General features: G+C 37.8%; 2 protein-coding genes and 2 long non-coding RNA genes across 4 annotated transcripts; 2 read left to right on the top strand and 2 right to left on the bottom strand.

Annotated features, from left to right (window-relative positions):
- Window positions 1-4692: 4692 nt before the first annotated feature.
- arhgef40 (Rho guanine nucleotide exchange factor (GEF) 40) lies at window positions 4693-41015 on the top strand. The gene is given in 28 exon segments (XM_046843041.1): window positions 4693-4941; window positions 16811-16900; window positions 17176-17283; window positions 19445-19730; window positions 20980-22225; window positions 22876-23114; window positions 23194-23391; window positions 23480-23594; window positions 24638-24731; window positions 24814-24871; window positions 24874-24899; window positions 25026-25142; window positions 26215-26313; window positions 26934-27085; window positions 27267-27405; window positions 27505-27624; window positions 27723-27914; window positions 28000-28515; window positions 29632-30023; window positions 31110-31359; window positions 31958-32047; window positions 32436-32642; window positions 32981-33160; window positions 33399-33579; window positions 36235-36345; window positions 37093-37202; window positions 38345-38391; window positions 38491-41015. Coding segments are annotated over 27 exon segments (5346 nt in total). The 5' UTR covers window positions 4693-4938; the 3' UTR covers window positions 38372-38391; window positions 38491-41015.
- LOC124381429 lies at window positions 17299-18338 on the bottom strand. The gene is made up of 3 exons (XR_006924850.1): window positions 17918-18338; window positions 17697-17757; window positions 17299-17415 (listed from the first exon to the last, which is right to left on the bottom strand). It is a non-coding gene; the product is annotated as an uncharacterized LOC124381429 (long non-coding RNA).
- Window positions 41016-42872: 1857 nt separating the features above from the next.
- Window positions 42873-59105, bottom strand: LOC124381566. Its single transcript, XR_006924869.1, has 2 exons — window positions 57978-59105; window positions 42873-42903 (listed from the first exon to the last, which is right to left on the bottom strand). It is a non-coding gene; the product is annotated as an uncharacterized LOC124381566 (long non-coding RNA).
- znf219 (zinc finger protein 219) lies at window positions 44522-58789 on the top strand. Its single transcript, XM_046843317.1, has 5 exons — window positions 44522-44674; window positions 51831-51905; window positions 52023-54054; window positions 54312-54449; window positions 54669-58789. Exons 1-5 carry the CDS (start codon window positions 44636-44638, stop codon window positions 55751-55753), a joined length of 3369 nt encoding a protein of 1122 aa, XP_046699273.1. The 5' UTR covers window positions 44522-44635; the 3' UTR covers window positions 55754-58789.
- Window positions 59106-60948: the final 1843 nt, after the last annotated feature.

The following is a 60948-nucleotide window of genomic DNA, read 5'->3' on the forward strand; positions in this document are numbered from 1 at the left end:
TATTAATTAAAAATGCAGAATACAACACAGAATATGTGAAACACACTGCCAGTGTTACACCAGATTCTGTGACCATAGAGGGCGCTGTTGCTAAAATACAGCTTAAAATAGATCGTCTAGACAAGTTTGCTACGCAAACAGCGTAAATGCAAACGTCGACATTCTCTGTTCATTAAATGTCGTTTAATGTCGTGCTGCAAAGAAGCAGTTCCATGCGCCATGAACTGTTGATAAAAGACTCATTTACAGTACTTAAAAAAAAATGCTTTTGCCTTCTCTATTTTCATGACTGCTGACATAAAGGGTGAATGGACGGTTCCTAAATGATAAGTTCCTACTCAGGAGGTGGTGTTATGGTGTGTGGGTGCTTTGCTGTTGACTCTGTTGGTTATTTATTCAAAATTATTTTATCAGAATAGCTACCACAGCTAATTTGTTTTTTTAAAAGAACAATGACCACAAGCACACCTCTGTTATGTAAGGGCCATTTGTTCAAGAAGGAAAGAGATGGAGTGGCGTATTGAATGACCTGGCCTCCACAATTACCCAATCTTAATCCAATTGAGTTGGTTTGGGATGAGTTGAACCAGAGATAGGAGAAAAAGCAGCTAACAAGCATTTAAAACCTCTGGAAAAACCTCAAGATTAATGGAAAGTCTATTCAGGTGAGGTACCTATTCAGGTTAGGCTGAGTGAGAGAATACCAAGAGTGTGCAAAGCTCTCATTAAAGCAAATAATGAAGAACTGAATTGAAGAACTAAAAATATTAAACTTTTCCTGGGTAAATTAACATGCTTTGTTAACTACATAATTGCATACATGATCGTTATTCATTTACAATATATAAAAAGAAATCTCTAAACGAGGTGTATACAAACTCATATAAACAAATATATATATATATATATATATATATATATATATATATATATATATATATATATATATATATACACATAAATCTTTCATATTCTTTTTCTGTCTTCTGCAGATGTGGTGTTATCTCTAACATTACTTCTAGTACTCCTGTAAGTTACACCTGCAATATGTTGGGTCGTTATGTAAACGTCATCATTCCAAATCTTTACCGCCATCTTGTGCTCTGCGAAGTGGAAGTCTTTGGGGTTCTAGGTTACACTTTATAATCAATTCACAAACTCAGTAATTTTTGGTCAAAATAAGTTTCACAACAGCTGTTTACAAACATAACTTTCACAAACATTGTTTACTTTTTTAGTGGCGCCTGTTACTAGGAGGGCATTTCTGAAATTAAGGTTTAAAAGCAGTGAAGCTCTCCAGAACCCAACCATGAGGGATGAAGTTCTTCAACAGGTGTGTGATTAAGAGATTTTTTATGTCTTATACCACCGTGTCATAATTTAATTTTACAAAAATCAAGCCAAAATGGAAACCATGTAATAAACATGAAGTAACATGCAAAACCATTTTCAGCAGCAATACCTTAAAGTCATTTTGTTCTGTATTCTGTAGGCAACAATTGCTTCTCTGAGATCTTTATTGAGGTCTTTTCTCCCTGCATTTTTGTTAATATACACTTAAATGCTCCAGAACAGCAGAACTGCTAAATATAAATATAATTCAAAAAGATTATTTATTTTTCACATGACTGTATATGATAATTTTCCTTATGACTTCTTCTCTGTGTGCACAAACCCACCAAAAAAAAAAAAAAAGCTCTACTTTGCTAACCACTGAACCTGATCCCTTTTGAAGCTCCAGTAATGTCTGAGAAATTAGAGATACTACAATCATTCAAATTATTATTTTTTTTATTAATCTACACACAGAACCCCATAATGACAAGTGTAAACAGAATTCTAGAAATGCTTGCAAAAGTATGAAAAAGGAAAAAATGAAGTATGGTCACTGTGAAATATAAAATACACTATAAATAACAACTAACTGTAATTTTTCTCTATAGATGAAGTCCACCTATGTCCATTTGCCAATATTTCAGCTCCGTTGGACAAAGGAAACAAAACTGGAAACTAGAAATTAAAAATAATCAAGAAATATTAAAAGAATGCTTCTGGCAGTTCTAATAGATACTGCTGATATTCCTAATTCTCTTCATCGATCTTATATGATTACATTACAGCACATAAACATGACAAGAACATCAGAAACTTAACGAAGAGGTGTGTGACATGATGTGCGTCAGTCTTGGCATAAGAGTGACATATTGTAAAGCATATTTGCCATACAATGTCCTGTAAATGGCTTAATATTATTGAAAGGATCATTTATTTGAATAAGTAAATAAATCTAAGTTGAAGCCTTGCATCAGATAAGAAAACATGCAACAACACTGTGCAATAGTTTGTATTAAATGCACAAATGCTTTTTGATAGCTCTTTGGAATTTGCCATTTACCAATTATTAATGTGCCTTATTAATATATATATATATATATATATATATATATATATATATATATATATATATATATATATATATATATATATATATATATGTGTGTGTGTGTGTGTGTGTGTGTGTAGACATTCACTATGCTTTTAACCCATTGAGATCCTACTTGTTAAGAATTTCCCATAAGCATGTACAGCTATTTGTATCAGAATGTTAATTATAAGAAAAAATATTTAATAATTTTTACCGAAGACCTAATAAAGTACTTTCCTTATGCAAATTTTAAACATGTCCAGAATTTCTTTTCAAACTCCTCTGATTAGTTTCTAAACATTTCTTTTTATCACTGCATTCACCTACAACACTAAATACTGGCTTGGATAGTAAAAAGTTTTGTTCAGATCAAACCACAAATTTAACACAAATAAAATCAAACACTACCAGGATTTTCTGTACTATCCACACTTTCCACAGATTTTCTTCGTTTTTGTCATGGTTGTTCTCAATTCACATTATAATTCTCTAATGTTTTGCTTTTGATCTTTTGTCTTGTATATTTGCACCACAAATTAAGTTTTTCTATATGCATCATATTACCTTGTTACATCACAGAATGTAAGACCTTAATATAAGTGAGGCAGAAGATTTTTTTTCTGTTGGACTTTGGGAGCAATACCATTCAGCATTGATGGAGTATTTCCAAATATCCAAGCTGCCAATTCCACAGGCAATAATGCACTCCCAAACCATCAGAAATGAGCTTTTTGAACTGAATACTGATAACAAGCCAGATGATCCCACTTCTCTTTATTCCAGAGGATGTAGTGTCCATTTCCAGAAAGAAATTCCAATTCGTCTGACCACAGAACAGTTTGCTGCAGTACATTTTATTTTAGCTTTGGATCAGAGAGTATGGCAGCATTTCTAAATCATGTTCACGCATCCCGATTTAATCAACATTTGTGGATAACATGGCAAACTGTGTTCACAGTCAATGATTTCTTGAGGTGTTTCTGGAGATTCTGCATTTCTAAGATACACTGTATACCCAGTCATCTTACTGACCTGTTGGCAATTAACCTAATTAGTTACAACATGTTAAATAATCTTTTCCTTAAAATGGTAAATTTCCTAAATTTAAACATTTGATATGTTTTCTATGTTCTATTGTGAATAAAATATGGGTTTATGATTTGCAAATTATTGCATTCTTAAAATTAGGGTTGAAGCTCCTCCACTGCTTCCACCTGTCAAAATCATTCCACTGGGTGAATTGTTTTTTGATAAAGTGCTCCAGACTGAATAAAATGCCTTTTTATGTATAAGTGTGTTCCTAGTTCTCGGGGTATATTACCAGAAAAGTAAGCACGAAAACCTATTCTGCTGTTTTACTTCCAATTTGATAAAACATTTATGAACAGCAGAGGTCGCCACTACACTGTTTTTGAGAAACATGCAATGCCCTGCAAATATGTAGACATTCTTATGGAGGAAGATCATTGCAACAATGTGGGTTACATCTTAAATTTAAATACATTAATGCATTTATTGGCTTGAATAGCCAGTGTGTTTAACATGCACACTAAACCTGATCCATATTTCTTTTTGAGGTTGTACATTTTGGAGTACAGTTTGTTGATTTGGAACAAAATAAACCTTACGTTTTAAAGATAAAATTAACTTTTGGTTATAGTCACAGTAGAAACATGTGGGGGGTGGAATTCAGCTACAGCAATCAGTTTTCCCATGGTATATATACTTTTTTAAGGAAATGTGTGAGTGAGTGAGTGAGTGTGTGTGTGTGTGTGTGTGTGCAAAGGAAAATTGGTAGGTGGTTGAACAGTGTGTCGTTGTTTACAGACTCTAGAAGGGAAATGTTGAATAGTTGGACTGATCAGCAGCTGTAGTTGCGCCTCTATAGCGCTGCTGTTCTAAATACCGGGGGTTGGACCTAACTGCCGGGTTGCCAGATATGGGATTTTTGGAACTCTCACTATAAACACGTGTGTAACGTGTGTAAATCTGTTAAAGTAGTAATGAACTAGTAAAGTTGTAGTACATTGTAATGCATTCATTCGTAATATTCGAATCAAGTAAAATCACCTCCCTTACATTCATCAGAAACAACATGTAAAATTATATCAAAGTCATTATAACGTTTGGATTATATTATGATCTAATTGTAACACTATTATAAAATAGTGGGCTTATAATCATTTTGAGTTAGAGTCAAATATATAAAGAGGGAGTTTTATCCGATCTGGCAACGCAGCCCTAGTGCTGACACCGGGCACAGACTTGGGACAAGCGCTTCTCACATAGTGCTCTTAAAGTAAGGAAACGAATCATTATGCAATGATCATGTAACAGATCATGCAATGATCTCGTCCTTGGCAATTTTTTAACAAATTCTGACTGACAAGTGGTGATACGAGCAGTAAAAAAAAAAAAAAAAGAACAAATCCCAAATTTTTGGATATACTGATGTTTTGGATCACATGGAGAAGAAGGAGAATATAACTGCCATGTAGGCACAAAGATCAGACATGGTAAGTGCTTCACGGCGAATTCAGTCCTAAAAATTTCTACAAGAAAAAAACAAAAAAAAAAAAAGAAAGAAAAAGATAGAAAGACATTTTTTATTTTTTTCAGAATGTATTGCATGTGTCCTGTTTTGCATTGTTCCACTATTTTTGTTTTTGTTTGCTGCTGCTGTTTTTGCATTGAAATGCCTGTTTTGTACATTGGACAACATGAATTGAAAAACATTTGCTCGGATTCAGATTTCCTTTTCTTATCTCTATCTTAGAAAATTCGTTTGAAGAGTTGGAATGTGGTCATTGGTGAGGGAAATCCCCCATTTTTGGCCATGGGAAATTTCATGCAATTGCTTTTAGATTGCACTTTGTGATCAACTTTGCTCTCAATTAAGTAACAAATGCAGTCATGTAATTTTCACATGTTTAAGGCTGTAGTTTGTAGTGGATTCATATCACAGCTCACTGGAACTTTGAGATGAAGTATAGATGTTAAATGTAATTCAGTGCTATTGATTTCTTACTGGATATACAGTGCATCTGGAAAGTCAAATCACTTTTTTTCCCACATTTTATTATGTTACAACCTTATTCCAAAATTCATTCTTTTCCTAAAAATTCTATAAACAATACCCCATTACGGCAACGTATAAGAAGTATGTTTGACATTTTTGCAAATATATATATTAAAAAAAAATCAGAAAAAGAAAAATCACATGTACATATGTATTCACAGCCTTTGCTAAATACTTTGTTATAGCACAATTAGCACCAATTACACCCTCAAGTCTTTATGAGTATGATGCTACAAGCTTGGCACACCTATTTTTGGGCAGTATCTCCCATTCTTCTTTGCAGATGTTTAATCAAGTTCAAGTCTGGGCTCTGGCTGAGCAATTCAGGGACATTCACAGAGTCTTCCCATAGCCACTCCTTTGTTATCTTGGCTGTGTGCTTAGGGTTGTTGTCCTGTTGGAAGATGAACTGCCACCCCAGTCTGAGGTCCAGAGCGCTCTGGAGCAGGTTTTCAAGGATGTCTCTGTACATTGCTGCATTCATCGTTCCCTCGATCCTGACTAGTCTCCCAGTTTCTGCCGCTGAAAAACATCCTCACAGCATAATTCTGCCACCACCATGCTTCACTATAGTAATTGTATTGGCTAGGTGATGAGCAGTGCCTGTTTTTTTTTTCAGACATGGAGATTGGCATTCAGGATAAAGAGATCAGTCTTTGTTTCTCATGGTCTAAGAGTCCTTCAGTTGCCTTTTGGCAAACTCATGTTCTTTTTACTCAGGAGTGGACTGATTGGTGGAGTGCTGCAGAGATGGTTGTTTTTATGGAAGGTTCTGCTCTCTAAACAGAGAAATGCCGAAGCTCTTTCAGAGTGACAACCGGGTTCTTGGTCACCTCCTTAAATAAGGACCTTCTCCCCTGATCGCTTAGTTTGGCTGGGTGGCCCGCTCTAGGAAGAGTTCTGGTGGTTCAAAACTTCTTTCATTTATGGATGATGGAGGTCACTGTGCTCATTGGGACCTTCAATAGTGCAGAAAATTTTCTGTACCCTTCCCCAGATCTGTGCCTCAATGCAATCCTGTATCGGAGGTATACAGACTAATGTTTGGACTTCATGGCTTGGTTTGTGCTCTGACTTGCACTGCTAAATGTGGGATATTATATATACAGGTGCCTTTCCAAATCATGTCTCAACAACTGAATTTTCCACAGACGGACTCCAATCAAGTTGTAAAAACACCTCAGGATGATCAATGCAAACAGAATGCACCTGAGTGTCAAGGCGAAGGCTGTGAATATTTATGCTTGTGATATTATTTATTTATATTTTTATAAAAAAGATTTCAAACAAACTTTTTGTATTGTTTGTAGAATTTTAAGGAAAATAATGAATATAATCCATTTTGGAATAAGGCTGTAATGTAACAAAATGTGGAAAATGTAAAGCGCTGTGAAAGCTTTCTGGATGCATTGTACACTGTGTATGAATAAAAAGTGTAATGGAATGCACAGAAAACAATACAATGTTTTTTCAGTATAAGCAATTAGAAATTGATGTTCTCAGAAAGTCACAGTCACTCAAGACAACCAGGAAAACCATCCCAGATCCATGAGACTTCAGTAGTTCATTGGGATGCAAAATAGTACTTTCTGTAATACATTTATTTAATACAAATTATTATTTTTAAGCCTATACTTATTCGTAACTCATCAGAAGATGTAAAATTGTTTGGGCTGCTGTGTTGTGTTTCCACATTAACAGCTTTTATGCCTAATGAAAGCTTCCTGGCCTAAGTGTATCTAATACAGTAGCTACTCAGTGTAACTCTGTATACACACACACACACACACACACACACACACACATATATATGCATGCACAGTACTGTGCAAATGTTTTAGCAGTTGTGAAAACAGTATTTTTATGAGTTTTTAAGATGGAAAGTAAATGAACAGAAGATAAAATCGATATTTGGTGTGGCCATCCTTTGCCTGCAAAAAAAGCATAATTTTCTTCTAGCTACCCTTGCACACAGTTTTTAAAAGAACTCAGCAGGTAGGTCATTCCAAACATCTTTGACAGCTAACTACAGATCTTCTGTGGATGTAGACTGCCTAAAATCATTCTGCCTATTCATGTTACCCCAGACAGACACAATAACATTAAGTTCAGGACATAAATCATCACTTTCTGGACTACCAGATCTTCTCTATGCTGAACATAGTTGTAAATAATAATAAATAATAATGTAGAATACATTTATCATCCTGTATTTTTTAGCATTTAGGAAACACCATTAATGTTGACCAAATTTCCAAATATGTTTGCAGAAATGCAGCTTCAATCTTGCAAGGAACCTCCACCATGCTTTACTGTTGCCTTCATTGCTAGAGACTCAAAGCACTTTTGAACGTCGCTCTGGATAAGGGCATCTGCTAAATGCTGCATATGTAAAAAAATGTAAATGTAAATGCAGACACTCATTATTGTACCCATCTAAAGCCCTTTGGCAAACAACCCGTTTTTTACTACAGCCAAATATGTAACATTTTGCCTAATCAGTCTAGTCCTGCTGCCATTATTCTGTACTTCAGTCCCTATGATTTCATAAACAGTTGAGTTGCTTAGTTTTGTTTTCATGTCAGAGGCATGGCTTTTGGTCCACAATTTTTCCATTAAGACCACTTCTAGCCAGGCTTAGTCTACTGGTCTCCACCAGTAGATTGGTATACCTGGGTCCCACTGGTTTCCACCAGTTCTTTGCTGATGGCATTGCTGGCCATCTTTAAATGTCAAAGGAAAGTAAGCATGTACATTAAGGTACATTAAGTTTTCTAACTGTCTCTTCGATCACTGTGTCTACGGTTCTTGACATTGCTTGTTGTGTGCTTCTTCAAAATATCTTGAACAGCACATCTTGAAACCCCAGTCTTCTTTAAAACCTTTGTCTGGGAGAGACTTTGTGATGCAGTCTAGTTGCTGTGCTCAGGCAATGGTGTATGACATGTGACATAAAACTGTCTTTTACAACCTCACCTTAGTAGCAGAGTTTGCTGTTCCTCAACCAGTTTAAGACTCCTACTGTCAGGATCGTTGGGGCACACGGAGCGCACTTTCGGGTCGGTGGCCATCTTGCCGTTTTTCCCGCCCTTTCCGGTATTTAAGGACACACAAGACTTTAGCTCGAGGCCAGATAATTTTACCGGCTCCCTAGCCCCTGAAATTACTCCTGCCACCCTGCCTGCTCTGGTTCCTGATCCTGATCCTGATCCATGTTCTGCTCTTCCTCCCTAGTTACCTTTTTTGCACTCTGGACTGTTTATTGGTTTTTGTTTCTGCTCTGCCTATGTTGCTCTGTTTGCCGACTCTCTGAATTTTGGACTGTGTTTTCCATTTTTGCTTTGTCTTTGCCTGTTTTGACCCTGGACTGTTTTTGGACTGTTTTTGCCTTGCCCCATTGCTTTGCTTACTTTTATTAAAGCCTGTATTTTCCTTACTCCCTGTCGCATCCTGCATTTGGGTCCTCCCATCCACTCACCTAGTCGCCCGTGCTTCCTGACAGTATAATCTGGCCATGCACCGTGTCCTGCCGCAAGTTTTCTGACACTTACACAGCTCAGGTAATGACTGTGTTTCAACCTACATATGAAATTGATGATTATCAGCACCTGTTTGGTATAATTGGTTAATCATACACCTGACACTGATCTTACAAAATCCATGACCATGACTTTAAGTGTACAAAGTGAGCAGAAGGGTGGTCACACCAAATATTGATTTGATTTAATTTGGGTTTTTCTTATTCTTATTATTCGCTTTCCATTTTGAAAATTAATAAAAACAATTATTTACAACTGCCCAAAACCTGCACAGTCTGTCTATGTGCGATTTTTTTCGGGTCAATCAAAAAAGTCATTAGATTAATTGAGTGAGTAATAGGCTGAGAAAAGAAATGATGGATAAAAAGTTTGGCACATGTTGTTAAAAGAAAATTGACAGCATTTTGCCTAATCAAGGGCGAGTTACACTTATCTCATTTATACAACAAAGAGTTGAGGGTTAAGGGCCTTTCTTAAGGTCCCAGCAGTGGCAACTTAGTGGTGTTGAGATTTAAACTCACAACCTTCTGATTAGAAGTCCAATATCTTAATTAAAGAACTATCCCTTTCCTGGAGACTCAACAAGATAATTAACAACGATGATGCAGGCATATGTGAAGCAATACTATTGTTACCGCTTCTACATTCCCACCTATGGACAGTACCATTACTCTTGTAATCCAGTAAATAAGTAACATTATTTGTTATGAAATATCAAGATATGATCCTTATAGCTGTTTATATTTATGCATAATGGACATTTAAGCCAATGGGTCACTTATGTTATTTATTTTTTAAAGACATAAAACTATTTAAGCAAAATCAGTGCAGGATGTTAGGTAATGCATTTGATCTGTTTTGATCGTTGGATGCTGGAGGAAGGCAAAGTAACATTTATGGACAAGATTGGTTAAAGATCACAATCAAACACGCTACTGTTAAATTTTTCACACAAACACCCTGCACATTTTAATGGTTACAAAAGCTAAGGAAGAGAAACCGAGAAAGCTGAAATTGTAAGGAAAAGGTGGCACAGGGTTTGAGGTAATTCTGTCAAAATAAGCGTTATAATTGTGAAGCCAGCATTTGGTGTGTGGGACTGGGTGGAGTAGTTTGGCAAAGAAAGGGGCAGGGAGGGAGAGAGGCCCACTTTATTTTGGGAGACGCAAAGAGCCATGGTGATGGTAGGGGTGATGCTGCATTTTCCACATTTGAAATGCAGAAGGGAGGATGTGAAATTGAGAGAAAGAACGAGAAGGGAAGAAAGGCAGAGTTTTTTTTTTGGAAGAGGTGTGAAATGGAAAACCCCTGCACAGAGAGGATATGTGAATGTGCTTTATTTTGGGCTTGAATATGGTAAATCAGCATGCTGTTTAATAGCAAAACTTTTCGTTAGCAACCTAAAGTTAAAACTCGTGTTTAACATTACTCAAGATGGTGTACCAGAGGAAAGCACAAATAACGTAAAAAATAAGCAGAGCATCTTGTTGATCCTTCAGTTTTCCCATGCCGTTTCTTAATTCAGTTTTTCCTTCTTTTGGATCTGCATTCTATCAAACTGTTCCTTGCTATTTTCCCTCTCATTTTCCTCCACTGCTGGCTCAGCGTGCCTCTCTGCCTTACTCTCTCTTTTCTGTACTTTGTCTGTTTGGAGGTCTCCAGACTTTTCCGGTAGAAGCTGCACTCTTGCAGGCTAGAGAGAAAGAGAGGAAGTTGAGAGGAAAGAGAGGAAGAGCAGAAAGCCCTTATACATACACACCCTACTGGAATGCTAGATCACATACACATACTGACCACCCTGCATTTTATATTTCTTTGCTAGCAATGCATTCAGACATGAGAACACCTGAGAACAGCTCAGTTTCCAAGAAATTAGAAGATACATTATGATGAAAAATAATCTGTTCTCAAATATCAAACAAATGTAAGAAACGATGAATATGTATGATCAATGCATAAAATCCAACCGTATTCATGTCTATGTTAAATTCTTTTTGGTAACAAAAAAAGAAAAACACAACACCATTTCAAATGTTTTCCTTTATTTTACTATAACCATTATGAGCATAATCAACAGTCAGGGGTTAACAAATGAAATTCACAAGTTTAGTTAATCATCAAGAAGTGTAACTACTTTAAATCAGATGATGTTTTCGTGGATTTAGCTGTGAGTCTACATCATGGCAAGAAAAAAAAAACATTAGCCATAACCTCAGAGAAGCAATAGGTGCTGCTCGTATGGAAAGGGTTATAAGGCCATTACCAAAAAAAAAAAAATGTTATTCACATTATAAGAAGCGATTTAAATTATTTACAAATTGAGAGCCTTTAAACATTCCATTTGTATTGTATATGCACAGTGATTAAATATAACAGCGTATTCTTAAGATAAATATGAGGCCATATGTCCAGCAGCTCAAGCTGAGCTGAAATTGGGTAATTGGGTCAAGCATAATAACAACTAACGATCTGAACTTTTATCTTTAATGATTGTATAGTAACTACATGTCAAAGTAGATCTTTTAAGTCAGTAAAAATAAATTAAAGAAGACATTTGCAAATCTGAGTTTATAATATTCTTAGTTTGTCTTAACTCCTTATTTGTAGTTTGTACGTGTAGTTTCAAGTCAAGTCAAGTTTATTTCTAAAGCGCTTTCACAACGAACATTGTCTCAAAGCAGCTTTACAGAATTTAACAGTTAAGGTGAAGGATGTGTATTTATCCCTGATGAGCAGCCATGGCCAAAGAAAAACTCCCTTAGATGTTATGAGAAAGAAACCTTGAGAGGAACCAGACTCAAAAGGGGAACCCATCCTCATTTGGGTTACATCGAGAGTGCAAATATAGTCTATAAAAAACACAGAACACTGGAGAGTGAGAACTAACATGAGCACTGGAAAGTAAGATTATGAGTAATGTCGTTTCTACAGTCTTATACAGTCATTTGAGGTTATGGAACCAGGAGCTACTGAGCAACTCAAAAAATAGTTTAACATTTGCGATCATCACAAATCCAACAGCAGCTTCTCCATGCCAGAGCCTTTAAACACTCAAAGAGGTCCAGTGTCCAAACTGTACATGAAGTAGTTTGAGAATTGGCTTAATTTTTGCAATTTCACAAGTTTTTCTCTTAGTCTCAGTGTAATTACAAAATAATCAATACTAGACAAACATTTACATTAGGTTCATAACTGAATAATAAGATGAGCTTATAAGTATAGAATAAATTTTTGTGTTTTGTATGATACCCATCTGATATGGTTGTTGACGTCAGTCAGAATCTTTTCAGCATCACTTTAGAAAATAAGTTTATAGAACCATAAGCTAGAACTTACAAGTGATAGTTTGGAGAACTGGAATACAGCTTTAAATATGACAATAAAAAAGAAATTCTGGTGCAAATTAAAGAGAATTGCTTTGTTCTACAGAATCAGTTTAATATTTGTATATCTCCTAAAGGGACCAAACCTATTTGGAAAAATGTTTAATGTTGTGACCTTTTTTTATATTTCAACATAACCAGACACTGGGGTTCTTCCATTAAAACTCAGCTGGGAGTTTATTGCTGCTGTCTAAAGTTTCTGCTTAAACTTACAGCCATTTCTCTTAAACAAGCAAAAACATTCTCAGGTTATTTCAATTCAGTTTAATTTTTTTGGCTTAAAGGTTTATTTCATTTGTTCTCTTGGGTTATTGTCCATCCAGTTAAAGATAAAGTTCATTTAAGGTTCAAGTATTTGGCTGAATCTGAGCAGATAATATTGATGTATGCACCTGCTTTTGTCTGCAGTTAAATCATCAATAAATACAAGATGTAAAGCATTGGTAAGCCTGTTTTTTAGGCTTACCAATGCTTCACATCTTGTAGTAAACCCTCTGCACATTACTCTATTGAAGTATCCTCTTGACTGTTTACTACGATACATTCAACCTCTTGGATGGTGTTCTTGATGTGGCCATCTGCTGAGAATGTGTTTTTTCTTCACCAGGGAAAAACTCTTCTGTCATCCACACCAGTTGTTTTATGTGGTCTTCTAGAACATTTGGTGTTCTTGTATTAGAAGTACCCTTTAAATGAAACCTATATTTTATATAATTTTTTGAGGCAAAGAGATAATATAACAATAACCTTTCTAACTGTTCTGAGCTTTTAAAAGGCACTTCTATCAAAGGAGACACATGACAAATTACTGCCTTTGTCAATGTCATCCTGTCTACCATTCATCTTGAAAAATGCAGTGGCACTAAAACAACTCAAACAAAGGGCCCACAAAGCTCTAGAAAAATACAGTGCACATTGTGGGAAAAGGGCAACAGCTCTCTATAGGATTTCTTTCCTTTTTTTCTTTTTTTTTTTTCTTAAAATATATATAAATATATTAAAATAAAATGTGTGGTGATGACCCTTCACAGGGTCAAATTATGGCGCATTATTTTCATATCGTATATATTAAATAAATAAAAATTTAAAGGAAAAGTTCAAGCATATACATTTTAAGTTATTTAAATTAACGATGATAAATATATGACCATGAAAACTATGTCTTCACAACCCACCTTTATTCATCCTATTTATACATTTTCTTTTTAGTTTCAAAGTAATCAGTACTTACTGGATGCAGGTCTGGATCAAGTGATAATTGCAGTGAAAATTAAGTCTGATTTCCTCATAATACATATCATACTAGACTTATAATATCAAACTAAATTTTGCAACTGTGTCTCATGTCCTTGTCATCTTAAGCCTTTCCCCTTTCTCTTCCTTTTGAGTGATTCAGCAGACCATAGAGCCTGATTCCAGTAAAAACAATGTCATCCAAAGACAATCCAAGGAAACACCAGTTTTATGTTGATGTGTCTTTAAGCTGGTGAGTCCAGCACATATTTTGGTGGGCTTGTTTTGTCTGCCACAGTGCTGGTAGTTGTGTGCCTACATACAGAAGGCCTTTGTGCAGAGGCTGAATTATCAAGCACTGTGAAAAGAATTAAGCTTCAGACTGCAGATTCTTGTGTGTGCATCCCTGATAAACAAAGACAAATTTCAAGATGCATCACAGCATATTATATGACATATAATATGTGTATTGTGCCTAATATTGTGTAAGTTCCCCGTGCACTGCCAAAACACCTCTGACTATTCAAGGCATAGAGTCCGTAAGACCTCTGAATGTGTGCTGTGGTATCTGGCAACAAGACATTGGTAGCAGATTCTTTAAGTCCTGTAAGTTACAAGATGGGGCCTCCATAATCAGACTTGTTTGTCTAGCACATCACACTGATGTTCAGTTGGATTGAAATCTGGGGAGTGTGGAGGTGAAATCAACAACAAGTACACTTTGACATACTTTTTTTGCCATGTTCTTCAAACTATTTTTCAACATTTTATTCCAGGGAGAACTTTCCTGCTGGAAGAGGCCACTGCCATTAGGGCCACCTTACTTTTTCCAAGGTTTCCTAGCTGAACATTGCTTAGAACATCACACTGTATTAGCTGGCATGCTTTCTTTCTGTAGTGCACCCTAGTGTGTTCTCTTTATGATTCCTCAGACCAGGCCTCTTTCTTACAGTTCTCATGCTCACATGCTCATTGTAAGTGCTTTGTTAGTGGACAGGGGTCAACATGGGCACTTGTTTGCTGGTTTGCGGTTACACAGCCCCACACACGGGCAAACTGTGATGCACATTCGTTTCTGACACCATCATAGACACCATTATATTTTTCAGCAACTTATGTTGCTGTAGCCCTTTTATAGACTTGAGCCAAATGAGCCAGCCTTCCCTAACCATGTGCATGAGCCTAGTCGACCATGTGCATGAGCCTAGTCGTCTAGCCATCACAATTTGTCTCTTGTCATAGTTGCTCAGATCCTTATGTTTGCCCATTATTCCTGCTTGCCACACATAATCTTGTCAGTGCTTAATATGTCCCACCCCATTACAAAGTGCTATTGTATCCTGAAATAATTCATGTTAGAAACCTCACCTATAAAGCGAATTTATTGTAATGGCTGTTTGGTGTAAATTCTGCTGACATTCTGAAAATTTAGTTTAATTTCAAAAACTAATATAGCCCAACCTTTATATTCCATTCTTGCTTTTAATTTCTAGTAAAATTATTTATTGCATCCGAACTACATAGAGACTACAATGGTGGATGTGCTCCATACTTTTTTTAACAGATTAAATTGTGTATAATTCTTTGTGTAATCATATATTTATTTTAGCATTTACTGTATAAAAGGGTTCTCCAGTGCCAGTGGTTTCTAATAATGTAAAGTAAAGCTTTTCCTTCAAAGTTTGAGGTATGGTAAAGTATTTAGGACAGAGAGATTTGTGTTTCCGAGTAACATAATAATACATTTGAATAACAGAAGAGAACTGACTTGAGTTGATCAGGGATCATTTCCCTGCCAATGTTAGCATGAAGAGATGATGGGTCTTGTGTTATGATTCTTTAGAATCTATCTGGTGTGGTCATAAATGTTGAAGTAGAGTGAGTATTTTTCAGTGGAATTAAAATGAAATCCCAATTAGAATTTTTATTTTCACCTCTGGAAGTAAACGAACTTTGTTCAATACATCAGAAAAACCTTTATTGCAGATCAGTAAGACAATGGTTTTATAACTATGGGGTGGAAAATGTAAAAGGCTTCCACAATTGTATGTTCATATTCAAACATTATTAGCTATGACTATGAATACTTAATATAAAACCAGTACTCAGTAGTGGACACATGTTTGGATATGTCTTATGTTCAGTTTAAGCTAATTTTGTTGAACAAACTATGGGAAAACCAGCAGTCTCTTTACTTACTACAAAGTTCTGAGATGCGTAGCTCAGTAATCTGATAAGTTCAGACCAAAACACGAAACAAGACAAAACAAAAACTATATTATGCACTTCACTAATTAGGTCACAGTTTTGCCTCCAAGCTGTCCTCAGCTTACTCTGTCTCCCTTTTACTTTCTTTCCTACCACTTTCCCCTTAACATTTGTTTTTCTTCTCCTCTCTTCCCACTCATTCTTGGCCTTGTATAAAACACTCTTTTCCTGGCCCGTTTTCCCTGGTCATCCCTCACTTTTTTCCACCCCCCACTTTTCCCGCTGCTCTTTTTCTGACCTGCCTGACAGAACTTCACTAGAACCCCATACTTTTTTTTTTTTTTGAAAACGTCTCACTGTAATTATTGTCAGATGATTTTTTTAAGGGGGAGCAAGAGATGAATAGAGCAAAAAAGTGTGAGGAGCTGAGGGAAGTGGGCAAAAGTAAAAATAATAAAAGAGGAAGAACAGTGGAAAAAGGGAGAAAACATTGAGTTACTGTGACAACTGTGCCGTCATGAAAAAAGAGAAGTGCCACACACTGTTTGCAGGTGTTTTGTTAAGTTTGTATGTAGACAGTGTGTGTGTGAGTGAATGTTTGTGTGTGTGTTTATGTTTTGATGAGAGAGTTTAAAGGTCAGAGTAACTGTTTGGACGTTCATTACAACTATTTGGCCTCCAGGAAGTTTTTGACAGCCCATGGAAGACACAACAGGAAATTGTGTCTGTTTGTGAAATGAACAAGCTGCTCCATTTTCTCTCTTTCAGGCATTTTCTTCCTCTCTCTCTCTCTCTCTCTCACACACACACACACACACACACACACACACACACACACACTCAATGAAAATGTAATCTCTACATGTAATGTTTGACATAACGTGCCACATTTTGTTTATATGGATAATATTTTTAGCTTTTATTTTGGTTTGCTTTATCCCAGGGTTCAGAGGCGGTGGAGGACTGTGTGCAGGGGGCGCTTTCCTCCCTCTATCCCCCATTTGAGAGTACAGCACCCCCTCTTCTATCCCAGGTCAGTGGTTTTCTCAGGGATTCCATGATTCTAAATATCCAGAAAATGTCATGGTACAATTACATTTCATTTTCTCAACCTGTAAAAGTATAAAAAATAATACGTGTTGGAAAATCTTTTTTATTAGCTCCAGGTTTATATCCACACTTCAAAATACTTTCTTCTGCTATAGCATCAAGCAGACGTAGATGAGTTGTTAATGAGAACAAAGATGCAAGAAGGAGGTCTTCCTAATACTATTTAAAAAAATCAGTTTTCTGTGTGTGTGTCTTCAGGTTTTTTCTGTCTTGGAGTCCACCTATCAGCATGATAGTTTAAGGTATCTGCTGGATTTCTTCATCCCAGCCAAACATCTTCTGCACAGACTTCAGCAGCATGCATGTGTAAGTATGCATGCTTGACTAATAATAGTAAATTGTCTCATTCATTTTGAGTAGTGGTGCTCGTATTCAGTTTTGGTGCAACGAGTCTCCACATCAGCACATTGGAATAGTATATTTTTCCGGACAGTGTTTCTATATAACATACAAAAAAAAAAAAAAAAAAAGGTCTGCAAAGGGAATGTATTTAGTTTCATGATGCAAGAAATAACAGGAACTAATTTGTCTTGTGGACGACAGCAGTCTAAACAGTATAAGCCATTTTAAAATAAATAAATACCATGTAATTGTTGGTAAATTGCTGTGATATAAGAGGAGTACAATGCTTTTGGTATATGCTGTTCTATATCAATGGCTGTCCCATTATATTCTTTACACATTCTCTACATTCTGCTACTGTATGTTCACAAACTTACTTGAATTTGGATGAAGGGGTTCTTGTGAGCCACATTCTCTCTTCCCTCTGTCTGTATCTTTCTGCAAATGTTTGATACTTGACACTCTGCTATCATTCATGGTAATGTATATTTAGTGTGTCTTACTCAAGCATACTGATATACATTCTTATGGAAGACATACATGTACAGTATACATACAAGTCTATCTCATTCATTTGTACACCAAAATACTCACACACTTTTTCAGCTGGCTCTGTTTTCATTGTCGTTATGAGGAACCGACTGGGACGAGAGCTATGAGTCATGACTGTAATTCTTACCATATGTGTGTCTAGCAGAAAAGGGGGGTGAAGGAAAGGGGGCTACTTCTGTGAGAAAGAAGCTAAGAGAGGGGGGAAAAGGCAGCAAAAGAGAACAAGAGAATAAGAGAGAGAGAGTGAGAGGAGTCTGGGACTACAGAGGATTTATTGAGAAAAGGGGGAGGGAGGAAGAAACAGAATACTAAGGCACGCATTGAGAAAATGGGACTCAGGCGCTGAGGCAGATAGAGAGCATAGTAGAGGAAACTTAATAGTTGGATTCATATAAAATGACTAGGAAAGTGGAAAGTTTCCACGGAATATGTTTTTATATCTCACAAAGTGAGTAAGAAGAAAAAGAAAGTATAGCTTATGTGTTCCATAATATAATTTGTTCTAATGAGTGTGTGAAATGGCATAGAGATTTATAGAGCAGGGGAGTATGCATCTAGATAATAAAAATTAAAATAAGCAGAAATTAGGATACTTATAATAATTAAAGAGAAAGATCTTTACAAGGAAGCAAAAATAGAGAAATGGTGAATGATGCCACATTATGTTAATAGTAATGATGGGTGAATTTGGCTTGTGGGTTGCTAAACAAGAGTGAGCGTTGTCTTCTTACTTGAAAAACGTTGCTCAGATTAATATCATAAGCAGGAAGATGGAAAGATGGATCAGTTCTGCTGAGGATGCACAAAAGTGTTAAAATATTCTGTTTCTGGTTGGTTCCAAACTAAATTTCTCATAACTTGTATTCCTCAAACATGACTTATTTTTTTTATTGAAATAGTATAGTAAGTACTGTATAACTAGCAAAGTAATAGTAATTACAGTAGAGCAAAAATCCATATAGATAGTTCTTCCAGCATCTGGTCCGCTGTAATTACAAGAGCGCCCTCTAGAGGCGAATTACTGACTCCAATTTAGAGGGACGTTTTAGAGACAAAGCAAGGGAGGCGAGATTAAGATGGTTTGGAAATGTTCAGAAGAGGTATATTGGTAGGAGAATGCTGAGGATGGAGCCACCAGGTAGGAGGAAAAGAGGAAGACCAAGGAGGAGGTTTATGGATGTGGTGAGAGAAGACATGTAGGTAGTTGGTTTGAAAGAGGCAGATGTAGAGGACAGGTGGTATGGAGACGGATGATCCACTGTGGTGACCTCTAATGGGAGCAGCTGAAAGAAGAAGATTAATTAATATTAATTTATTACATTTTCATGATTCACTACTTTTTGTTATTTTTTATGTTTGTAATAAAGTTCAGTACTATTTTACACTAACTGTTATGTTTGACTGTTTATTATCCAGAATCCATTTTGAAAACTATTGGTTGATTAATCGGTTACCTTTAATAGGAATTGTGCAAAAAAAAATCAACAAAAAATAACAACAACAAGATATATCTAGAGAATGAAGAAACTGTTTGGATGTTCGGTAGCCATGTTTTACACTCTCTCTTTTTCAGTCTCAGTATTTGGGCTGTTTGTTCATGCACTCGGGTTGGCCCCTGTGTTTGGGGGAGAAGGTGGTGGTCCAGCTGTCCACTCTTGACTGGAGGCTCTTGCGAAGCAACGACTTCTACCTGCAGGTGGTGCCTTTCTCCACACGCTGTCCCCGCCTGGCTCTTAAGTGTCTAGCTCTGGGTGGCCGCAATGTCCAGGAGGTCCTGGTTCCTGAATCCCAGCACCCTCTCGTGTTTACAGCGGAGTGGCTGCACTGTGTCAACAAGGAACGCGGCTGCAAGAGAGAAGGTGAGTTTGATAACGTATTTCTATAGTTACATAAGGTTACAACAGCTACACATGCAAGGTTATTTGAGATCAAAATATTTTCTCATATGAATGAATTCTTCACTTTCATTTAAAATTAAAATGATCCCTCTTACCTTGTTTAAACTGAATAAATAGTTTCTTTATTTTTAACTGATTACTGTACGTTAAAGCTGTGAAGTACTTTTAAAGTCAATTATCATATTGGAATTAGTTTGAATATCTGCTTTCAACCACAGATTGGATGCAGGCCACAAAATTTAAAGGGTAAATATTAGGTTCGGCTGAGGGGTGGTGTAGGGAGGGTCAGGAATTGGAGTGATGGAAGCATTAAAAAACACGTAAGTTAAAAACAGCTGATTCTAAATAATGTCACTGGAACTTGGAAAATGTTTGAGGAATGCGCCACAATTAGAAAAAGGAATGCACAGTTTCTTGCTGATCCTGTTCTCTGAGTGCATCAGTGGACTTAAAGTGCACTTTTTTTTGTTTTTAGCCACCTGGAGGACAGATATTATTGACGCACTTATTTATTTTGTTCTCAAGTTAGTCATTTCCTAAAAGCATTATCACCATCTGATGTATTTGGGCAAGTGGGTATAAACTTAGTATAGTGTTTATTAATCCAAATTGTATACCGTAATTTCCGGACCCAAATTTTATTTTGAACATAAATACGCCGCACCTGTCTATAAGCCACAGGTGCCTACATTGAAACTAATGAACTTTACACAGGCTTTAATGAAAGACAGTGACTGTAACATGGCTTGTATCTAAACAGTAGCCTACCAAGAAAGTCATTGTTCACTGTCTTTAAACCCAGGAAAAATCTATAAATTAGCCTCTTCATTGTTAAAGTGTCAAAGCGTGAGAAAAAAGTAGTGGCTTATAGTCCGGAAAATACGGTATATATTTTTCTAGACTCCCATGGACACTGTGAGACTGCATGATTTTTTTTTAGCAATATACTTTGCTGGAAAGATACAAAGAGTTCGTGGTTGTCTTTCATTTGGTATGTAATGTGTAACTACATAGAATGTCATTAGTGGCATCAAAAAAAGAGACCTGAGGATATATACATCCGTGTTATATACATTGCATTTTGTTCTAGATGCCTCAGAATATTTTATATCAATTAGTCAATCAATGAGAGAAAAAAATACAAATATATTTCAAATTTCATATTTATATTGGTTTGCTAGAAAATAATCATATATGTTCTTTTTTTCAGGTGGAGGTGGTTTAGATACTTGTCTGGTTACCACTTCTGATGGAGTGGTACGTATTCCTTGGGATGAGGTTGTTTACCCAAAGTTGCTACACAACCCTACTGACCTGGACCATCCTTCCACACATGCATCTCAACTTGACTACCTTTCCTCGAACACGGGGAGTCCGGGCTGGTGCTCCACATCTGGAGATCCTGACACATGGTCCTGGGATGAAGAGGATGATCTTCCTCCAGACAGCAATGAGGCTGACATTGACTCTTCTCTTCGCCACCTCAGACAGGCCAGTGATGGATGTGGGGATTATGTGGAGCTCCTTGAACCTCGCGGAGGTCCCGATGGGGGCACTGATTCCAAGCAGCGCTACTTAGAGATGCATGGGATCTGCAAGACCAAAAGTTTGCCTCTGTGCAGGCGAAGCAAGGCAATTCGGATTCGGCGGGGTAAGGCCTGGGGGTACGCCAAGACCGAGATCAGTGGACGAACAGGGAGCTTACGTAGGAGGGACAGCAACAATAGCGGAAAAAACATTGGAGCTGCTCTCAAAGATTCGGTCAACTCTAGACCCCCACCTAAAGTCATTGATTTGGTAAGAGGGAAACAGCCATTCCCTCAGTGCATTCAGGACAGAGATGAAGGTAGTGGAGATGCAGTACTGGATGATTGTGACCTTTATTTAGATGGTACATTCAAGGAGAGAAGGCCTGGCGTGGGTGAGGAGAGGAAAGGAGCTGGAAGCACACTACCCTGGGAAGAGCGCCATAGAGGAAGAGCCAGCAGTAGTGATCTTAGCTCTAGAATTAAACATATCAATGAAATAGACCCTCATACTAAAGGAAATTTAGCGGCGGACCAGTCAGATCAGGATCAAGGATTCCACTCAGACTGTGTTTTCGATGATGATAAGTCACTGGCTGAAGGTGAAACATTGCCTCATAGAACAGCAGCTGTAAGTAGCGTGTCTGATTTAAGCAGACATTGGACTAACGGATCAAAAGCAAAGCTTAAAACCCAAACAGATTCATCTCAAAACAATGACTCTTCTCACATTGATAAAAAAAAAGCAAACAAAAACCCTGGAAACTCTAAGGGCCAGAAAGGAAAATGTAATGAACATAGAAAACCGGAAAAAAATCTTTCCCAACCAGGTACTGATAACATCGCTGGTGAAAGGCAAGTTGGAAAATTGGAGGAACGTGTGTGCCCCAAGGGAAAGGATGTCAAAGTGGGAGGATTTCGAGCACCCAGGTATAACATCGCCAGAGGTGGGTAGAGTAGGCAAATTGTACTTCAGTCAAAGGAATTTTACTTCAAAAAGTAAAATATAAGCAATTTATCCTTATTATCTATAAGCAGCCCAGGTATAAGTAAATTTGTGAAAATAAAATTGACTTTGTTAAAAAAGACTTTAGTGCCTGAGTTATACAAAAACCATTGATTCTCTTTAAATTTATATGTATTCTTTTTGAAAAACTAAATGGGCTACAAGGAGAATGGATTATGTTTAAAAAGTACTAATATAAACTAAATGGACTGCTGATATATTGTTGTTATACAATACATATAATATAAAATGTGATATAAAAAAGTTTACTACCCACCTCTGATTGTTCCATAGGCTTGAGCTCACCTACAACCTTTACATATATCATTTATTACTGTTTACTATGTGTCAATTCTGTGTCTTTTTTTTTCCACAACAGTATTACGTGGTGTAACATGTTATTCTACAGCAGACAAATACATTGTATATAATTGCATGCTTTTCATTTTTGGCAAATTTTTGGACAAGATTTTTTATATGAGGGCCATTGTCAAGTGTCCAAGTTTTGGCCATGTTGTTTACATATAACTGTATAGTATTGTGTAATTATGTGGGTTTTTTTTCACTTTGCTAGGAGAAGGAGGAAAGCTAAGGGGGGGAAAGGGAAGGGCAAATCTGGTGGTCGTAGCAACCCTAAAACCAAGGAAGACCCCAGTACTGCAAAAGGGCAGAAGAAAGCAAGCCAAGAAGTTGAACCATCTGATTCACCAGCAAAAATGCTTCCCTGCAAAGACAACCATTCAGATGAGGGTAAAAATACAGTAAAAGAATTGGCGAATGGTCATGAAGCAGACCCTGCTGAAGGAACTGGAGGTTTGTCAGAACCAATAACTCATAGGGTTTTTGTCACAGATTGTTTGCAGTATATCACATATTGTCTTTCAATTGGCAGGAAAACAACCAGAATGCCAAACAGAAATCTTAATAGATGCAAAGACTCAATCAGACACTGCTTTACTTGATCATTCATCAAAAGACACAGTGCCATTACCACCCGCTGACCAGTCAACCGCACCATCTCTGAAAGCCCCCCTTCTACTTAGAGATTTGAATGAAGATCTGCTCCAGTCCAGAAAGTTCATACTCACGGGTAAACTGGATATCATGAAAGGAATGCAATCTAGTTTCCAGTCTGTTGTTTTTGATCTTACTCTCCCTTCTTTCTTATATGTGTGAAGGTACTGTGGATAGACTGGGACGAGGGTTGGTTATTACAGAAGCACACGTACCTGAGGAGGGTCTTCATTTAATTGATGTTGTTCAGCTGTTATTCTGTTATTACACCATTACCAGGTAACTTAGTATATTAATTGCATTCACATACCTTTGAAAGAAAAGGGATCCAAAATATGAATCGTGCTGCCGATAAACAAAAGCTAGTTACTTTTTGACATTCTCACAGTTTTTTTTTGTTGTTGTTGTTTAGGTCATATTTAGTCTGCTTTTTACTGCTTTTTTAATTTTACAAAAGAGAAAAGCTCACATGCCAGCAAAAGCCATTTGGGGGAAAATCAAATCTTTGAATTTGTGATCATTTGTAAATTTTTTATTTGTATTTGATAAAAAAAAGAAAAATATGTTTGGTGACTATAGGGCATAACTAAAAAATATAATAATATAATAATAAAATAATAAAGCAGGTTATGTATATGATAACACATTCATCAGATCTGCTTGAAAGGCCGAAATTCACATTGTATGAGACTACAGTCCATTATGGAGCAGCATGCAAACACCTATTCTTATACACATTTACACATTTTGGAATATCTAATTCTCCTATGTGCATGTTTTTGGGCAGTGGAAGGAAATCTGAAAACTTGGAGGAAATCCATGCCCACAGTAACATAAACTTAGGGTTTAAACTAGGGACCCTACATCTGTGAAGATGGAATTAAATGAACCCTATTCATAAATATACACTTTAATGTATGGTAAAACATTTTGTGTTAGCTAGACTTTTATCTATTAGACACTTTTTTATTACTTTTGTATAATAATAGACAATGGAAGACATCTGATAGGTCTTATATGAAAGACTAAATTTGGATTAAGTGGAAAATGTTCTCAATTACATTTTTCAGCTGAACCAACTCCAGTATTCTGAGCAAGACTTATGAGACAATCAAAAGATTACCACAAGAGCGCTCTGATTTTCTCATACCCTCTGAAGCGAAAAAAAGTTACTAAAAATAACCACATTTGAAAAACAATTTTGCCATTTTTTATAGAGTTTCCCCTTTATCCACATTTGTCCATATGTGGGCATTAGTCCAGGACCCTTGTCTATAATGAGCTGACATTTCTTAGTTATTTATGAACTTTTTCCTAATCAGACCTGCAGCCAGAGAAAAGGGCTTAACAGTGCTGATGGACAGTAGGCAGGCTTTTCCTTCTGAGCTTTGCTTCGATGCATTGAGGTCATTCAAGGTGAGACATTGTATTATTAGGATATAATTATAATTTATATGTACATGGATGTGTGTACACACTTGTTCACGTGTGTGTTTAGGCTCAGGTACCAGCAGGCCTTGGCTGTGTTCTCATTCTTATTGGGGAAGAACAAGAATCAACCCACACAACTTGAATGGGATAGAGGTACTTTGAATGATAATAATATCATGAACCAACAAATAAAAAACTAATCCTAATATTAGATCATTTAGAATGAGCTACATAATGAAGACATAAAATTCTACATTTGTCACTTTATAATTTACACAGGTACACACAGTAAAAGGAACCGGAGTCCTTCAGCAGTATGTGGATATACAGCAGCTGACCAAAGAGTTGGATGGAGACTTTGAACACTCACATAGTGACTGGTTATCCTTCAGAATGGTGAGAATTCCTTTATTTGTATATACTGACGTATTAAAAAAAATGTATTCATGGCAAATATCTTATAAATTTGTGTAAATAAGTGAAGGAAAAAACTATTTGAGGAAAAACATAATTATATATTTTTTTTACATTTTAGTAGTTGTTGTTAGATTGTGATCGGAACTTTAATTAGCTTTCCATTTTCAGGCGCCACAACTCTTGAATTTTTAAATCTAATTGGTCAAAAAGCGAAAAAACAAATCACAGGTTTATATTTGCATGCTTGTTCTAATACGTTATTGTGTCTATATTAATAGCTAATTCACAGGGTCTCCTTATACACTGATAAAAATAAAAAGTCATTGTTAAGATAAGATAAGATATACCTTTATTCGTCCCACAGTCTTTGTTACAGCAGCAAATAAAAAAATAAAAAAATAAATGCCAATATATAAAAGAATAGACACATACTGGAGTATACAGTATATACACAACGCAATGTATAAGTACAGATAAGAAAAAAAGTACGTATTGCAGGTAGTATTGCAATATTGCAATAACCATATTGTTCATATGGTTATTGATATCATTTTATGTGACATATCATTTAACATTTGTTACTAGGTGTCTTTAGTGCCATCACTTTTAACAGTTGCATGTAACTCTTGATTTATATTTTAGTTAGGATGATAGGGGGCTTTGCAGTTTCTTCAATAACACATCGTGGCACCAATAGCTTGTGATGATATAACAGGATGTGCTCTTGTAGGTAAACAGTCAAACTTTGAATGAGAACAGCTTTTGGTTTTTTACACAATTCTGCATTATACCACCCAGCAATTGATAATTATTTTGCTGTGTCGTGTATTTTTCCTTACTTATCCAAGTTAAAAACACATTTAGAAACAATTTTATAGCAGCAAAACATGCAATGCAAAAGATAGATAGATAGATAGATAGATAGATAGATAGATAGATAGATAGATAGATAGATAGATAGATAGATAGATAGATAGATAGATAGATAGATAGATAGATAGATGCAGCAAGACTTTATAAACTGTGTTTGGTTTTCTTTAACTCTCTGTAGAGCCTGGAACAGCTGACTGAGCGCTGCAGGAGTGTCATGTCTCTGTTAGAAGATGCACTCATATCTATGGGCACAGAACCACTGCCTGACTTTATTAAGGTAATGTGGTAAAACATCTTGCAGTGTAGAACTATCTTACATGTTCAGTATACAATGCATTCACAAATTATTCTACCACACTCTTTTCTTATTTTCTACATCACAAACTAAGTTTTGTGTATTTCTATTCATTTGTTTCTATATAAATCTGCAGCCCTTCATGAAATAGGGGGGAATGAGTGTAATGCGTGATTATATCCGAGCAAGACTAATTGGTGGTAATAATGGTAAACAGTTCAGTATTATGGAGATGATCTCCGAAAGCTTATACTTGCTTTTAATAGTGTCGCTTGTGCACATCTTCTGGCATTAAACGATTGTTTTGTTTTTGATATGCAGCTCATGACAACTATCATGACAACAGCTGAAAGCTTTATAGAGTTTAAGAGCATGTTTAACAGCATCTTGAAAAAAAGGCTGTTTACAGCTTGCCTTGAAACCAGAATAGATCTTTTGGCTCTGGTATCCCATCTAGTGGTGTAGCTTTGAATTTTCCAGATGTTCTATAGTTTTCAAGGTACCCAGGAAAGCTGTGAACAATGCAAGGGTTGTGACAACTTCTGCACACACAGTCTATGAGCTGTCAAATAAAACCCTTGCCTACTTTGTTTCCACTTCAGTCTGTACCACTAAGTGTTGAAAAGCACAAGCAGCTGATGACTGGTGTTCTCTCCGACCAACGGTTGACAGAGCTGCAAAGACGGGGTGGGGCTTGGCTGGCTGGACTGACTAATGGAACATCCAGATTGGCTCACAGGTCCCCAGACTGCAGGTAGCCATAGAGACTAAATTTAATGAATGAAAACATTGTGACTCATTTAAAGGTTTCCATGTATATTTGATGAATCATATGTCCCAGGACAAATTAGTGCTTTGACCCAACTTTCTTGGATACTGGATATGTTTCATAATTTTGTCATTTTATTTCTATTGCTGATGTTTCATATATTTAGAGCTGCCTTGGCTGCAACCTCCAGTCTCTATGACAGCGTCGATGATTCACTCCATCGACTGGTGCGTGTTTCTAATCAGAGAAGTCATGACCTGGAAGCACTCAGTAGACTGGCAACTCTTGTGGACAAAATGGAGAAGGTGCTCAGGATATTTCCAATCATGTGAAACTGATTTTTGTATACCATCATACAAAATTAAAAAAATAAACAAGTGATAGCAAATCTCTTTTTTTTTTAGTGTGAGAAAGAAATAGATCGTGTGCAGGAGCAGCTGGAGGAATTTAAGGATCCTCCTCTTTCACTAAGTTGCCTCTCACTCAAACAGCAGAAGTTCAAAAGCTTCAGGGAATCTGCCATGGTGAGTGTGGGTATATATGTGTGTCTGTTTTTATCTGTCTTATAATGAAATTATAGACATTTTCACAGCAATGACATTTTGTGTATGTGTGTGTGAAGGAACTTCACAGCGAGACATTAGTGGTGCTGGGTGAGGTTGAGAGCTGGTCCGAACTGGAATGGGGAGGCCAGATGGCGGTTCTCAAACAAATTCCATCGATCAGGGAGAAAGTGAGAGGAATGTCTCACTGCCTGTCTGACTGCTGGACCCAACTAGACAACACACAGAGACTACTGTCCACTTTAACTGAGGTAATACATGCACAAATACCACATAGCCACATATTATCACCATGGCAAATCACTTATCTAATATTAATCCTTCCTCTAATTACAGGCTTCTCAGTGGTGCGATGTGGTCTCTTCGTCCTCTCCCCACTCCCCACCTTCCTCTCCTCTGTCCTTTCTCCCACCTATCCCTCCATCCCGTTTCCAAGATGCACGAGCTTTGGCCCTTGAGCTTGGTGGTGGTGCTCTGTTGGACCTATGGGCACAGACCCTGGAGCGTTACCAACGCACGCTAGCGCACTTCAAGACCCGCATGCTTCAGGCTGAACGTGGAATGCCCACTGCCCAGGGTCAGGAACCCAATGTGGCCATGGCACAGGTGCCAAAATCGTCTGTCTCCAGTACCTCTAGTTTGTGGGAGTTAGAGGGAGAAGGAGATGGAGAGTGGTGTGGAGGTGGAGGAGGGGAAGGAGGGATGCAGTCGTGGGGCTCACTGGCCTCACTGTTTCGTCCACAGAACTGCTCAACGCTTAAGATAGGGGAAGAGAAGAAGAAGGAGGTAGCTGCAGGGTCTGCAGGGGGAGGGAAGTTCCTGCAGAACTTGCTAAACCCCAGCAAGAAAAGTGTGAGTGGTAGATTCTACTTGTGTCTGAGAGCAGTTGTTGAGAAAATGTATAACAGTGAGTTTTGTATTTGTAATATTTCAGACAGTTCTGTCTCTGGAACTGTTTAATTATTCTATATTTATCATATTTTTTCTTTGCGATACTGGCAAGACAAGAATTTGTTTTAGTAAGACATGAAAAAGAACTGTACTCTTTATCAATCTATAAAACCAATCAAAACACAACACGAACAAAAAATTAAAAACACAGAAAACATCAGAAAAATGGTCTTAGGAATTCCCAAAGTAGTAATAGGAATCCCCAAAAACAGGAAACCCGAAACAAAGGGAATTCAGAATCTTATTTTAGATTTCATTAAGGCATATAAATAAATACAAGTGAAAAGACCAGATGCTTATACTGATGCTTGAGGTAGAGCCGCCACCCACATCCCCAAGAGTTTCTCAAGGCAGAATAAATCCAAGTGGTTGCTGGAGTTGAGGAGGGGATTTATGGTCCACCAAACTGTGCATTTTGACATTTTGGAATGGAGAACAGAGCTACATTGCACTTTTAAGGTTTAAGGCGGCATAAAGAAAAAACAAAACATAAGTGGAAAAGGACACAAGCATTTTCATTCATCATAGGCAGAGGGTCAGGCATTGCTAAGTTAACACTTTAGACCTGAATATGTCCACACCACAGTAGAGCAGGAAATTACCTAATGTTGCTTGGACAGCAAGGCCAGTGTCAAATATCCAATTCAGGTTTTAATTGTTTTGGAAACAGGACTAGATGATAATGTGTCCCTCAGCAGTGAAATTTGGATAGTTAAATTATACACGTCATCACAGATCATAGCTGTGTTATTTGGAAATCACTCAAACTCTAATTCACATTGTTATGCAGTTTTTAAAAGACAACCCAGATCTTTAGCATTTTACTTGATTTTTTAGAATTTGTTATATTTTATGACATTTTTTTAGACAAATTTTACATCCTACCATGTTTAATACAAGACACAATTACATTGGGAGTTGTTGTTTTTTTTTAACACAAGTTTTAAGTATTCAAGTCTTTTTTATTGTCCGTTTGTGCAATTAAAACTAGCTTTCCTTTAACTTTACCGCTCTTAGCCCACTGAGGCTCCGCTCCCTCCTAAACCACCTCGAAGACGTCACCCAAGTTTTGACCTCCAAGCCCTGCTCGCACCCCGTCGTTCAGTTGCAGTTGCACCAAAGCCAGCAGAAGCTCCACTTGCTGTAAGCAGCCGCTCATCTCCCCTGTCGTGGCTGGGGAGAAAAGCCGTAGCTGAACCTATCCTCACTGCAGGGATCGCGACAGCTGTACCAGGATGGAGAGATGAGAAAGTTGGTGGAGGTGTAGGAGGAGGCGGTGTGTTGATCAGGGGTGTGGAGGTCAGCAGTAAAGAGGTGGCAGATCACACAGGGCTCACTAGGCAGCATGTGTTGCTCGGCCGGACCGATAGAGAAACAGCAGGGGAGAGGCCTGGCACTACTGCGCAAAGGTGTGCATGTGTTTTAATCCCTTTTGTAGACTGATTTTTGAACTCCTGTGTGTGCTCATCATGCAATCCTTACAATGGCTGGATTCCTATTTATCATACATGCTCAGTACTTGTTGAATATGACAGTGGTGTTGTAGACTCTGTAAGATAAGATAAGATAAGATATACTTTTATTTATCCCACAGTGAGAACATTTCTGAATATAGCGCAAGACCCGCAAACACATTTTTACACATTTTGCCTTGAGAGTTTCACTGAAAACAAATATATACAGGCCAATAGCAGAGTGTCACAAATAATCTTTCAGAACAAAATTTTTATTTACGGCGACAGCTTCAGGAAGGAAGTGCAGGAAGTGTGTCAGCGGAGTGGTGTGGGAGAACTTAGAGAGGCTGATTCCTGGATCAGTTCCACAGGTTGGATGGCACTGCCAGGAATAAAAGGCAGTAGTCTAGTCTTGAAATAAAAAAACTGAACGGAAAAAAACTCTGTGAATATAAAAAAAAAAAAAATCATATCTTTAAACTAAAAACCCATATCCAAAACCTCCATGATCAAGAGAGTTTGCAACATAAGGAAAGAGGAGAATTTTGCTGTCTAGGTCTACCCCAAGGTTGTGTGCAGTGACAGATGGTGAGTCACAGCACACATCTGTCTTGAATTCAGTAAGTGCATGATTAAAACTATTCAAAACAAGGATTTCTAACAAGGTGTCAAAATACCACCTAGAACAGACATGTAGTATCTTTCTCCCAAGTGCCTTATGGCTACACTAAAGCTCTGTTTATTAATTTTTTTAACACATTAAATTACAATTTTAAATGTATATAATATTTATATAATATTTAAATAATTATTAAATTTATTAACGCAATTAATTTTCAATCGTAGACAAACAAGTTGGTAAAAATACACCTTCCTCTGTGGGATTATACAATATTCCTTTTAAAGGTTCCTGCAGTAGACTATAAAGCAACGCCATTTAAGATTGTAGTCCTGTGAGGACTTTTGTTGTGTCTGAGATCAGTTGCTAATATAAACATTACTGTGACAGTCTCTTTCTCGCTTTGTCTTTCCCTTTCTTAGTAAGTTGTATCTCCAGTGGTGTAGGCTGGTCAATTCAGAAAGGCAGTATGTTGCTCTACTGAAGACTGTGGAGGAAACTTTCATCCCTCTGCTGGGTAGTACTGATACACCACTAAGTCTGAGAGGAAAAGCTGACTCAATCTTCTCCAACTGGAGCAGTCTTGCTACTTTTCATTCCCAGCTACTCCTCCCCGCCATTGAGGGTGCCCTATCTCAAACGCTACAGCAAACCGACTGCTTCAGCAAATATGTACGTTTATTTATGTCTGTATTTGCACACACTTTCTGTCGTTCACTAATAGCTGAGGCAAGGAGTCAACGAGTAACATCGGTAGTTCCAGAACCTATGATGCACTGATCTTTCTCTCTTAATTTTGATACCACTATTCTGACTAGAATCCAATCCAATACAGTTTAAACCTATTAATAAATTGGCCCAATGCAAGGTTATACACATCATCAGGGGCTTGCTGGCCTGTGTTTAGACAAGATGTGCCATATTCTTATGTGCCTGGTATGTGTTTTTATACATGTTCACAGCATAAAATATAGTGGCTTGCATAAGTATATAATCTCCTTAAAATGACACTTTTTAAAGTTTGCAAAAATGTTTAAGGAAAATTTTATTCCAGTGTTCCAGTGCCCGATTCCAGTGCTGAATATGAGTTTGGTATCCCAGTGTGTGACTGAGTTAATGTGAATTGAATACAAGACAAACATGCATAAATACACATTTAAGTCATTATCTATATTGCATGTAATATGTATACAAATGTTTTTTAACTGAAATTAAATTCAAATCTGTCTCTCTTTCACAAACACTCAAACTGGCACACATTAATGCCCAGAGGGATCAATTACTGCAGTACTCCCACTACATCCGTATGAAACCAGAGCCGGACTCCCTGCTGGTCAGCCAAGCTGCCGACTTCTTCAAGGTGAGCTACTTTAATGTGTAATTGGAAGCCAAGCTGCCACCATGTGTCTTGTAATGGGTCCAATGGAGTGCCCAGTCACTGGCTTCATTTTGACATTTGTTGACGCATTACCATTTCCACCCGCTAGGTGGCTAATGAAATTGTTGAGCATAGAAATATAATGCAAAGGCAGGGTCTAGCCAGTTTTTTTGCATATCCTTGTTCAACACATTGTTTCATGGAAGCATGCACAACTGCATATTATAATAATGCAGCTACCACTTGGTGTTAATTGCGAAGAATATTTGTTAAGGAAACACAAACGTCAGGATGCTATAGGCTTTCCGAGATCACCTAAAGAGCCACCTTCAGCTTCTTAATTAGCATTCACTTCTTTTTTTCTTTTTAGGCAAAGCTGGCCACCTCTTCTGTGCTCTCCACTATCTCCTTCCCTCAATGCCTTGCCGCTCCGACTCAAAGGCTACAGTACTACTGCGAGATCCTTGAGGAACTGGGAGGGGTAAACCCTGGACCCGATTCTGCCCTTACCATTATCAGACATGCTCAGAGCCATGGGGAGGACCTGAGGATAAGCGACCTTATCACTGGCTGTCCGGTGAGACTTAAAGTGTTCTATAATGTGCTTATAGTGTTTGTGCTTTAAAATGGGATGTGATTAGCGCGGTAAGGACATAGTGTTAAAACAAAGAAAACAAATATAGCATAAAAAAATTAGTATTTAGACAGCGATTGTAACTGTCTAACTTCTCCTAACAATCCTAATAAAACAGCTTTCTCTTGTTATAAAACGTAACGATACAGCTTTATCTCTGACTATATAAACTCCAACTGTGCTTTAGTTTGTATTTAATCAATCGCAGCGCAATGGCATATTTTACGTTTTAGGCTCTAATGCATATAGTGGAAATGTTTGTATATGTGTGTGTGTCTCAGATACCTGTGGCAGAACGTGGAGAATTGGTGCGTCAGGGCGAGCTGTGCGTGTGCCCAGGTGGGCGGAGAAAGAAGACGGGCATCAGGACGGTGTTCCTCTACCAGCATTACATTATTCTCACCAAACACAAAATGTCTAGCCAAGGCTGCAGTGCATACACCTTTAAAAACAGTATAAAGGTACTCACACACACACACACACACACACACACACACACACACACACACACACACACACACACACACACAAAGCACAAGTTAATTTCAACTACATCTTTGCTTTAAAGGCTAAATGTTTAAAAGTATAAAAATATCAAATCATTTCTGACCATTTCTTTATTTTAACTTTTTTTTAACCACACCTTTAAGGTTACCTCACTTTTTCAGCACACTCACTTATCACATCTCTCTGCTTCAGACAGGAGAGATGGGTTTGACCCAAAGTGTTGGAGAGGAGGGTCTGAAGTTTGAGGTTTGGGTGAGACAGACATCTCGCACCAAATACTGTCTGACTCTCCAGGCCTCGTCTTCGGAGGACAAAGAAGCTTGGACGCATGACATCGCTCAGCTCCTGTGGACACACGCCATCCATAACACAGGTGGTTTTGAAATGTTTCTTTAAACGCTTCTTTGGCCCTGAAAGTAGGGCATTAATGCTGAACCTTGGTCACTCCTTTCTATTTACTTCCTATTCTGCAGAAAGGCTTTTCAAATGTTTTACTGTGCAAGGAAAAAAATGTAAAAAGTTTAATTTTAATTAAAAAACATTTAAACCGGTCAATTATGATATTGTTTGTGGGAAAAAAGGAATTATTTTTAGTTGTGCTTTAATTGGTGATTAAAATGAGTACTGTTTAATTGTTCACCACTTAAGTTTTATTTAAATAATTAAGCACACATCCCTTAATTAAAAAGTACTTAAAGTATTTTTTATGGCATGTCATTAATGACCCAGTTTTATGTGTAATTAACAGATCATATAAGGCAGCTTAATTATATAAATTCTCTATGCAGTTTTAGAAAATTGGTGAGATATGAAACAAGAAAAACGCTACCCTGAAGCTCAAACGTGAATATTGAAATGTTCGACTTAAGGGATATTCATAAGGGATAACTAGCAGGCTTCAGTGGCAGGTTTCATTCATCCACTAGTTTGCACTCAATGAGATGATGAGACAGTGGAGTTATTGATGGAAATAGCATAATAGTTGAAGCTGTAGAGTCTGATTTGTTTTGAGAAGTGTCTATATGAGAGCTGGATTAATATGGAATGATGTAATCACTCTTAATAATTGATGAAGGTATGACTAAATCCAACATCCAACATCCGACTGCACCGCTATAAGCAGAATTTCAAATATTGTACATGATGATATTGTACAATCCCAATTCTGTAAAAAGTTGGGATGCTGGGCATAATGTAAATAAGAACAGAATGCAATAATTTCCCAATTTTAATGAATCCATATTTTATTCACAATAAAACATAGAAATTATATCCAAAGTTTATACTGAGGAAATTATCATTTTATGGAAAAAAATAAGGTCATTCTGAATTCGATGTATGCAACAATTATTATTTGGGATGAGGGCATATTAACCACTGTGTATCATTCCTTCTTATTTAAACATCATGTTGTACATCTGGAAACTAAGGAGACCAGTTGGTGGAGTTTTGGAAAAGGAATGTTGTTCCATTTGTGTCTGATACAGGATTCAAAATGCCCAACAGTCCTGGCTCTTCTTTGATGTATTTCTTTGTTCCATCATGTGCCAGATGTTTTTAAATGGTGAATAGTCTGGACTGCAATTCCCAAAAATAATTACAAAATTCGTTTTTTGTCCTGACCACATAGCGATTTCCCAATTTTAAACAAGCTTTGGCCCAAAGACGACAGCAGTGTTTCTGGATCATGTTCACGTATTGCTTTGTTGCATGATAGAGCTTTATTTGTGGATGACTTGGTGGACTGTGTTCACAGACAAAGATTTCTGGAGGTGTTTCTGAGCCCATGTAGTGATTTCCATTACAGAATCATGCTTGTTTTCACCCTTGTCCATTGTGCACAGAGATTTCACAAGTATTCACAATTTTATATTGAGGTACAATATTCTTAAATTGTTCTACACTTTTTAGACAGTTTTTCACAAATTGGTGAAGCCCATCTTTACTTCTGAGAGACTCTGCCGCTCTAAGATGCTCTTTTTCTACCCAATTATTTTAGTCACCTGTTGCCAATTAACCTGATTAGTTGCAAAATGTTCCTCGAGCTGTTTCTTTTTGATTGAACCCTTATTTTTCCAGCCTTTTTTTTGCCCTGTCTGAACTTTTTTTGAGACGTGTTGTACTGTAGCCATCAAATTTTAAATTACCATATTTTCTTCCTTAAATATTGGTACATTTTCTCAGATTAACATTTAATTTTCAATGCTCTATTGTGAAAAACATTGGTTTATGAGATTTGATCTGATGAGAAATCCTTGCATTCTGGATTTTACCCAGCATTCCATTTTAGGGGGGGGGTTTAAGGTTTGAATTTGGGTTGTCTAATAAATATTGATAAATATTTATTTTCCTTTTTTTATTTCCTTTTTTTCTGGTTGCTAACCAAATTAAAGCTTCATGACCCATGATCAGTTTGCCTTCCTGCTTAGATCTGATGGACTGAAATTGCTTATTTTTAGGTTCAAATTCTTCTTTTGTCCCAAGTAAATTACCAAAGCAACAGCCCACATTCTTCCCTAATGCACAAGTTGACATTCATGCAACGACATAAAGCAGTCACATGGGAGTCTTTCTGTGAATAAATCTCTCCATTGACCAGCGCATTGCTGTGTATATGCAAGAGAAGCTTTACCACTCTAATCATATTACAGGTCCATGGATCCAGAAATAACAAAAACGGTCTAAAAATGACAATAGCCACTAAATGCATGTCCAAATTTCAAAGCTTGACAAAGTTGACACCTTAGTTAAGATTTGTCAGGGCTAAAATCGGTGGCATATACTTACAGTAGATGCACAATTAGTTCATACAGATATTTAATTGAGGTGAGTCACTAAAGATAAAAAAGCGAATATCATAATTAAATATTAATCTTGTGTTTGACAAAAAGCAGCATTACAGAAATGTGTATGCAAATTTAGATATCTAAGAGATTTGAATCCCTAATTAGTTCCTGAGATGTAAATCTTTAGGCTGTCCATGTGGAATTATTAAAAGCATTATATATTTTTGTCTGTGTTTTCAAAGAACTGTGTCTGAAGGAATCTCTGTGTATGGGAGTGTCCAGTAAGTTGCTGCTGGATTTGACTGGAGCGCAACCATCCGAACTGGAGTCAGGTTTCAGCCATAATGAGAGGGGTATAATATACACCCACAAAAATACACTCACACTCACGCATTCACACAGTTACTTATTTTTACATGCAATTGTGACTAAATAAATAAATATCTACATATCTACAAATATCTAATTTTTTTGAAAAATAAATTCCAGTCACAATGATATGACAGATGCAATATTAGAGATAGATAAAATCCTATATCGATATAAGCAAAAAATGCTGGACCATATAATGTATGATAATTTGCAATTAATTTGAGCAGATTTCAATTGTTTTATAAAGTGAAAAATCTTGGATTGTTCTTATTATTTTGGCATAATTCATTCTGTATAAATGTGTATAAATATAAATCGATAATTTCCCATAACTATGACATAAACAAGCAGTGATTGATGAATGTATGACGGCTATGTATACATTTCTGTAAAGAAGTAGTGTTTAAATACGGTTTTCTCAGGGTGTAAACACTAGTTGGAATAATATAACTGAGAAATGCTCAACATTTCAGAAAATGTATTCGATTAGAAAAGTGATGAGGGGCTTCAGAATGCCATAAGTGTAAATGTGAATCTCAGATATACACACAAACATTATCTGTGTTTCAATAGTTTGATGCAAGTATTAAAATTGCTGTCTGATATGCATTATGTCCACAGGGTGTCTCCAGTGACATTGTATAATAGTTATGTTTTCCATATACACAGCATAAAATTCTACTAAAATGAAAGCAGCTGTATTTACTCTGGCTTTCTCTCTTTGCCAGTTCAGAGTAGCTGTTCAGACTCTTCCTCAGTGGGAAGCCAGAAAGAAGGAGGTTCTCCGTCTATCGCAAGAGAACCAAAGAAAGACTTGGCACAAACTGGCCATACACAAGTGAGATCTACAACCAACACAGACACATTTAATGCTAAAAGATATGTTGCTAAAAGATATGCTAAACCCTTAATTAAGCAAACCATAGTAATAACTAGGTAGGACGCGATGTTGCTCTCAATACAGCCTTCGCCTCAGCGTTGAGGAATAAATTCCACATTGGGTGGAAAACATTTTTTTTGTGAGATGTGGGTCAGTGCTGATGTCATTGTGCCAAATAGTACAGATTTTTCCTGCTGCAAATCTCCGGATCTAGCATCCAGATAGGATTTAAATCTGCAGAAACATCTAATGTACATTCAGCTCATTGTTCGTGTTTATGCAACCAGTTGAAATCCATTTCAACATTGTAACATCATCCTGGACGTAGCCACTATAGTATAGGAAAAATGTAGCCATAAAGGGAAAGGCTGTGGCAGTCAATGTTTGATTAGAATGATCGGGCACTATGTGTGTCAAGAAAATATTCCGCACACCATTACACAACCACCACCAGCCTGAACTGTTGACACAAGGAAAATTGGGTCCACCGAATCATGACAAATTCTGACATATTTCACTGTCACAACAGAAATTTTGCCCAAATTCCTCTTCCCCGACAATAGTCCTGTTTTGTAAAAAAGGGCCTGTGTCCACTTTTACCTCAGATTTTTGTTCTTGGCTCACAGTTGTTGAACCTGATGTGCTCTTTTATTGTTGTAGCCCATCCACCTTGAGGTTTGATGTGTTGTTCTTTTGAAAATGCTTTTCGACTCACCATAGATAGTACAAAATGGTTATATGAGTTACTGAGTCCGGCACCAACAACAATGCCATTGTCCAAATCACTGAGATCACATTTTTCTCCTTTATGATGTTTCATGTGAACATTGACAGAAGCTATTGACCTGCATATGCATATGCATTGCCACTGTGATTATTTGCTTATAGGATTATTGCATGCATTAGAGGTGGTACACACAGGTCTTCATAATAAATGGGCCAATGAAAATGTCGCAATAGACATTCTCATCTAGACCTTTTACCCTCTGTAGACTGTTACATTAGATGTTTTTCAATTAGACGGCATATCTGATGTTGCAGACACAAACACAATCAAGAAATTAATTAACAAGTCAATTATTTGAATTATTTTTGTTTAGAACTCATCACCATCGACCTCCGTTTGAATACCATCTGAACCACAAATGTTAGTGTCATTTGCCTTGAACATCTTTTATCTACAATTTGTCATGATTTACAAATATATGATATACGTATATTTCTGTCTCCTCTTCCTTCCAAACAGAATCTTAGCTCTTCAATTTGCTGGATTAGAAATTCAACTGGACAAATGTTTAACTAACAGAGACTGGAAGATGAGTCAGCAACATTACAGCATGATATGGTATACTGAAGTAAGCCATGCTACATTTCACAGGGCCATCTTGGCTCTGTCTCTCGCAGTTGCTCTGTATGCAACTAATCGCCAGGTACTGGAGCGTGTAGCAGGGTAATGTGTTTCAGGCTTTCATGCACTGCTGCCTCCAACTGATTTGCTGCTTGCCAAGAACGACTTCAATATTATACCATAAGTTACTGTGTATTTATGGCTTTCTTGCTTCCTCAGTATTGGCTTTATGGTCTCCAATTTTAACCAAAGAATAGTATAAATTATAAACTGTATGTATAGGCCTAATGTTTTTCTGTTATTTGTAGATTTGATGTTACTTGTCAAATGCTTTATTATGAATTTTTTTTTTTTTTTTATAGAAACATCCAATATTGGTACTAGCTAAAAAGAGAACGCAATCCCACTTCATAGACTGTAAATTCTCAAAAAAGACGTTACAGATAGCATTTTCCGATCACATTTTCTGTACCAATGTGTAATAGCAACAATAGAAAGTGTTTAATTTTAAATAGTGTTGGACAAGCCTTATTTGCTCAGTAGTAATATCAGTCAATTGCTGTTGCAGCCAGTAAATAAGTGATTTTCATTTAATCTTATACATATTCTTTCTCTAGTGGGTATTTTGTTATGAAAAAAGTTTTATTTTAAAAGGGGAAAAAAACATTTAAACATGTACAAATGAAGTATTAGCTTAAAGGTGTCAAGCTTTTCTTTCATTACCTGAACAAACCACATTTAAAACTAATGAAACTATGCGAAGTGATCTAGAGCTATGGTTCTTCTTGTAAAACCTACCCAAGAGGTCGGTTATTTATTTTTTTCATTTTTAATTTTGATACTATGGGAAAACATTAAAGTAGCCTTAACATTTGCATATAAATTGTGCTCTATTGAAAATTAGACTCTTCGAATGTTTCTTTGACTTGAATTCAAACCCCATTAAAAAAGTCGTCCTGTAAATAATGTCATATGCACAGTGTGCTTTTTATAAAATAAATGAAATCAAAACATTATGGAATAAACCATGATGGCTGTACAACATCAAAATATTATGGTACGCATTTAGATAATTAGCCTTATATTAATATAGTTGGACTGTACATGGAGGGTCTCTATCCCTGGCTGCAAAATGTGTGATTCAAGGTAGGCATAGTGCAAGTGACATGACTTTTAATTGACGTGACAAATAAGAGTGAATTAACTTGTGTTTTAAATTTGTTTTCAGAAATACAGAAAGGCTTTTAAACAAATTGTTTTTTGCAAACCCTACACCGGAATTTGTCCAATAGGTGGTGTTAATGAGCAACTGCATTTTGGAAACAATGTGTCTCCTATTTTAAGGCCATAGGGCTATTTACAGGACAGTGAATATTTGCTCATTTGTGGTGATGCTGTGCACATTTTGGATCAATAGCACTTTTACAGGCAAAAAATATGTGCTAGGAAATGTTTGTATATTGCTCTGAACAACACGATGTAAAGCTGAAATTCCCCCCCATCATATAAAGGAGTCTGTTGGAGTAAAACAAACTCTTGAGAGCTGAACAGATTTCTCCACATAGCTCTGATTGTTATTGTTACTACTTCCATATTTAGCTGCATATAAATTCACATAGCTCCCATATGAATTTACATATCCACCACCCTCTCACTCAGTTTCTCCCACTGTGTGAAAAGAGTCGATTTTTCCTTTGTCTGTTTATGAGTTGCATTATGATCCAGCTGGCTTTGATTGTCATGGCAGCTCCATCAGCCAAATCCAAAGATTGCTTGCATAAGAGGAAATGCAATGAGTTTCTGCTTTAATCTTTGAGTTATGTAATTGGTGCACCCCACCCTCCTATATTCTATTATATTCTACTCGACCTTACACAATCGTAATCTTGTATAGACACTGGATTCCAGAACTCTCCATAAAGAGTTTGAATCCCTCTTTGTTTGAGCTGACATTAACCAAACACTCATAATCCATTTTGGAACAGTCAAGCTCCCAAAAAAAAAAAAACCCTTGATCTAGAGAATTATTAAGTTGTTTTATATAAGAGGTGGTATGAGTGTGCATGCGAGCTACATGAGGAATGAAGCTAAACCCACAGCCAGACTTAATCCAAATATACTTTGCACAGTGGGGAAATGTGTTCAATTCAGGGCTTTTAAAGCAGGTCTCTTCATAACTATAAATACCTTGGCATGATTCATCATTCTCACTGTAAATACAAGCATTAACCAAAGAAACAAGGTGCCTTTTGTGAGCTTCTTATTATAACTCTTATTATATTGATGTTTACAATTTTTTCTGGTAATGCAAAGCCTCGTATAAGTTTTAATGTTTTAATAATTGCATGCTATATTGCTGTGTATTTTGCACTTGATGAGTGTTAATTTGTTTTCTTCAAGAATTAAAACTGGACATGAACAAGGGTGTCTGTTGCAGCCATTTTAGTTTGTGGCGTAAATGGGATAGATATATATATATATATATATATATATATATATATATATATATATATATATATATATATGGGAACATTAGTGACACAATGAAAATGGCATCGGCTGAGTGGTCACTAGAGGGGATCAGATATTTAAGGGAGAAAGAGATAGAGCGAAAGGGAGGGGAGGAATGTAGGGAGGGAGAACATAGTGCGAAACAGGAAGGGGTTTCGAGAGGACGGGGCAAAAGACAGTAGATGGGATGATGGGTAATGAAGGGGTGAGAGGGCTCAGACAGAGAGGCACAGAGAGGGGAGACGGAGAACAAGAGTGAAAGAATGAGATAGAAAGTGCAAAGGGACTCTACATGGAGGAATGGTTGAGAGCTGGGAAGTTTTTTTGTCTCACTAGAAATCTGAAGAGTGGGCAAGAGAGGGACTGAATGTTGTAGAGAGCAAAGGTTATGAACAAAGAAGTTCGAGAGATAAAGAGAGTAAAAGGGGAAAGAAAAAGGAGAGTTTGCGGGATTATATAGAGAGAGATATTACGTAGTTAGAGGAGAGATTGGTCAAAGATTGGGGAAGATAGAGAGGAAAAAGGAATGAAGAGTGAGGAATAGACAGAGTATGTTGACAAAGCAGCGAGACTCGGCAGAACAAAGGGGAACGTGGAGAGAATGAGCTGGGTGAAACATCAAAGGGATTTTTCGGCCCCCGTTACCGGGACAACAGGCATTTGCATGCGATTAGCTTTTTACATCATATTAAGGAGGGAAGGGGCGCGGGGAGGGTACTATAGATCATACTGGGAGAAAGGGGTGGCCACTCACACTGACTTCCAGGCTGACAAGCGACCGTTTGTATCATCGGGAGCATGCACTGTGCTGAAAACTATGAACTATGTAGATCATAAAATGACGAGTAAAATTGCATGGGAATATCATGCGTTATTGCATTAAAGCATGTACATTCTCCGGAAAAAGGGGACCAAATTGTACTTTTCCTTCTCTAAAAGTGGTACACATTTTGTATATCGAGTAGGCATCTTTTTGCCCAGAAAGGTGCATGCAGTGTACCTGTATAGCTGTAAAATATTATGGTTTATTTAGGTACCTTAAATCAATCCAAATATTTGTTTCTAGGTAAAAGTTCCCAACAAAATGTGTACCTCAGTACCACCCTAGCGACAAGGACTGGTACAGTTTAGTACTATTTTGCTGAATGTGTATGCCCAAATGTAGTTTTGTATTTCAGCAATAAGACTGAAATTAAATTCAGTCTAATACGCTGTAGGAATGTGTGATCAGAATGTGATTGTTTCTGACAAGTATTATATATCTGTCCCTAAAATTCCAGACGTGCACCTGCCCCCTATGTCTATCTCTCAGCTATATGTGATGCCTCAGTGCCCTCAGTTTTGTGGTCACATTGTGCTCCCCGGAGTTGTCATGGCCGTCGCTGTGGTGCTATTGTCATGGCAATACTACAGTATCAATACCCCTGACACTGCGACAAAGAGACAGCAGCCCACTGCCACATCACTCCACCCCTTCACCATCCGCTCATCTCTCTCTTTCTCTGCCTACTCACCCCATCCTCTCCCCCCCTGTGCCTATCGATCCCTCCATCTCCCACTAAATATGTATGTATTGATCCCCTCACATTACCCCATCCTTCTCTCTTTCCATCCCTTTCTCTTTTCTACATCTTTTCCAGAGACCAACTCTCACCGTTTCCATACCTCACTCTGTCACTCTTTCCCTCTTACGCCTTGTTCTTCATCATCTCTCATTTCATCTTCCCTTACCATCCGTCCCTCTCCTTTCTCCCCATGCCCTCCTCCTCTCTCTCTCTCTCTCTCTCTCTCTCTCTCTCTCTCCTTCCCCCCCTCCCTCCTCCTCTGCATGTATATTTTTTCTGTTTGTCTCTGTCTCACTCACTCTCTGCATATTAATTGGTGCATTTTTGCTGCGGAGCAAAAAAAAAAGGGAAAAAACAATCAAAGCTGTCAGGGGCGGGTGGCCATGCTACTGTATCACACACACACACACACACACACACACACACACACAAACAATAGACAAGCAACAATATACACAAACCCTGTTTGTGCACATATTAATATAATATTAGGCAGATGGCATTGCATACCTCCTAAACAGTAATAATTGATCATAGGAATGAGTTCCCTACATGTGATGCCCGTTTCTCTATTTGTCTGTTTGTCCTGTTTGGAATTGGGCTTATTAATCAGGTGGCCATTTTGGAACGTCATGTCAAGTGTTGCGAGCTGGGTTGAGTAAAATGGCACAGAGGGAACTGAGAATGACAAACAGTGGTGTATAACCAAGTTTCTCACCAAAATCGAGTCAAACGAATACATTTCAATTGAAAATGTTCATTATAACATGTAAATCAGGCCAATTAAAATGCATAAGACTCCATTTCTTATCACTTTGTTCATAAAGACCTTTTTTTTTTCCAACCATTTTAGACATGTTTATTTTTTTGCAATCTTAAAGTGTGAAAAAGGAATAAATTAGTGCAGAATATATATATATATATATATATATATATATATATATATATATATATATATATATATATATATATAGGAATGTCTTCAGCCTTGAATCAGTATAACTTTGATAAAGGAAAGTGCATCAATGTAAAAAACACACAAGTTTTCTTAAATTTCTTTTTTTTTATGTTTAGAAATGCAATACTTTGAAAAGTTTTATTTGCCCAAGAATCTTTAACATTGTCGTGTATTTAAAAAGCACACAAAAAATGCATGCTTTGAAAAAAAACAAAAAAAACCGAATGAATAAATACAAAATAAATGCTGGCCAGTCTATAAGAAGTGGACCCACGTTGGAGTGGACCGGACCGGACCGTGGAGCTAGTGCACCTGCGCAGAATCACGTGACTTCAAACCTGCCTAAAGGAACGCACATCTCACCCCATATCTCCCCTCCCTCAACTCCCCCCAGACCTATAATTTCTCCTTTTAAAAAACAAACAACAAAAACAACTTTTCTTTCTACAAAAAGTCAGACTGAAAGTTGTCAGTTGTCAGCCCTTTTTAAAATTGTATTTATTCATTGGTTTGTTTATTTATTTTATTTATTATTATTATTATTATTATTATTATTAATCCTGGCTAATCTGCTGCCTGCTTTATTTTGTCAAAAGTTCCAACCCAGAATTGGATCTGGCAACATGGTCATAACGTGTCCAGGACGAGTCCAAAGTGCACGCGCCACTCAAACCTGCACGCGGTTCCTTCGGCGTGCACGTGAGAGAACGCTTGCAAAAATGGCAAACCTGCTGCTGTCCTTCATCGGCGCTCACACTGTTGTCTCATTCCCTCCATCCCTCCCTCCATCCCTCCCTCTCACTCACTCATGCACAATAAATGGAGCTTTAAAAAATGCAAAAGACAGGGAGACGTACGAGGGAAGAGGGGAGGTGGAGAAGAGAGGAGAGAGAGAGAGAGGGAGAAAAAGAGGGAGGGGGGGAAGAACGTCGTAAGCTTGTATACAACTACCTCGATTTCCATTTCCCCCCCTAACTCGTAATGTATTTAATTCAAGCGAAACGTAATCATGACGTGTCTTGTCATTAATCTCCTCGCCGCCTCTCCCGTAAGTACATTGAGTCTCACTTTCATCGCAAAATATCTTAGATTAAAAAAAATAAGAATTAAAAAGAAAAACCTAAAAACTATCCGGTCTTTTTTTTTTTTTTGACAAACCGCGCGCGCACTTAGAGCACTAGGAACGATCATTGTACTCGCGCGTTTCGACAAATGTTGCGCGTGCGATTGCTATTTTATCCCTTTTCTTTCCCCCACGTATTTTTTTTACTCCCCGTGTGATACGTTTGCGTTTGCTCCGTGCTTCATCAACAACAAATAACCGACTTGTAAGTGCTGATACGGGGTAAATGCTGGGGCAAAAAAAATCACGCCAGGTCTCGTGCAACATATACTATATATATATATATATATATATATATATATATATATATATGGCTTGTTATGTGGCGTGCACGGGTGATTGGCGGCTCGCGCATCCCTACAGGGCACATCATACGTATCATGCATGTAACCGCGCAAGGCGCAGTTCAGCGTGTAGTGTGTGTGTGTGTGTGTGTCGTGTACGTGCGTGTTGCCCTTGCCACCAGAATGGGGTGCTTTATGTGTTCTTCAGTGTTGTTTAAGCTGTGCACGAGGGCTCGGGTTAGGAATGGATCATCAAATCGGTCATTGAACTTGGATTTCTGATGTCTCGAGCGAGTGTTGCATGCCATAGAGAGCTTCTCCTCTTTCCCTTTTTTCCTTGTGCATGTCCCAAATAGGAACTCGAGAAGTGAAATACAAGTATCCTCAACTTGCTGTTTGGATGACGGAGAGAAAATAAGCACGAACTTTTTTTTTTTTTTTTTGAGAAGTTCGAGCTCGTGCAAGATCCGGCTTGCTGTTTTTGGTTTTTTTTTTAACAAACGTAGTGAAGTCTTGGTTTTATTATGCATCACTTCGGGAGAAAAAAAACGTGCATAAAATACATAATTAGTCTGTTTGCTTATTATTTCTCCCATTTCTGTGTGGAGTCTTGGAAGGTCGCATGCACGAGCCTGCATCCTACTTAGAGCCTGTAGTGATGTCGCGAATTCTCCGACCTGCCCGACTTCATTATTAAAGCGAATTACAGATGTGTTAGCCTATGCAATTTATTAGAACTTGAGTGAAAACTGTTATTCCAGCTTGCGATTGCATGCAGCTCCAGCAGGACCACTTTGTTTAAGGCTGTTCTCACCTCTATAGTAGCTTGCACGAGACTATGAGCTCCGGCTGCTGCATGCCCCCGCTGTGCTTTTGCTAAATAAGTAGCCGTGAGTGCGGTTCCAAAATGCATGATACTATTTGAGATAAAAATGCATAATAATACAGAAGCATGGATGCATTGACAGATTTTTTTCCCTGTATGTATATATTGAAGAAAAGTTGTTAAAAGTGCCTGTTGGTCTACTGGGATTGTGCATTCGAGTCGATATTGGCAGCGAAATTCAAGATGAAACCCGTGATGGCACTTTTCAGCTGCTCCTTCTTCGCACTCGCGTGTCCCTCCAGCACCCCCCACCCCACCCCAACAACACCCTCCCATTATCTTTTGTCGAAAGATAATCAAAAACTGAGATACCAAAAAAAAAACATTCCCGGTCGCGTGCAACGAGCATCAAACACCAAATCATTAGACTGTGTTGTTTTTTGGGATCTGGTTAAAACCGCACTCGTTTGCATGCATTTTTATTTTTTATTAATAACCCCCTTTTTATGTTCCTCTCTCTCTCTTTCCCTCCTTTTGATTTCTCCCTCCGGTTTTTTTTCCTCCTTAAAAAAATTGAGATGGCCGCAAGAGGGAAGTGCGAGAAAGCCACTGAAAATGGTTGCGCGTTATTGACGCCCAAAGGGCCTTCGTGGAAATTCCTCTCGAGATAAACGAGCGGACGTGTCATCAAATGTCGCCCTCCTTTCCTTAAAGTAGGATACAACCCCAAAGCCACTTTTCAGCCTTCACAAAGCTTTTCAGAATTATTGATAACTTCTTTCTTTCTTTCTTTCTTTCTTTCTTTCTTTCTTTCTTTCTCCATAGACATTTTTCCCCTCATTGACTTTAGAACATGACCCAATCTAGTCAGCCATGAGTAGTGTATTATTTCCCCCCTTGAGCTTTTCTAACCTTTGAAAAGTAAAGTGGCAAATAAGCTCAAAAATGTACGCTTTTAAAGCACTTGCAATTGAGAAACGAGAAATTTCCCCACTGTGGGACGAATAAAAGTATATCTCAATTTCAAACGAGAAATCCGTCTTTCACAAATATTTGCAAACACGATTCTTCTTCAAGATATTCCAGAAATATGGAGTTTTTATAGTGTGGAAACTCTATATACTTCTAAACTTCTACAAATGGCCCATGTTTCGAGGTGAAATATACAAAGCAAACATACAAAACACCCTTGATGGTGGAGTTGAATACTTTTACCTCGTACCCACACTATTACTGACAGTGTCAGTGATTTTCAAAATGGGGTCCAGAAAGCATAGTCTGGAGGTGGAAGTTAATATATGTATTATTGAAGTGTTTTATTCATTAACCTGTTGGACTGGGATTAACCAGATACCTCAGAATCGTGTTGAAATATACTTTGACGCTGTGGATGGTCCCCTCAGGGGTACATCTTTTGTACTTTCCGTCTTTCAGGAACTAGAAACGTGGATATAGTGTATTAATGATTTAAGAATTTACTAATGCTTATGTAAACAGTAAGTCTAAAGTAAGACTACATACATTTTACATGTAAAACCCGGCGCACGATTGATCGATCGAAAAGGTACAAATTAAATGTTCGACTTTTTTTTTCCTAGCAATCCTGAATTTAAAAAATTTACATTTCAATTAACTGTGTTATACTGGGGTAATATTTTAGTGAGTGAAAAATCTATGATTATAATAAATAGCCAAAATAATATAGATAATTAAATAATGAGCCTGATATCTGAACAGTTTGAAAGGTCTATGCAATGTTAAGTTTGTCTTTTCCTGCAAAATCTTTTAGAACCCCTGGTAGGGGTGATAACAATTAGCAAATACACAGATTTGTCAACCTTGAATGGAAATATAACTGCAGTTTCATTTAGACCTTTCTTTTTTTAAATGGTAGAAGGATGCTTTCTGGGGTTGCATCTGTTGGAACTATAAAGTTGGCTTTACTAATGAAAGTTCTGATTGGTTTAATTGGGCAATTAACACTCAGCTGGAGTTAGATCTTCCTTTACTCCCCCACAGAGGAAGCTCTACCTCTCTTACATCCCTCCTGGGTCTGTGTAAAGTGCTTTGCACGCATTGCAAAAATGCCTTGCAGTCTGAGCTGAGTTGTTTTGTCAGTGGAGTAAATGCGCAAAGGTGAACTGTAGTTAACAACAGATAAAGAATCCAAGTGTGAGGGTCAGTATAAGGGTTCATGAATTACCCTATGCATTTTTACACATCCAAACACAGTGTCTTTAACAAATCGGTTTTTCTTTTACAAATCACTGCCATACTTTCTCTGATTCTTATATGTAATTACAGTAGAGTACATTCATTTGAGAAATAAAGCATAAAGCATTGCATTATCACCATGTACACCTGAGTACAGGTGTTGGGATGATGTGGCTCAGCATTTTCATTTACGTTTGCAGAATTCATTTTCTAGGTGCATTTTTTTTTACATGTCTCTGACACATTATCTGGATGAAAAGAGAAAATCATTAATATTATGCTGTAGGCCTGAGGAGAACCACTCCATTGTCACTAGTACTAATATCTGTATTTGTATGGCTTTGTTAATAATGCAAATGTTCACAAACAGGTGTCCAGATAAGATTTAAATTTCTAATAAGCAAACCAGATGCAAAAGTGGCAGATAAAAACTCCTTAACGGTATATGAAGAAGAAACCTTGTTAAGAACCAAATTTATAAAGGAAACAATTCTCTTCTGGGTGACACCAGACATTTGGATGTTGAAGCATTACAGTACACCTGTAGACCTTCACCTGTGCCTGTAGAAGAGTAAAGTGAAACAGTACTATGTTGAAAAGTCTGTTTGTTTAGTATGAGCACAGTGTAAATACGTATCATAGGATGATTACAGAACAGCCTTCATGAACTCATCATCAGGTCAACAGTATCCAAGTGAGATTTTTAACCCAATTGGTCTTATTATTATTATTAATATTAGGCCTTTCAATCCACCCAATTCAACACATTTGAGGATGTAGTAAGCAGCTAACGAACTGATTTATTCGCTGGCTTACAGCTGGGAAAATAAAAACCTGTCACACAATAGATGTCCTCAACCAAAATCTAGGAATTCTTTTCCAATTGAAAAATGAATGAAACTAGTGTTTTGTAACAATAGCACTTATAGGTGTGTGATTAATAAGGATTTGCATTTCTGGTCTACCAAAACCCTTCCCCCCACCCCAGACTCAACAATTGACCCTTTGTAGCTTCAAAATAACTCTGAACAGTAATTCACTGTATGTGAGATTCTAGAAATATAGCGAAATAGTAAATATTTATATATAAGAACATTTTGAAAGAAAAAAAAAACAAATTAGCCTGCATATTAATAATGACCCCAACATATATGGATCCGATCTTGAGCCCTGGGCCAAAAGTGGAGTAATAATGGAGGCCCATTGTAAGTGCTCTTTACTGCTTAATGTTAGATGAAATAAAACCACCAAACTGAGTTAGGAATGTTTAAAGTACGAGCACCCTAATTGCTTGAAAAGATTGCTTGAAAAGGGATCAGCAAAGGGGCACAAACTGAGTGGTAGGAAAAAATGTATTGCATCTGTGTGTGTAAGCTTACCCTGTGACCATAGGCAAATTCTGAAAGTCAGATGTACACACACCCAACACACACACAGCCAACAAGGTAGTACAGTACAACCCATACCCAAAGATTTTGGTACAGGCAGAGACACACAGAGGCACATCAACACACCCACAAAGACACACGAGCACACACACACCCTTTTCACATAAATTTTCTCAAGGGCATCTGTTACACACTGCATGAATAGCCACTTGTTCATCCTTTAGATACATTACATGGTTACAGAGTATACAAATTTAGAACAGCGAATCCAGTAAATGTGTGATCTAATAAGCTAGGAATGCATCTGTTTCTATATTAGCAATCCTGGTTTTGAGTCAACTATCTGTACTTTCTGTTTTCGGCAAAAAAGTATCAATTGAGCTCTTATTAAGATTCACCACTGTATCTTCACTGTATCTTGATGGTGAAATTACACTTATCAAGATTCACTATCAAGTTTACTGTAACCTGTTCTTTGATTGAAATGATGTTAAAATGAATGTCAGCTTTTTTCTAGTGTATGTCTATCTTTGTATATTTAAGAATTTGGAAGGTCTACAGTGGGCAATCAACTTCGCCCTCCTACTGTTGTTTAATTGCATCTATTATGGTTGTTATTATAGTCATTATATTTGTTATTCAAGTCAGAACTTTGATTTGTATAAATGGTAGTGTCCATTATGGTATCTATTTGCAAGATTGGGGTCTGGGGGGGATGTGCTGATTAAGTTTAGCTCATGAGTGCAAAGCGACGCATAGGATATTCAGTATACAAGGGATGTAGTGCAATTATTATCTATATCAGGATCTGCCAGTATCTGTATCTGTATTTAGATTTAGTCCTACAGTGGGCATGGCCTACATACAGGCTTCACTTACTTTTTCCGTTTAAATCTTAGTTGACAAAAACTATGTTGTTCCAGCATATTGTGCCATGTGGCCATTCGGACAAGGGTGTTTAGCATGCATGAATCATCTGGTGACTTGCTGCCATATTGCAAATTTGTGTGTGTGTGTGTGTACTATTTGTGCGTGTTGCTTTATCACTCTCCTGCCTTCATCTTTCCCCTCCCCCCTCTGTCTAGCACCTTATCACGCCTTCTATCCAAATTTGGGGGGAAAAAACCTTTATTAGAATGACAGGTCTGGTCAGACACAAACCTAATTTGTCATGGCAAAACAATGCATTGGCACAAACAATATTCATATGAAAATAATACCATTAGACCAAAGAGGTTCAGCATCCTCTACTCTACAGCTGGGAATGCTTCGTGCCCCCTTTTTCATGAGAAAATTACCACTCAAATATGGCTCATTCAGATGTGAGTCTCCTCCAACCCCCCCCCCCCTCTCTCCCTTTCTCCGTCTGTCTCGCTCCCTTCTTTCTCTTCTCCTTTCGCCATGTTATGAGGCCCCAATCTACCAGCTGATAGCAGCATTCCCTGGCATAGTGCCAACTGGCAGCCAAGCAAGAGAGAGAGAGAGAATGAAAGAAAATTAGTGAGTAATAGAGGGAGGAGGAGTGAAAGAGAGAAAAGGAGAGGGGGATGGGAGTCTATCGAGGTGAAAAGATGGAAAGAAAGAATGAACAATAATGGTGTATTAAAGAGGAGAGAAGGAGGGCAGGAAAGAGTGTTATTGATATTGTAGTGGCAGAGACGCGGTTGAACTATAATATCAACCGGCCAAGTTGATCTCGTACGCACGCAAACCGATCGCATTTGCACAAATACCTAAATTCGTATGCACTCTCTGTGTGCAAAAATAGAAACATACTGTCATCAACAGAGAAAAACACAAACTGTCACAAACTGTGACTCACACATACAGAAACACAGATGCACCCACACATGTTCCTCTATTCAGCATATTTTTGCCACAATTATTAGTGAGCTTACTTTTCTTTCAAAATTTTTTCATGCTGTCTGGACACGTCCTCATACGGAGCATATTTCTTGTCCTGGTCTGCATATGTGTGCGTGCTTGTGTCAATGAAGGTGTTTTTGCATGTGTTATTGTGATGTAACACATTTAGCTTTGCCTGGAAAGTCAGACTGGGTAATAGATTATAATTACTTTCTTATTTAGACAGCTACTATATATGTGGGTCTGTGTGTGTGTGTGTGTGTGTGCAGGAAGGGTGTGTGGGGGAAATCAAAACATCTCGCGCCCATCCTGTTTAGGATAGTTTGTGTCCTGCTGTACCCTTAGCTTTTACATATTATTCAGGCATGCATACTCGTACATACAATGCCCATGGCACACATTCAAATCATATATTCTAAAATTTGCAATAGAATCATTTGCTCACACTCGGAACCAACTGTGATCTCTTTGTATATGCATACACACATGCTTTTGTTTTGCAGGTGGTGTCAGAGGCCATTTCAGACGTGCATCCTCTCTCATCTAAGGAAGCAAATGATGGAATACACACTTTATTAGTGAGTACCCACTCTATTCCATAAGAGAGGCTTGGTCATATTTATGTTTGTCATTTAACATGTTGGCATGACATCTTTTTCAAACAAATGACTCTTGTTACTCTCTGTCTGACACAGAGTATGGATTCTCCTAGAGAATGTGTGATTGCCCTCTCTTCTGAGGTTCCCCTGTCCCCTCCCTCAATGCCATCACTAGATGACAGCCCCCACACCTTGCCACAAAGCCCTCACTCTGCCCAATCTAGCCCTCTAACCAGCTCATATACACAACTGTCACCTTTTGCTGGTGCCAACCAGCATGATGAAGAGGAGGAGGAGGAGGAGGAGCTGTCAGGTTCACCATCTCCCAGTACACTTGTTGCATTGTTTCCAGAAGAAGAGCAGTTGTGTACTCCCTCTTCGGAGAGCAGTCCACCAGCCACTCCATCTGCACCAACATCTGGGTTTGGAGCACTGGAGCAGGTTCTTTTTTCTGGGGATGGTCCCACCTGCAATGATGAACTAGATCTGCAGCTTTTTAACAGTGAAGGTCTGGCTGTGCAGGGAGGTTCTACCAGTGGCCCTGCTCTCAGGTACCCTTGTCATGTTTGTGGAAAGAGGTTTCGCTTCCAGAGCATACTGTCCCTGCATGCCCGAGCTCATAGTTTGGACAGGGATCGTCAGACCACTGCCCTGTACAAAAATGCACATGTTAAGACAGATAAAAACTGTTTTAGTAATACTGTTATACAGAAACACAGAAAGCTTAATCCGAATTTTATATCGTCATATAAGTCGTTTCACCAGAATCAGAGAGAAGAGCCTGTACCAGAGGATCCTTGCCAAACAGTCAATAGCCCTCAGTTTGAAATGGATGAAACCACACCACTGACTCCACCTCTAACAGAAGAAACACCATCCTCTTCAACCTTTTCTCCATTAGGGTCTGTCTTTGCGGAAGATCCCGTCCCATCTGTGGCAGCTCCTGCCTTCCGCTGCCATGCATGTAAGGGTAAATTCCGCACGGCCTCTGAGCTTGCCCGTCACGTGCGAATCCTCCATAACCCCTACAAGTGTACATTGTGCCCCTTTTCAGCCAGTAAGGAGGAACGTCTAGCTGTTCACCTACAGGAAAGCCACCCACCTGAAGAGCCTGCTTCACATCCAGTCTTCCCTTCAAGTCCAGTCACATTGCAACCATCTTCATCACAAGCACCTGCTGTTCCAGCCTTTCGCTGTGAGACGTGTGGTCAGCGGTTTACCCAGTCTTGGTTCCTTAAAGGTCATATGCGCAAACACAAAGCCTCTCTTGACCACAAGTGCCAGGTTTGTGGACGTGGTTTTAAGGAGCCCTGGTTTCTCAAGAACCATATGAAAGTGCACCTAAACAAACTGGGCCTGAAGGCAGGTCTTGGAGATCTGGGACCTTCAGGGTCTGAACATTCCACAGGTGCTGCTGGGAAGCATGCTTTAGGGGCTCTTTATTCCAATGTGCTCCTGGCACATAGTGTGGCAAGCGGTAGTGCAAAGACACTAAATCGGACAGAGAGGTCAGAATTCAGTGAAGGATCAAGCAGATCTTCAGTTTGGGGTTACCTCAGGTTGCCAAATGAGAGCAGTGCGGCTAGTTGCATGGAAAGGCTTCAGGCAGTGGCTCAGGTAGCTGAGATGGGTAACGGTGGAGAAAGAGGTGGAGCAGAGACACTGGATGGACGAGAGCAGGCAGCTATGTGGGAACTGGTCGCGCATAGACTTGCAGCTGTGAAGCAGAGCCAGCAACAGCAGAGATCCCAGGCACAGCACCAATACTCCTCTTCACAGGGTACTGCTGTTGGGGAAGCTGAGCAGATGCATGCCTACATAGGTGGCCTTGGCTTTAAAGAGGACCTGGAAGCCTCCAGGGGCCCTTGGGAGTGCCCTGACTGTGGGAAGCTTTTTCAGAATCTTCAGCAGGTAGTGGCTCATGCTCGTGTTCATTCTCAGAGACCCCGGAAGTATAGACGTGTACATGGGAGTGTTAGAAAAGAAGAGGATGGTGTACAAAAAAACGTGAGTCTCCAAGCAAGAGAAGGACAAGGGCACAGAAATGAAGGCAGACAAGATTCTCAACCTCTTCAGTCAGGAGTGGGAGCATCCGCAGGGTTCCATTCTTCCATAGCACAGCTCTCTGGTAAGTAGAATCTAATAAAACATGTATTCAAAGACAATTTATTGATTGAAGCAAAAGGTGTTTTTGTTTTTGTTGCTTAGTTAAGCTTTATAAGAACCCAAATGCTCTATTTTTTATGATATTTGTATTTCCATGTCCCATCTGATCCAGCAACAGTATTAATATACTGAAGGTTCCTAAACATAGTTGGTTGATTGTAAAACTGTTTTCTTTTTGTATTTAAATTAATAACATAAATCTTTTTATTTTGACTGCAGGGGACAATGGGCTGAGAGGAAACTCATTTGGGCCTTCCAGAGAGCGAGTGCGAGGTACAGGAATGAAGGATTGTCCTTACTGTGGAAAATCTTTCCGCTCTTCCCATCACCTTAAAGTACACTTACGTGTGCACACAGGTGAGGCTTCTAAAAGACATTACGCTACACATGTGATGCAAACACTATACAACAATATATACACTGTCCCCTCTGTGGGACCACTACTTCAACAGTCATTTAAATGTTACAAAGAAATTCAGAATGTCAAAAATTACAAGAGTGCCATCTACTGTTAATGGAAATAACTACAATTTAGTTTTTTTTGCAATAATTGTTTTAATGTATGTTCTCTTTTAGGGGAGAGACCATACAAATGTCCTCACTGTGACTATGCTGGTACCCAGTCTGGCTCTCTTAAATACCATTTACAACGGCACCATCGTGAGAGAAATGCCATGGCAAACTCTCCTAGTTCTTCATCTTCAAGCCTTCCTCCTTCACTGAGTGGCTCTCCACGAGAGAAACAGCATCGGCCCTCGACCGCAAACCAGGGCTCGTTTCCCACATTTCGACACAGCCAGACCTTGGCACCTGGATCTTCAGAACAAAAAGAAAGTCATCTTAAGTCCAGAGAAGCTCAAAAGGAAAAAAAATTGGAGAGTCAGTATCGATTCCTGTCTGGGATGATGAAGGAACTGTACCCAGGAGGACTAGAAGTGGGGTGGAGAGGTGAAACACCGCCTCCAAAACTACCCAAAATGTCCAGGCGTAAGCCCCTTGTTACAAGTCGTATGATGCCAGCTAATGGATATCAGGGCAGCTCCAACTCGAGTGCTTTCCAAGAATGTGGACCCCTAGACCTCTCTCGCCGCCCTGTGTCTAGCGTTGGTGCTGTGGAACAAGTCAGAGAAGCAGTAAACAGCTCTGATAGTCCAGCAGGGGGAACAAAAGGAGATGGAGATATTTTAAATCAGTGTGTGTTTTGTCCATTTCGAACCTCTTCGTCAGAGCTGATGGCAATGCATCTTCAAGTAAATCACACCAGCAAGTCCCGTCGTAAAAGGGGGAGCCTTGTACCAAGTGACAACCACTCTTCCAGGCTGACCCTGTATGGAATGAACCATGACCCTTTGGCACTATGGAAGTTCCTCAGTGAAGGGGATGAAATAATGGCCATGGATGAGTGGATAAAATATAGGTCAAGGTCTGAAAATGGGGTCAGCTTGGAAGATGGAGAAATGGAACCCACTAAACAAGGACTTAAACTAGGAGATTTTAAAGTGGACAGTGCAGAAGTTCATGAAACGAAAGACATAGAGGATGGCCTGGAAACAAACAGCAATCTTAAAGCAAGTGCTCATCAACAGGACATGACAAACATTCTATCAGACATGATGCAGGAGGATTTGAGCGAGCATGGCGGAAAGCTGGTGAAGAACTAAGCGATTTTAAGTGCCCCAGAGGAACACAGAGCTAGAATCAAGGATCTATTGGCAAAATTAGACTAAAAACAAAAATGAGGCTGATCATGTTCTTTCCAACACAAGGACATCATGTCCTAGTTTCATACATAATCACAGACTTTCACACAGACATATATCCAGTATTCTATGCTAGTCTTAGCCTTCAGGAGTCCCCGAGGCCTTCTTGACTGCTGTTTTTTTTTTTTTTTTTAATATATATAATAATTCTTTATTTTTATCATCTAAGGTAATTGCCAAGTTATATTTCTTTCTACTGTGAGACATTCCCATGTCAAACGCATCTGGAAATGGTTATCATTGAAATAAGGTAAAAAAGAAACATTAAACTGTATAATATTGAGATATTTTTTTGTACTAATACAATATCTTAATATGGTTTATCAAGATATGTTCAATTAAGAAAAGTCTGGCTTAACATAGAAGCCAGATGTAGTCTATAACATCTATCTGACTGAGTTTTGGCAGCAATTGCACCATTTACCAACGAATGGCATAAATATTTCCTCGGCTGTATGCACAGTATGCTGTGATGACTAAATGGTACGGATGGTGACCATTTTGAACAATACACAATAGAGCAAATAATAATCTCCCCATATATATCCTGTCAACTAGGTCTGGCAGTCTTCTAGTGAATTCCTTTTGCTTCATTCTGTCTCAGTGCCTGGTGCTGTATTTATTTTAGGGGAATCTTACAACACAGGAAAATATATATTCATATATACAGTATATTTCAATGTATATATAAGAACTCTAAAGCTAAGATAGTTCTGGAACACTGTGGCGGCAATTTCTGTGACCTGACTGTTGCACCCGGAGGAGTGGAACGTTCGACTTGAAACATGAGAACAGATGGCCTGCTGACAGAGAACAAATTGCGGTGTTTACATCAGAAATACCACTATGCTATTTTTTTTTTTTGACGAAACTGGATTATGATTACTGAGGAGATATTAAGAAGGATTGAGGTCTGGTTTTCACATATGAAATGAAGCGTGTCATCGTCATTAAGTCCAACTCAAAAAGTCTCAGTCAGTCATTCCTACTTTTTCTTTTCTCCCTCACTTGTAAATTACCAGAGAGGGAGATCAGAAAGACAAGGGGTCCTTAAGCATCAGGGCAAATCCAACAAAAAAACTAAAAAACATCATATCTTTAAGATCCATAGGTTTTTTTGTTGTTAAGAAACAATAAGAAACATTATTAATAAAATCACTAACACCTTCATAGACATCCCAATAGAAATGTGTAGCTTTATAAAGATAAAAAAAAAAAAGATAAAAACATTATTTTTTATTTTATTTTTTTTATTTTGAGAAGAGTTTTTAAAAAATAAAAAAAAAGTGATAATATCAGTAATAATAATAATAATGGTTGTGGTAGAATACTGGTTTGGAATGTCTTAAAAAAAAAAAAAAATCACTGTGCAAAGTTCATTGTTTTCCCAAAGTAGATATTTTGATTTGCCTTTGAATATACTGTAGACCAAACTTTTGTTTAAAGAGTTATTGTTTCTATTTAATCACTTTCATTTTATGTAATGCTGCAGGTTCAAATCTCTGTTCCTAATCACTCTATAAAGTGGTCAATCAATCAAACAATCAATCGATCAGAAAAATAGATGTTGATCAAATCAACTTGTCAGCTATCGATCTAATCAGGCACGCAATCAAAAATCTAGTTTTCAGCACTAAAGTGTTGGTACCATGATGTATTTGATAACTTATTTATTAATTATTGCAAAAAAGTGTGTCAAGGACATATCACTTTGTTGTCAGTTAGACTGACTTGAGCTTATAAGGGACTGACTCCCTTCTTCCTGTACTATTAATGTTTATGGCATTGTCACACATTTTTAGCCCAAAATCCGTGAGATTGAATGAGTTGTACCTTACTCTTGCCTATTGTGCCACTGACTGAAAGAGATGGGTACTGATTGTTACTGCTGGCCTTACTATATAAATGTGCATGTGTTGTTTTGTGTGTAGAGCACCTTATGAGTTTGGTAGCCCCTGACGTGGTGGTCGTTAAAGATTACACTCTGAGCCACTGTGCCTTCTGTCCTGCACACTTCCTCAAGTACTTTGTATTTCACCAAAAGCACCTACCCATACTGTATCCTCCTCCTACTTCTACCTGTCTACCTGTGTTTAACGTTAATACTTATTGTTATTCTGTCTACCTCTCTCTCTCTCTCTCTCTCTCTCTCTCTCTCTCTCTCTCTCTTTCAGCACACAATCTTATCAGACATTTTGCCATAATTTTATGTACTCACTTCATTCTGTTTCTCTTTTCCAACAAACACCACTGGAAGGTGACATACTGTTTAGCATTGTGGCCTTTTTTTTTTAGATGTTATTTTAATTTTTTTGTGATGTTCGTTTGCCAATGAGATGAGACCAAGCTCTTCTTCTAATAATTAATGTTAATTTGTTTTTTTAGTATTACAAAAAAAAATGGAAAAAAAAAGAAAACTGTGTTTGATGTACAGATAGAGTTAGAGATGTGTTTCTAATGAGAGCTCCAACCACAGCACCGACTCTCCATATTTCTTAGTAATATTAATATAATATAGACCGCGGATACTTAATGTAGGGCAATATGACTGTTAGAGCATAATGTCTTGACATGTTAAGTTTCTTCAATGACTTATAATGATTCGGAAGCAGGAAAGCATGGTCGTGCATTCCTGGCTTCTTCCTATTTACAAATTTATGTGTAACTTCAACCTTGAAATTTCTGAATGTTATGATGCCCACTGTGGCATCTAAAAATTAGGGGGGAAAAAATCTGATCTTTTTAAAGACAGGAATGTATTTTCCTGGGGAAAGGAGAAGATTGAGTTGGAGGGAAGGTCTGAGGTTTGAGCTCTTAAGTAGATGACTGCTATTGCAGTGAAGGGGAAAACTGGTCTAACATAGTAGTGATTAATATGAAAATGTGGACTGAGAAAAATAGTAGAAAAGATTCAATAAAATATACAAAAAAAGTTAACTCTTTTGATGTCTGTATGTTTGTGTATCATCTGAGAAGTCATTTCTTTATGATTATTCTGTAGGAAACATCCATTGGCATACACTGAAATTTAAAAACTAATATTATCATTATGTCACTTTACTTATCTATCTATTAAATCTATCACATATATTATATTTCTAAACTAAGAAAAGCATTTTTCCAACAATACAAAATAAATATTCATGGACATTAAAAAGCAACTTTTAGCTGTCCCAAGACATGGATGTCTTTATGGAAGGGTTGGTGGGAGCTCATGGTTACTGTGGTTACCACTGACCCCTTTGACTGGACTTAGCAGGTGAGACATTAAAGCAAAGGAAAGAAAGCCAAAGCACAGGATCAAACAGCTGTGCTTTGTGCTAACTGGACTTTGATTTATATGCAGTCTATTATATGCAGTCTATGAATTACAAATAAAAAGTAAATAAAAGTTTACTGTTCACTGATCATTTGTTTAGACTTCTTAAAAAGGTCTCAGGTAATTTTGTTTTTGCAAATGATGCATGTGAACTCAATTTACTTCTACGACAATATTAGTGAACCATCACCCGGTTTATCTTGTGCCAAGTTTAGAATTTGCCCTCATTAACAGCAGAAATGGCACATGGTGTTGGCTACAACTGCTCAGTGCTGTCCTCTAGTGGAGGTTTTTTTTCCATGTTTGTAATATCTTTGGGATACTGAAGCCCCAGGGCTTTTAAAATGTAAAGATTTGTAAGACAAATGAATAGAAAAAAAAAATACACATCTTAAACTACCTCGCTTGGATTTCTCAAGTAAAATATATAATTATATAAATAATATACACTTAGCAGCCCCCTTATAAGGTTCACCCTGATAATACAGGGTATAGCCCAACTTTGCTTTGCAGCCTCAAAGATTTTCACTCATGATTTTTTACAATTTCTTTGAGACTGATTAATGTTGAGAACACTGCATGACAAATTTGTCAGATGCACATTCCTGCTGATAATCTCCTATTATACTACATCCCACAGGTGCCCTATTGGAGCAAAATCTGTTGACTTGGAAGACTCATAATAGTTCATGCAACCAGTTTCAGACAAAGACTTTGTAATGAGGCTTTGTAGCATGGTGCTTTATTATGCTGTAAGTAGCCATTATAAGATGGGGGAATTGCAGTCATAAAGGGACACACATGGCTAGCAATGATACTCAGATGGGCTGTGTCATTAAAACAATGCTCAATAGATATTGAGGAGCTCAGTGCGTGCCAAGAATTAATTCCCTACAGTATTACATGTTTATAGCCAGGCTGAACTTTGGTTTGTGGCTTCATGCCGTGAACTCTTAATTCTAACCCTATCATTTGCTTGTTGCAGCAAGACAAGGTGAGATTTTCCTTTTTTTTTTTTACCTGTCTAATTTGATGTAGTCTTCTGCTGTTCTACTGTAGCTTACTGTAGTTATCTCTGGGTTTAATGTGTTGTGCATAATGTGTTTTTCCCTTCAAAGGTTTCCAATCATCTGCAACTAGTCTGGTCATTGTTATTTGGCTCTGTCATCACAGGCTTTACAGATCTGCTGCTTACTGGATATATATTTTTTTTACTATTACTATTCTGGTGTTAGATATCTGTATCCCTATTTATTACCCTATTATTTACACTGTCTATACTGTCTCATATTGTCTGTATTGTCTGTATTGTCTTGTACAGTCTGTTTTTGTCTTGTCGTGTCTGTTTTGTCTTGTATAGGTTTTTATTTATGTCTGTACTTTTGAGAGTAACAAACAGCTGGAACCAAATTCCTTGTGTGTGTCAACACACTTGGTCAATAAACCTGATTCTGATTCTGATTCTGATATTCTGTTAGTGAACATTAACTAATCAAGTCAGCTCTTGACCTGATTTGCATGATTGTATGTATTGGGCTTCTGCTATATGTTTGCCCGATTATATAATTGCATGGTTTGTTTTTAATATAGCACTCAGTGTCTCAGTATGATTTATAAAAAATAATCATATCCATGTTTGAGAACTTATGGCACATTCACAGTGTTCTGGTGTGAGAATGTAAACCCTATAAGGCATCATTATTGTATGTAATAAATATGCAATGAATCCAATATTGCATGCAAGGCATACGCATGTGGAATAGAGAAAATCCCTCAA

Source organism: Silurus meridionalis, chromosome 28 (genome assembly GCF_014805685.1).
Source record: "Silurus meridionalis isolate SWU-2019-XX chromosome 28, ASM1480568v1, whole genome shotgun sequence".
NCBI classification, from domain to species: Eukaryota; Metazoa; Chordata; class Actinopteri; order Siluriformes; family Siluridae; genus Silurus; species Silurus meridionalis.

What these genes read in the sequence shown, in the direction of transcription:
- znf219 (XM_046843317.1), top strand. Translation starts at nt 44,636, where the DNA reads ATGACGTGTCTTGTCATTAATCTCCTCGCCGCCTCTCCC. An exon ending in ATCTCCTCGCCGCCTCTCCC is followed by an intron (nt 44,675 to 51,830) that starts GTAAGTACATTG and finishes TTTGTTTTGCAG; the next exon opens with GTGGTGTCAGAGGCCATTTC. An exon ending in ACACTTACGTGTGCACACAG is followed by an intron (nt 54,450 to 54,668) that starts GTGAGGCTTCTA and finishes GTTCTCTTTTAG; the next exon opens with GGGAGAGACCATACAAATGT.